Source organism: Amblyomma mixtum, chromosome 2, assembly GCF_055824585.1.
Source record: "Amblyomma mixtum isolate Tamu chromosome 2, ASM5582458v1, whole genome shotgun sequence".
NCBI classification, from domain to species: Eukaryota; Metazoa; Arthropoda; class Arachnida; order Ixodida; family Ixodidae; genus Amblyomma; species Amblyomma mixtum.
This window is the reverse complement of record NC_143013.1, coordinates 12004986-12075639: the sequence shown is the minus strand read 5'-3', so window position 1 is coordinate 12075639 and position 70654 is coordinate 12004986. Positions and strand designations below refer to the sequence as shown.

Here is a 70654-nt window from a genome sequence, read left to right as displayed (position 1 = left end):
GAGCTGGCGAAGCTTACGTAACCCTGAAACGCAGGCCGTTACGTGTATGTTATTCACGATCGTTCCTTTGGTCTGTGTCGCTGCTCCTGCGATGGAGCTTTCGCTCACCAGTGAGAGGAAGTCCCGCGCGCTTGGCGTTGGCTGCTGAAGCTGTAGGGAGAGTTGTATTCACATACACGCACACATAAATGTCCTACAAGAGGTACTGTGCGCGCAAAGTGTGGCATGTAAAAAATAGCGCCACCAAATATTCAACCGCGTCTGCGCAGATTCCAATGATGCGGGTTGCCTGTTTAATAAAGCGCCGCGGCAGACTGACGAGAAGTCGAACGTATGTCTTTCGTCCGTCAGTGGGCTTGTTGATTCCGCTCTGGCACATGGCCTATCGCCAATGTGCGACTGGGCGGTGCCGCGGCGCGCATCCCGTAGTCAGGGTTCTCTCATCACCGCTTCGCCATTCATGCCGCATTGCGCGGGATTTATCTCATCCGTACGCACTCTGGATTTCAAATATCGGTCCGCGTAGAGAGGTTATGATTTCCAGGTTCCCCTTTGCCATCAGTCCGCCTAGTAACATTGTAGCTGTGGTGTATAGAAAGTTCCAGCTCTGGCTTTTGGAACTGTACTACCCTGCCGAGTTCTCAAAGCAACGAGAGCTCTGGAGGCTGATGGTCCCTCTGGCAGGCTGTGCTGGACATGAACCGAGCGGGCTACATTCATACATGCGAAGCATCCACCCAGCAGTGCGCTCGGCTTCCGAAATCTAACAAATGCAAGTCTAACAAATGGTAACAAATGCCAAGGTGCTCGCCATTTCGGAGCGGTAGTGCTAGCCTCTCCCCTCAATGTTAGCGGTGGCACGACCGGCGCAGGCTCTTTGCGTTTTGTTAAGCTGAAAAATGATAGCCATAATTGTGGCATGTAGCCGTAAAGAAAAAAATATTAGCCAATGACGTCACCGGAGCGACGAAAATCGCACCGTGCGGCTGATGCAGCAGCCCTTTTGCTATGGGCATGTTCGCAACCGCAACGCTGAAGCGTCGCTATCTGCCGCTGTGGTGGCACGTCACAGTGCTAATCTTTTTCATCGCGACTGTACGTATGTCTAGCTGAGTTAAACTCAGCGAAACGCCATCCTCTCCAGGAGGCGCCTGCTCAGCAAGCGAAGCAGTCTCTTTCCAGGAGTTCTGTGCAGTCGAATGTGCAAACCAGGTGTGCATAGTGAAGTGCAGTTGTTTTTCAGTTTAACCCAGCTTCACTGCCAGCCGGTGAAGCTTTATCGATGAATTCAAACTACAAACAATAAAGGAACTTGAACATGATCTTCAACACAGATAGAGGTGACCAACCTCCTTCAAACTCGCCGCGACTTGGCCCACCGGTCAGACAGCAAAATGCACAGATCACACTGCGCTGTGAAATGGCAGTACGTCCCAATGGGCTCACAACTCCACAGCACTGATGACAAACCGACTTTTTTAAATGTATTATTACAGCCAGTCTTGATGTGGATGTGATCCGCCTGTAGAGGGCGGGCATCCTTGGCTGTAAATTGGTAAATTGTTTTTTAGGGGGGGGGGGGGGAAGGAAATGGCGCAGTAACTGTCTCACATATCTCGGTGGACACCTGAACCAGACTGTAGGGAAAGGGAGGGAGGAGGAACTGAGAGAAGAAAGGAAGGAAGAGTTGCCGTAGTGAAGGCCTCCGGAATAATTTCGACCACCTGGGGATCTTTAACGTGCACTGACATCGCACAGCACACGGGCGCCGTTTCTGTTTTGCCTCCATTGAAACGTTGCCGCTCCGGTCGAGTTCGAGCCCGGCTACTCCGGCTCAGTAGCCAAGCGCCCTAAGCACTGAGCCACTGCGGCGGGTAAACATCACTGGCTGTGCAGGCTGCATTTCGCAGATAGGTTCGCTGTGCTCTGCATAGCGCCTCGCCAATCAAGGACGTAGAAATAACGAGCAGCCTTGTTTTGGTTCGCCGTGCGCGGGTGTATACGGCGCTGTGAGCCTGTCTCTTCGGATATCGTTCGCATCATGAATGACTGATCCGTATCGAGGAGTCTATGTAGTGGACTGGGTTCTGCGTCTAATGAAGGCAACCTACGAGTGCACTCCTTATGCTTCCGGTGCTTAGTCTTAAGTCGTGAGTAGGTGACAGCAACACAGGCACAGACGAATGCCACTCGTAGCTTCTTCCTCACAGCTACAGAAGACGCAGCTGCCACTCCGGCCGTTGTCAATGGCACAGCTGCGTGGTGTGCCCGATGGATGTTGACCAAGCTATGGTCCGTAAATCCAGCGAAATGTGGCTCGAAACGGTACGGAGGGCCGCAAGGGTAGCCCAGTCGTCAGTGAGGATTTCAGCGCCACCGGCATAGAGGACCGTGCTATACAATGGTTCGATGGAGACACACAACACCCTTGAATTCCAGCCCCACTCGTGAGAACATACAGTGAGGTCTTGCTACTGTACGCCTTAGTCACTCTGAGGGGATATGAGTAGGGGTGCGTGAGCATACAACCGTACTCTCGCTAATGCAAGAGAACAGAGACAATAAATCGAAGTTGAACAAATATTTAAATGCCAGAAGTGTTATTCCAAATCGTTTTATTTTCCTGCGAGTAGTTTTGCCGGCTGCATTGTGACCAACTGATCATGATGACTTTGCTTGAGCACAGGTAAATGGCGTGGTAACCACGGACACTGCTTCGGGCTTCAGGAACGCCGCTTCTTTGCTCAGCGAGAAGACGTCGAATATTCCGTGCACTGAAAAGGACCCAATGGAAAGGCATGGATTATCCAGAAATGCGCAAAAAAAATTACGTCAATTACTGCGGCTTATTAGTTCTATGTTCGCAGATAGTTACCCGCTTTCTGTTAATGTTCCAGCATCCAATATTGGATCAATATGTTCGGAGCACTGCAGCTCAGCCAATAAATGTGGTTAACCGTGTTGATACGTATGCAGAGGAAACGTTTCCTTATATAAATTTAGCAATATGACGTATTTCAGCTGTATCAGACGGTAACTACGGACGAAAATGGGGTTAAACTTGCAGCTTGAAGACAAGTCGATCACGCTCTAAAGAGAACAAAGAAGACATCTACATTCAAGTCGCAAAGCAGCTGCCGCTCATAAGCACTCTCAGACGCTGGAGGAGGAGATTTAAGGATCCGGAAAAAAAGAATGCCTTTGCACCGGGCACGAAGTTACCTAGCAGTCACTGGTGGGGCTTCGGGGGTGTCACATTTGAGGTTTACGCAAGATATCGTTCAGATGGTGGAGTTGAAATCCAGGAGAACTGACGTTGTAGACAAAATTTCCATTAGTGATATTTATGGTGACTGGTTGAACTGCAGCGGGAACGGCTTCAACCACCTGCTGTGGAGGAAGAAAACCAAGGCGTTAATATGTCACTTTTTTAATAAAGTGTTGTTGTCTGCCTCAGCCCATGCTATCTAGGCGCGGTCGTCTCATAGAACGAAAGAGGTTGAACTTTATATGTCTAACACAACAGTAACAAGGCTGTATTTATAATTATGACTCCTATACGTAAAGACATCCCATATTTCTCGTCACTCGATTGCCCACAACAGCGGGAGCGGTAGAGGTGACTAAAATTAACGCTTCAAATTACAGCTGACCGCTTTTTCTCCTGAGCAGATTAATAAATCTAGAACACCAGGAAAAGAAAACAATTCTCCCCACACAGTTCACGTCTTCCCCTCTCCTGCTCCCGCATCAAGCACACAATTCAGAAACGCAGTTTACCTCTGTGATCTTTTGAGGGACGGAGTGCAATCCGGAGGACTTTGCCGGAGAGCAGTCAAGCGGGAAATCAACTGCAAACAATGAGAAGTGCCTACATCATTAAACCGGCTCCTGTGTGGAGATGCATGGAACACAAGTGCCAAGTTACTTTCTAGACATATCAGATCTGTCCTGTAGTCACAGTAGACAGATAGGTGCAAGGGCGACCTACCCCATCCACTACTGTAGTCTGTAGGAATCTTCTGCTGCCTGTCAAGCCGAGGAGAGGTTTCAACCGCACCATGACTGGAGGCACTGTTTCTGCGATCTGGAAGGGGCATAGCCACGCAGACAGCGTTGAGAAAAGAAGGTACCTTATAACCAGTGAATAAATAAGTTTTAAACTGTATACTGGTAAATATGATTGGCTTGAGAAGATTCATATCATAGCCACTGCGCAGCACGGCAGTGACCAAGTAGATGCAGAAGATGTCCACGCTTTGCAAACCAGACCAGCAGGCATAGTTCTTCTGAACCATCCTAAGCCTCAGAAAGTCGACTTCGCGCATTGCATGCAAGAAGTACAACTTCCCTCACGGTGCGCAATCCTGTGACTTCCAAGTGTTCGTAATCGGAGGAAATCATTGTGAACTCAGCACGCGGTGGTCGGTGATGGCAAAAAGGAGACATGCAGTGCGGCTTATTTATCCGCGACTAAGAAGTATTCGTCCCACACAGTTAATTTTCTGGACTATAGAAGCGTCGACCGCGGCAAGCACAAGTTACCTGCCTGCATAGCAAAAAAAGGGGCGCGAACAGAAAGTATGCAGGCAACTGTCAGGGAGCAACTCCACGTGGGGATATCACAACAGGAGTCACAGAGGGTCTTTGCACACATCGTAATACCACGCAAAACTGACACAAGCAAGAAAGAATCTTGCATTCGTATTCTATTGAACACGGATCCGCTTCTCCAAGTCGCTGCAGATGAAATTGCAAACAGTGCACCCAAACCAAGGGAGCTTACCAGAACTGAACGTTCCGTCTTCGGTGCCCCGAGAGCCATGGAGTCGCTTCGAAGTCCGGCTGTTTGTAGCCATGTCGATGGGAGCTCGGCTTCGAGGTCGTACCTTGAGGCAGTGCAATGCAAGCAGTGAGACGAATGAGGAGCATAGTGCTTATATACCCAATACCAGAAAGGAGGCAGGCTTCCCTTTCTTTGCATTTTGCAGGAAGAGGTGACATTTAAACAAAGGGGGGAGGGGGGGAGATAAGCTAACCTTGGTTCGAATTAACGGGAATTCGCTCTGCAAGTACTCCGATCAGAAAGGGCGGGAGTAACATCACTGAAGCTGCGCCACCATACGCTAGCCTTTTCTCGACTACGCAGCCGCTCAGCATAGAGGAATAGAAATCAACCTGCAGTGGCTTCTCGTCTGCAGCTGTGGGCGTCGTTGCCTCGTGGCGCCAGAAATCACCGGTCCTCAGCTGCGATCAGTGCGCAGGCCGGCGATCGACCGCTCGGGATACGGTTGCAGCAGCAGCAAAAGTACTCTTCACTGCATCCAGCGGCCTCCCACAGCGGTGGTTGCTCCAGTTCAGTCAGCCTCATGAAGACATCAAATAACTCCGAGTTACGACGGGGCTCCTGTGGCAGCACGGCGACCTCAGTTAACAGGAAGAAACACCAACGAATGCAGTGTGCGTAGATAAAGGGGAGGAACACAGTCCGTACCTGAGTCCCCAGTCAGCGCTAGTCTCTGCGGCGAGGCTTCTACAGGGGTAATGTCGGCTAGGTGACAGTTCGGCCCGTTTTGTTAAACTCGAACGAAAATTCTCTCTTCTTGGCCTCACACTACAATCTACCTACGTTTTACTAGCTGTCTACATAGCTGCCTGACTGACTTGGTGAGCTGAATCAAGGCTCTCTCTCTCACAAGATCATCTGCCGTCAGGGCAACAAATTAGTGGCCAGATGTGTTCTCATGACCCAGGCTCGCTTCCGAGTTTTGTCTGGTACCTGTTAGCCGTCGTGGTATGAAGCGGCAATAACGACCGAGTGCACGAAACCGCTAGCCGGGCACTATGGCGTAAGTTCTTTCGCCGCTGCAAACGCAGTGCATCAGCGCGTTCGCCGGTGCAACCACTTTCATCCGCAGGAACGTAAACAAGGCTTTCGTTCCGGGTGCGCTGGTTGTCTCCGCCGCGTGGTAAGCTCGATAATGCAGTCAAGGGAGCGCCGTGGTGCGGGCGCGTAGGAAAAATGCTAAGAGCAGACCGCTGCCTGCCGAAGGACGGGCCCCACGCGAGAAACACTGGCTGCAGGTCTGAGCACTGCACGGCGAGGCTTGAACGAGGCGCCCTGAAGACTAGGTAGGAGCGGCAGTTACCATTCGCCGCCCTTCCCGTAGGTCGCTCGCACACGTTCGCCCTCGTCTGGTGCAGCGGCAGCGAGTAGTAGGTTCCGCCGGCCCAGAGCGTCAATGCTGCTTTGGGGGCTGAATCTTGGTGATGCAGTCAAGTGGGAGCTGTAGTCGGCGCTCTTAGTAAGGATGCCGAGATAAAGGGGACCGCTGCAAGTCGCAGCCGTGGCAAGGAAGGTACCAGTGATAGAAACACCGACTGTAGCCCTGCGCAACCCGCTCCAAGGCTTGAACAAGACTCGCCCGACAAAGGAGTACCGAGAGTGATGATGCAGAAAGTCGGGAATGCATTGAAGCGGGCACCTTGGCCTCCGAGCGAAGGAAGGATGCCACAAAAGAGGAAACCGCTGCAGGCTAAAGCAGGGAGGACGACGGCGCTGACGTGAGAAACGCCGGCGGCCGCACTGCGCTCACCAAAGCCGGGCTTGAACAATACTTGGTTGACAAACTACGACCGTCGGTAATGATGCGCCTCTCTCCGCGTAGCAGCTATAGCTGCTCGCACCAGTTCGCTCTTGTCCGGTGCGACGTTAGCGGGGCATTCGTCCCGCAGCCCCAGAACGCTGCCACTGCGCGGGGCGCACAAGCTCCGTTGTACAGCGGAGAGGTCGCTATGACCGGCGCACGTCATCATCATGCCACGATACAGGCGACCGCTGGCGGTCGCCGTCGGGTAGGCAACGGTACCGACGTGAGAAACGCAGGCTGTGGCTGTAAGCACCCCATGCACTGTGTTCAACCGCCACTTGCCCTACTGAGGAGGACAGGCAGCAACGCGACTCTGCAAAGCCCTCCGCGCCGTACAGCAAGGCTTCAGCTGGACGCCCGATAGTTCATGACTGGTAGTGACGATACGCCTCCCTCGCCGTGTGGCGGCTTGGTGGTTCGCACTAGTTCGCTGTCGCCCAGTGGAACGCAAACAAGGCTTTCGTTCCGCGGACTCAGAAAGTAGACCGCGTCAGCGCCAGCGCGGCTCTCCCGAGGAGCTTCCCCGTACCAGCCTCCTGAGCTCGGCCACCAGAGGATTCCATGTAGTCGCCATATCCCTTTTCCGCTGTTTCAATTAACACTGCTGTGTTCCCAGCGGGAAACAATAGATGGTGTGACTGATTCGGTGTGTATGTGTAGAACTACGCACAGAAGCCACATCAGACACACTCTTCAATAGATACATTCGTCTGAGCTCCAAACGGGGAAGCGGCCTTCTTTTGGGACTAGGATTAATCGTGGAAATAATTTCAGGCATTTCCATTCCGAAGGCATTTAAGACATCACAGCAACATGCCCACGACCGCTGTGGAGTGAATGTGGTGAATATGTGTGAGTGTGCGAATGTGGTGTTGAATGGTCATATATGGAACCTTCGCTTACAGCCTCTGTGAGCATATGAAAAGTCTTTGAACCATTCTCTCGACTTCGACGAGGATTCCACGCGCGTCGGCCATGCCACCCGCTTCGCTGGCTACGCAGTGTCTCCCCACGCGAACGCGAAGCAGCATTTCCCCAGCAGTGGCAACGTTCTGGTGCCGCAGAACGAATGCCTCCCTACCGTTGCACTGGATAAGGGCGATCTTGTGCGAACGATCTGGCAAACGACCCCATTGTGCGAACGACCCCATTGAGAGGCGCTGGTGCGGAAGGCCTGGCACTGCAGCTAGTTCAGGCGTAGGGCGGAGCACTACACGCAGACACACAAAAAGTAAGAAAATACAGGAAAAACCTTGGAAATAATAACACAATAACAATGAAGGTCGTTACGTAATACGCATCACATGCTGTTGGTCCTACCAATCAGGCCCCTGTACGGCAACGTCCTTCAGTTCACAAGGGTGATAAGGCTAGTGACGTAGGTGATCCAACCGCTTGGAGGGGCAATAAAGGGCGCCAGCTGTATTGTACCATAGCACTTCAGGGTGCGGATTTTCAACTCCTGAAAATCAATTCCCCGCCCCCGACATGGCTCAAGACAGCGCGACTTCGACGCAACAGTATGGGCGTTGGAACGTGCAACTCGAAACGATCACGCCTGGTAAGATGCCGCCTTCTGATTCCTCACGATGCACCCATTGCCTCGGCCACAAACGCCGAATCCGACTCGCGACGAGCACATCCGACGGCACCTTGCATTTCTCCTGCCCCGCATGCCAACCTAAACTGCTAGTGGCTTTGGGGGTTCAGAGTGGCGCGCTGTAGTTGAGTCAAGCAGTATGTTACCACAAAACATTTCATTACGAACAACGCGCCGCTTGTGTGCCTACTTTGTACTGTTTTATCGTGTTAGCGGAAACGTGTGTAACGGTGGCAGTTGCCGTGCGAACAGGAACCCTCAAGTACCTGCTCAGCCGCCTGTGGTGCGATTTCGTTGTTGGCTAAGAACACCGACTAAGCGACTTGTGCGGAGTGCAGTGTTTGTCTCGTTCGTTAAGTTCCTTGGTTCAGGGCGCCAGAATGTACCTTGCTGCTTGTTGTACGGATGCGTCGTCGCTTCCATCTGGGGAGCCGATATGGACCTTAGGTGTCACGATGCTTGACTCTGTTGGAACGTTTCTCGCTCCGAGGTGTCCTGCCTGCTGGATCGTGGCTCATCCCACGACGCTTTCGTCGCGGCGTTGCCTCGAAGGTTACATAACGTTTCTTACTCCAATAGGTCCTGCTGGTTGGATAGTGGCTCATCCCACTATGCTTTGGTCGCGGCGTTGGCTTGAAGGTTGGGGAACGTTTCTCGCACCCAGGTGTCCTGCTAGTTGGACCATGGCGCATCCCACTACGCTTTCGTCGCGGCGTTGGCTTGAAGGTTGGGGAACGTTTCTCGCACCCAGGTGTCCTGCTGGTTGGATCATGGCGCATCCCACTATGCTTTGGTCGCGGCGTTGGCTTGAAGGTTGGGGAACGTTTCTCGTACCCAGGTGTCCGGCTGGTTGGATCGTGCCGCATCCCACTACGCTTTCGTCGCGGCGTTAGCTCGAAGGTTGTAGAACGTCTCTCGCTCCGAGGTGTACTGCTGGTTGGATCATGGCGCATCCCACTACGCTTTCGTCGCGGCGTTAGCTCGAAGGTTGGGGAACGTCTCTCGCTCCGAGGTGTCCGGCTGGTTGGATCGTGCCGCATCCCACTACGCTTTCGTCGCGGCGTTAGCTCGAAGATTGTAGAACGTCTCTCGCTCCGAGGTGTCCGATTGGTTGGATCGTGCCGCATCCCACTTCGCTTTCGTCGCGGCGTTCGCTTGAAGTTTGTAGAACGTTTCTCGCTCCGAGGTGTCCGGCTGGTTGGATCGTGCCGCATCCCACTACGCTTTCGTCGCGGCGTTCGCTTGAAGTTTGTAGAACGTCTCTCGCTCCGAGGTGTCCGGCTGGTTGGATCGTGCCGCATCCCACTACGCTTTCGTCGCGGCGTTCGCTTGAAGTTTGTGGAACGTTTCTCGGTCCGAGGTGTCCTGCTGGTTGGATCATGGCGCATCCCACTACGCTTTCGTCGCGGCGTTAGCTCGAAGGTTGGGGAACGTTTCTCGCTCTGAGGTGTCCGGCTGGTTGGATCGTGCCGCATCCCACTACGCTTTCGTCACGGCGTTAGCTCGAAGGTTGTAGAACGTCTCTCGCTCCGAGGTGTCCGGCTGGTTGGATCATGGCGCATCCCACTACGCTTTCGTCGCGGCGTTAGCTCGAAGGTTGTAGAACGTCTCTCGCTCCGAGGTGTCCTGCTGGTTGGATCATGGCGCATCCCACTACGCTTTCGTCGCGGCGTTCGCTTGAAGTTTGTAGAACGTTTCTCGCTCCGAGGTGTCCTGCCGGTTGGATCGTGCCGCATCCCACTGTGCTTTCGTGGCGGCATTGGCTCGAAGGTTAGAGAACGCTTCTAGTTTCGAGCTGTCGTGCTTGGGTCCCGCCGTTTCTCAAAGCACTTTCGTCGCGGCGTTAGCTTAATGGATGGATGAGCTCGCATTGGCAATGTCTGCTGCACCGTAGTGTCCTTTGCAGGGGCGCGGGGTCCGTCGTGTAGTTGCTCTGTAAGCATGCTCTGTAAGTAGTTGAAGTTACAAATTCCGCAGTAATCATACCTCCGTCTCTTTACTGTACAGATGTCGCACCTTTCAACTCGTTCAAAATATGGTACTCAGACCGTGTTTCGACAGGATAAATCCTTCTTTTTAAACTTGATGTCTGGGCTATAAGGTAACGCATTTGTTGTTCTGCAGTTGACTTTCAACCTCAAAGCCAACGGCATGAGTCCTGTGGGAGCTCTTCTGGCCATCTGATCGATCAGGTATAGTATATTTTGTGTTATCAATATCGCTACCTATTGCACTCTCTAACGGCCTAGCCAGGGCATGAGAATATGAGCAGCTCCGTTCTCAAAAAGTATATATTCCAAAATATGGGACCTGATATTGAGAAACTCAAGAGTTCTTTTTCTTTTATTTTCGATGATTCAGTGCGCTCCCAATTATCCTGGGCGTCTAGCATCGCAGGATCTCACCACCAAGCAAATATTTACTCTTTTGTCCAAAACAGGTTCTTGAAACCATGCGCAGTGGCGCTGCGCCGATCACCATCAACATAAATGATGGCAATTTTGTCTACAATGTGAACACTCCGAACATCCCTGTGTATCGGCCGCTAGACCAGACGGTCGGCCTGGCGGAAGGCGACCGTAACTCCTGCCAAGAGCATCACCGAACAAGTTTCAGACCCTACGCCCAGGTGGGTGCAGTCTTAGCGAAGATAATTTTTAATAGCCAGCGAAACCAGCGAAGTGATTTTGGAATGTGACAGCACCGCTCCTCGTTCAGCCTCAGAGCCACTGGCCCGAGTCCTGTGGGAGCTCCTGTGGTTATGTGACCAGTCACTTAGCATATTCGATGTGATGAATGCCACTGCCTGCTTCGCTCTCCTAAGGCCTGGTCACATTGCATGGAAACATGAGCAGCATTAGCAACATAGCATAACTGCGTCAGGAGGAAGTATATGTCCCAAAGTATGTGAGATGGTATTGAGAGACTAAAACAGTTCTATCTTCGCTGTGCTTCAGTGTGTTCTCGGTTGTCCTCGACATTTTCGCGCTTCATCACCAACCACAAATTCGCTCTTTTTTTCCAAAACAGGTTCTTCAAACCATGTTCAATGAAGCGGCGCCGATCACCATCAACATAAACAATGGCAATTTTGTCTACAATGTGAACCCTCCGAGCATCCCTGCGGATGGGCAGCCAGATACTGCGGTTGACCAGGCTGAGGGCGACGAGCATCACCGACGAAACTACGCACCCCACACCAAGGTGGGCGCAGCCTTAGCAAGCATAAGCTTCAATAGTCAGCGAAACCTTCGAAGTGACTTGGGTCTGCCACAGCAGTGCTGATTATATAGTGCACAGTTTAACCACTTTCTCAGTTCTGTGCAAGCAACAGCGTTCCTTCGTTATCATTTCAGTTTTCGGGAAAACACCCCTGACAAGACACCTTCACGGGAAGATGGGAGAAAAGTCGCCCGGATATTCCACTGCCCACAGTTGCCAGGACAACTGCTCTCTGCAACACCGTACCTGTAGAAAATATTTGTGGCATCAATAAATTAACAGTGATTGAACTACACCTGCTTTGCATTGTTTCTGAGCTTCTCTGGAAAGTCAGTTCATTTTTATGTGACCGAAAGGTGCTTGGCACGTTTCCGCCCTTTCTCCGAAGCCCAGTTACAGATTTTTCATCCTGAGGACTGGTAGCCTCAAAGTTATAGAGCACACTTGGCTCCGGGCGCGTAGTATAGCGCAGTGGGCCATCGTGGCGGCTGTAGAGCGTACGAAAACGCATAATCTGCGCAGCCTGGACGCAGTTTTCGTCCAGCTGACGAAACTGAGTTTTTCGATATACCCGTAGTTTTTAAACTCCTCATTAGACCCCCTATGATATCATAATTATCGATAGGCCTAAGTTTAAAAATAATAATTAATGCACTACTTAAGATAGGACAATACAAAATTCAAATTCGAGTTCGTCTCTTCGAGTAGAATAAGATGCGTACTTCGCTCGCTTTCCAACTAATTTTTTTGGGTCGGTTAGGGTTACTTATTATTAATTATAATTTATTACCTAATGACTTCAACGAAGACACAATTACATATTCGTAATGCTCTCGAAAAACATAGATATTGATAGACACCTCGATCATTTATATCGGCCTATAATTAGGGGTATTGAGAAGCTTTAAAAGCGCATCGTAGTACACTGTCAAGAAAAACCTACCTATAGACACGGGGCGACCGCTTGCCTGCAGGTAAGGTTGTTTCGACACTCCCAGAAACGAAAAATCTCTTTCGAAAAGAGTGTCGAGCCGCTCGGAAAGCGAAAAAACCTTAAGTGACTTCTGAAAACATTAATTACTCGCGAACGGATAAATATATAGGAAAACAAGTCGCATATTTCGAATCTCCGTAGTTTTAACAATATAAACTCCTCATTAGACCCCCTATGGTAATAATTATTTATCGTTAGGCATAACTTTAGAAATTATTAATTAGCGCATTAATTACGATATGACAATACAATATTCAGATTCGAGCTCGTCTCTTCGAGTAGAATAAAAAGCTTACCTCGTTCGCTTTCCAACTTCAATTTTTAAGATGGGTTCATCATCATCAGCCTGACTACTCCCACTGCCAGGCAAAGGCCTCTCCCATGTCTCTCCAATTAACCCTGTCCTTTGTCACCTGCGGCCACTGTATACCAGCAAACTTCTTAATCTCATCCGCCCACCTAATTTTCTGCCGCCCCCTGCTACGTTTGCCTTCTATTGTAATCCACTCCGTTACCCTTAAGGACCAGCGGTTATCTTGCCTTCGCATTACATGCCCTGGACAAGCACAGCTCAGGTAGGGCATAACTCCTGGAGTCCGGGTGTAGCTTGGAGTCTCTCTCAGTAGTTAGCGGGAAGGAAAAACTTGACTTTCGAAACTAGTTATCCTGCATTAGAGAAAAATTCCTTTCGAGAGAGCATGGTTGAGAGAAAATCATGGCGAGGCTTCTTGTTTCAGCTGCTTTAGCTTTGTTATTAGTCTCTGCAGGAAATTTGTGTGGGAGTGCATTCCATGGATGGTGCCTCATGCCACTGGAGCATAAAAAAAAACTTTGGAACCAAGGTGTGTTCAAGGACCTTTTAAGCGAATTACAGCCCTTGCTTTGCGATACCTCGAAAAATGTTTCATTATTCATGCTTCCTCTTCAGGCTCCGCAATTGAACACATGTGCTGGCTTTCGTGGCTGACCTGCTTGTCCACCCCTTCTCAAATGCTTCTCATAGCGCAAGCTGATTGGCCGAGCTTGGCTGCACGGGAAGGCCAGAGGGCTCTTGGAGTGAGCAGCCCTCCCGGGAAGGTTTTTATCTTTATTAATAAATAAAGTTAATCCTCCTCCTCCTCGCGAAACGCGCTCGTGCGCTGTGCGATGTCAGTACACGTTGCAGATCCCCAGGAGGTCGAAATTTTTTACGGATTTCCACTGCGGCACCTCTTCTTTCTCTTCCACCTTCCTTCCTTCCCTCACGGTGCGGTTGGGCTGTACACCGAAAAGGGAGACAGTTATCGCGCCTTTTATTTCATGATAAGCATTTCACTTTTTTTGTTCTCACAATCATCAAGAATAATCGAGAGCTTGCATCCTGTTAGGTGCTTGCACTCATGACCTATTATTATCAATTCAATGATAATCGCTGCTCTTCCTGACAACTTTAAGCAACGAGTTCGAAGTGCGCAAAGAAAATGCTTCAGCGAGAGGAAGTATAGAATGCCCAACTTGTTTTTGACCTCTAAGCAGTTATATGCCTACGCTGCGGCAGTGTCGATGCCAAGTGTGCTGAACAGCCCTCCGACGTCCAGTTGTCACCATAACAAGTGCGAATCTGTGATCAACACAGAGACTCGTAGTGTGCCCAGGGCGTTTTTATTTCATTCAATAATAACTCCGTCCACGTCAGGTCATCAGGCATTTAGGGATACTAAAAATATTTCTCTATCAGAACAACACACACTGAGTAACGACATCACAGCTCACTTATTTATGACATAAGAGATTCAAACAGTCGAGTGTTGGAAGTAATGGTTGCCACGACGTTTGTGTCAAATTCTCTACGCAGGTGAGCTTCAGCGCCTCTTTCCACGAACCTGCGAGTTGAACGGTGTTTTCTGTTTCCCGTATGCTGAAAGAGAGAAGAGCTATTAATTTCGTGGATCACACACAATGCAGAAGTACACGTTGCGGCGTTGCTCTATTGTCCTGAGTGCATTCATAATAAACTGAAGCTACTTGGCAGGGTTTATCGGCAGTTATAGCTCAGTTTGCAGTGGGCTGCACGCACCTCTGTGCACGGTAGCTGAACCTCCATGACCACGTGGCAGATATCGCAGCCAATCCACAGGGGCGTTCGGGTCATTGACAGTGAGGATGAAATTACCACCAGTTATGGTGATGTTGATCGGTGCCGCTGAGCTCAACATGGCTTCAGGAACCTGTTTCAACCAAACAGGAAGAGTTTGTCACTGAAACCCCGAACTGCAGTGGACAACTTTTCAAGATAAAAAAGAAGAGAAAAGAACTGAATCTTTGTAATCTATGTATTAAACGAGGAATATTTTAGAACGTGTGCTTTCCGAAAATACTAGAATTTCAAAGCCCTGTCATGACTCTTAAGACAGTGCAGTACGTAACAGCGTCGATAACAAGCATACTACCTGGCGCAGGACTTGGGCAGGAGTGCCCCCGAAGGACTCGCGCCAGTGGCTCTGAGGTTGAACATGAACTGCGAAACGAGAAATGTGATACCTTAGTTCCCCCCTGTACATCACAAACAACTAGGCTTTAGAGAATTACGAACATATATGGTTTGCGTGAAAGACGAACATATTGTAACGAAGACAGGACCGGCACAGATCACAGTTTCAGCGAAGTTCAGCGCACAGCAAAGAACTCACAAGATGGCTGTCCGAACCACACACACACTTCGTCTTTGTCCACCGGCACACGCACACTTCGTCTTCATCGTCGGCGCGCTCCCATGAGCACGCGCCATTACCCCCTCCATCAAGGCGGCGGCCCGACGCCGGAAACGAACACGGACAGCAAAGGTAATGTTCGGTATAGACGGCGGACGGCAGAGAATACAGAGAGCTGTTAAGCTGGTAAAGGGGCGGGTTGCAGCCTGTCATGGTAGGGCTTCATGCGCACCACGTGGACAGTCTCGGTCGGATGGCGCCGACGTGGTAAGGAGGTCGTGTCCCGCGGAACAACTTCGTATGTGACATCACTTATACGACGAACCACCTCGTACGGACCGAAGTAGCGTCGGAGGAGCTTTTCGGAGAGTCCGCGGCGGCGCACAGGTGTCCATACCCATACAGAGTCGCCGGGCTCGTACCGAACGCATCGGTGTCAGAGGTTGTAGCGACCAGCGTCGAGTTGTTGTTGATGTCGAATCCGGCACCTTGCGAGTTGGCGGGCTTCTTCAGCCCGCTGGACGAATGTGTCAACGTCAGCGTAGGGGCCGATGTCTCCGTCGTTGTGAGCAGCGGGTAGCATAGCATCCAGCATGGTAGTGACACACCGTCCGTAGACCAGCTGGAAAGGTGTAAGACGGGTAGTCTCCTGTTCTGCCGTATTGTAGGCGAAGGTTGCATAAGGAAGAACTGCGTCCCACGTACGATGCTCAACGTCGACATACATAGCAAGCATATCTGCAAGCGTCCGGTTGAGGCGTTCAGTCAAGCCGTTTGTTTGGGGATGATAGGCTGTTGTCTTCCGGTGACTGGTGTGGGTGAGTTCGAAGAGAGATTGCATTAATGCCGCCGTAAAGGCGGTTCCACGGTCCGTGATGACGACTGATGGCGCACCGTGACGCAAGACGATGGATGTCATAAAAAACTGAGCCACTTCTGCAGCACTAGCGTGGGGGAGCGCCTGTGTCTCGGCGTACCGCGTTAAGTAGTTCGTCACCACAACAATCCATTTGTTCCCAGAGGAAGACAATGGGAATGGGCCCAGCAAGTCCATGCCCACTTGTTGGAAAGGTGTTGTAGGCGGTGGGATGGGCTTGAGAAGCCCTGCGGGTTTAACTGGTGGTGTCTTTCGTCGCTGGCAGTCACGGCAGGTCCTCACATATTGCTGGACTGATGAGAGCAACTTTGGCCAGTAATACTTCGCACGAATGCGGGCATACGTCCGCGTAACACCCAAATGGTTAGCCGATGGCTCGTCGTGGCAGGCGTGCAAGATTTCTGGACGGAGTTCGGATGGCACAACCAGAAGAAAGGTTTCCGTGTTATGGGCGAAGTTCCTCTTGTAAAGGACGCCATCTTGGAGACTGTAGGAACCCAAACCTCGAACGAAAAGCCGCGGAACAGCGACGTTAAGGCCCTCCAGATGCTCGATGAACGGACGCAACTCTGAGTCAGCCCGTTGACGTCGGGCCATATCGGACGACGTGACGAGAGCAAAAAACGGGAAGTCGTCCTCCGTTTCGGCCGGAGCAACGTCGACAGGTGCACGTGACAAACAATCGGCGTCATTGTGCTTACGGCCGGACTTGTACACTACCGTGATGTCGTATTCCTGGAGGCGAAGGCTCCATCTCGCAAGCCGTCCCGAAGGGTCTTTGAGGTTGGCTAGCCAGCATAACGAATGATGGTCACCGACAGCTCGAAATGGGCGACCATAGAGATATGGTCGGAACTTGATAATCGCCCACACTACCGCAAGTCATTCCTTCTCTGTGGTAGAGTAGTTTGCCTCTGCTTTCGAGAGGGAGCGGCTGGCGTACGCTATGACTTTCTCGTTGCCATCCTGCCACTGAACGAGAATAGCGCCGAGACCAACATTGCTGGCGTCAGTATGAATTTCAGTGGCAGCTCGTTCATCAAAATGGGCGAGTATTGGGACAGTTTGTAGGCGGCTGCGTAGCTCGTTGAAGGCAGATTCCTGATCATCATGCCACACAAAAGATACATTGTCTCTAGTAAGCATTGTTAGGGGCTCGGCAATTGTGGAAAAGTTTTCAACGAAACGTCTGTAATAGGCACAGAGGCCCAGAAACCTACGAACGGACTTTTTGTCGGTTGGGCGCGGGAACTGTGCCACAGCGGCAGTCTTCTCCGGGTCAGGACGGACTCCGTCAGCGCTTATCACGTGACCAAGAAAACTGAGCTCTTCGAAACCAAAGTGACACTTTTGTGGCTTTATCGTCAACTGTGCCGAACGGAGCGCCTGTAACACCATTCGCAGCCGATTGAGATGTTCCTCGAAGCTAGGAGCAAAAATGACAATATCATCAAGGTACACTAGGCATGTCTGCCATTTCAGCCCAGAAAGAACGGTGTCCATCATGCGTTGGAAGGTTGCTGGCGCAGAACAGAGTCCAAAGGGTAGCACTTTGAATTCATAAAGGCCGTCAGGTGTCACGAACGCTGTCTTCTCTCTGTCCCTTTCGTCCACTTCGATCTGCCAGTAGCCATTCTTAAGGTCGAGTGAAGAAAAATATTTAGCGTAACGCAGTCGATCCAAGGCGTCGTCGATACGCGGAAGGGGTAAACGTCACGTTTCGTGACACGATTCAACTTCCGACAATCGACGCAGAATCGCAAGGTGTTATCTTTTTTCTTCACCAATACCACAGGCGAAGCCTAGGGGCTCGTGGACGGCTGGACTACGTCGTCTGCAAGCATTTCTTGCACTTGGGATCGTATAGCCTCCCGTTCCATCGGCGACACTCAGTACGGGTGTTGGGATATGGGGCTAGTCTCCTCGTTGACGATGATGCGGTGTTTGGCTACCGGGGTGCGCCCTACCTTTGATGTCGTGGCGAAGCACTCTGCGAAATCGTGAAGGAGCTCTAACAAGCGCTGCTTCTGACCCACCGACAAGCCGGGATTAATGTCCACGGTAGACAGAACGGCTGCTGCATCGCGTCCGTCCGGCGACGGTAGCTCCAGAGCACATATTTCTGCGGGCTCAACGAAGTCGGTAACGTATGCGACGGCCTTTCCTTTCGCAATAGGCTGGAACTCTGTTCCGAAGTTGGTGATCAAGAGTGTCGCGGAGCGATCCCGTAAGCGAACAAGCCCTCTTGCAGCGCAAATTCCTTTCTCGAGTAGAAGGCTGACGTTTCTCTCTGCCATAACGTCTCGATCACCGGGCGAGTCACTGTGCACGGGGACCATCATGCTGCACCGCGGAGGCACCGTCACGTCATCAGCAGCAATACGCAGGGCGGGTATCCTGGAGTCGTCTGGGTCGGCTATTTCAATTGCTTGCGTCGGCGAAAACGTCACGCGCGGCTCTTGTAAATTGATAACGGCGCCGTTAGCTTGTAAAAAGTCCAGGCCGAGAATGACATAGCGCGAACAGTGAGGTAGGACAACAAAGTCACAAACGTAAACAAATCCGTCGATTGTAACTCTCCCCGTACACCGGCCAACAGGGGTAATTAGGTGCCCACCAGGTGTGCGAATCTGAGGCCCAGTCCACGCGGTTAAAACTTTCCTCAGTTCTTTTGCTAGCTCGTTGCTCATAACCGAATAGTCCGCTCCCGTATCAACCAATGCCGTAACTGCTAAATCGTCTATATCGACCGGTAAGTCCGAAGCTGAACATCCTTTGTGATCGTCACGTGTCGTCGTTTGATAGCCGTCGTCTGTTCGGGAACGCGATGGAGGATGTTCGGCTGTTCGCTCGTCAGCGGCCTTACCTCCGCAGGCCGCTGGGTCTAGTTTCCCGGTTTGCGTGAAAGGCATTTTCAACAAGTTGTACCATATAATACCTGTAAAGGAAGCCGGTGGAGATATTTCCATCTTTGCGTCTATATAGAGTATATTAAGGACTGCTTAGGACATCTCGATCTAGACACGTTCCAGCGCTGCTGAGCGGCTAAAAGAGGGGTGTGGGGAGTGCATTTTAAATTGCTGTTTCCTAACAGCAGAAGATTTTGAGGCTGATACTTATTCAGCCCTGTGCAAAAGCGAAGACCTGTTAGGAAGTTTGCATCCAAATAAATATCTCAATGTTCGAAAGAAGGTGTGACGAAACGTAGGAGTATAATAACATATCTGGTATATTAGATTCAGTTCAACGTAGAGCTGGGATATGCGCCGTTCTTTGGATGCTCAGAGGCGACCGTACAAATCGACATTTTAACGAAACGGGATTCCTGTTGTACACAATAGCGCCACTAACTCAATTTCCACGGCACAGTTAATTCGACCCAGAGAGGCCCTTCACAGCCAGTCGAAAGGAATCCCCGTGAGTTCTCATTGGCGTTTCCACCTGGAGGCGCCACACATAAACTAGCCCTCGATTGTTCTCACTGTATAGATGGTTGCTGAGGAGAAGCTGATCAAGGCTCCATGTTTCACTCCATCAGACTCCACATGACTTTAAAACGGCTAACACTATTCGATCGTTTACAGGCTGTGTAGCGCCTTTCAGTACATAGAGGGATCTCCTACGCGCCAACACGCGTCGCCGGGATATCCCGAAAATTATGCGATGGCATCCATGCACGGGTCTTACCAGGTGTAATTGTCTCGATTTGGACGTTCCAACGCCCGTATTGTTTTGTTGTCGTCGCTTCTTCCTGAGCCATGTCGAGGGGTCCGGTATAGAAATATTGGCACCTCAACCTTGTGAATAAGCTGTAGCCACCAATGTTTATATTCCCGCCGTGAGTCCAAGCTATCTTATCAGGTCTAGCTTATCTGTCTTATCTGTTATCTATACGGCGCGCTGTAAAATGTGCGTTCCCTTGGTAACTATCGTGTATCGTTACCCACTCGCCCAACCTATCATTCTTCTACACTTATCGGGTAGGACATAGTGTCGATAAGGAGAAGGGAGGGTAGGACCCTGATAAGATAGAGGAGGAATGCGCTACCAAAGCGCCGCAAGTGGAGTAGAGAGGTACTAACGTTCCCGCGCTTTCCTGCGCTCCTAGATACCGCCAGGAGGCGATTCTCGGGGCGGCCGCTGCCGAGCAGATTTACGTCAGGCTATGCGCGGCGCGTGGCGAGCACGTGAGCAGGACACAGATCTCCATGACTGGCTCAACGGATCACATCACCAGATCGCACTCGCTCTCAACGCCGTCGGATGGCGAGCGCAAGCACTTGTGTCGCGGCTAACAGGCTCTCACCTCTTGGTGGAAGTAGGAAGAGTGTTTCTTTTGGACTTTCGTGCAGTGCGGCGGTTGCATCCGCAGCCTCTCGCCTTTCCTTGCTTCGTGAGCTTCACGCGCCCCGTTTCCTCGGAGCCCCTCTCGGTGTTTGTCACTTGGGACCTTTTTCTTCGTGATCCGTCATGCGTTACTGACGTCGGTGCAGCTACAGTTAAGGTGTTTTTTTTTACTTGTGCTAGCGACCTTCGAAACGCCGAACAGTGCACGGAAAACTTAATGGATATTTCGTGAGGTGCGTATACCCCCTGTCCTGTGCCATCATCTTCATCTCAGCAGTGCTGGTCATTTCGGCCCTTTGATGTCGTGTCCCTAAGTGTTTTCGTGATGTCGGAGCAGTGACAGCTACGCCGGTGATTGTTTTTGTGCTAGCGACCTTCGAAATTAACTTTAGCCAAGTTAACTTAACTTGGTTTAATTACTTCATTTTCACAAGACTTACCCTCATTGTTTGGCAGTTTTTGGAAGTTGACTGACCGAATTTGGTTGTCAGCATCGTTTTGGGCGCAGTCAGACTGTTTGGACACCAACTTTTGTCCAAATCGACTGAGGCCAAATTTTTAGAGTGTGCTGGCCTAAATTTCGAGGTTGAGCAGGCCGAATTTGGTGGCCGTCATCGTGTTGGGCACACTAAAGTTAGATTGGAGATCAACTTTGGTGCCATTCGGCTGAGGTCAAATTTCGAGGATGGGGTAGGCTAAATTTTGGTGGTGGATTGGCAAAGTATTCGGATACTGTCGTGTTGGCCACACTCAAATTAGCTTGGACACCAATTTTGGCCTAAATCACCCGAGGTCATATTTCGTGGTAGGGGAGGGTGGGCCAAATTTGGGGTCACCTTCGTGTTGGGCACACTCAAATTAGTTTGGGCACCAATTTTGGTACAGATCGGCAGAGGTTAAATTTTGGGTGGGATGGACCAATTTTTGGTGCCCGGTAGGCCAAATTTTCTGGCCATCGTCCTGTTAGGCGCACTGAAATTACGTTGGACATGAATTTTGGTCCAAATAGGCCGAACCCAAATTGGGGAAATGGACCAAATTTTGTGGTAAGGTTGGCCAAATTTGTTAGCCACTATCGTGATGGGCCCACTCAACTATGGGGGCTGGTATTTTTGTCCTTTTTTTTCGTTTTCCGTTTATTTTTATTGTGCTCCCATGGTGCGCATAAAAGATAAGATTTTGCTCGGGTCTAAACCATCGGTTCGGTGCTTTCGCATTAAAATAACGCCTGATACTTAGAGCTATGCCAACCCCTCCACAAGGTTAGCGAACATACAGCCGCGACAGTCAGTTAGGAGATGCATCGCTCTTTCGTCCGGCCTGCCAGGTCCTCGTCTTCTACAATCTTGTTCGCCACTCTTGAAAGAACAGTTACCCTGGTGACAGCTGCCGCTCATGGTGCTCCTGATGCGTCGTTCGGCGCAATTCCCATCAGTGTTCATTTTACGTCACTGAATAAAAAAAACGTGCTCCATTCTCCCGACGGCGACCGATCGCTGGCGGCCAGTTCGAAGGCACGCGGGTCAACCCTTGCCTCCTAAGCACCGCCTTTGGTGGTCTCGCTCGTTCGTTGAAGTCAGACCCTCGCCCCGGTGACGTGGTCGCTCGGCGGCCAGAACACATCCCTGTCGACCTCATATGCTTTGTTGTGTGCGCCACAATGGGTCGGTCGGCTGACAAAGTTTATTCGGAGCTTAGAAAGCATACATTCTGCGACACAGTTCTGCGACACATTCTGCTTCAGCGCAGCTACAGCTCATAAGCTTTGTGGCTTGCATTCCCTATTCGTGGCCCTGAGATGAGGATACCTCGCGGCAGCGCAGGTACAGTCCATGCCAAAGACAATCAGAGATGTGTTCTATAGACCGCGTCACAGCGAGCTGCTTCCACCACAGTATTGAACCCGCGAGCGCAGGCAATCACAATCGGGTCTGTGCCGTACGTGCTTATCGTGAAAATGCGCAGCTCTAGACACTGGGAGCTTCCCGCACTGCTTCTGCTCCATCGTGAGAGAAAGCTCATGCTCACATTCGCCGCTAATAAGACACGGGATATACCGAATATATTTAAGACGTTGATGCGAAGGAAAATTCGTAAGTAAAATACGTCGAAGATTTAAGTTAATAGTTTTCGAGCGCAACAGCACGAGGTCAAAGAAGGGAAAGAAATTCTATATCGGGGATATTGAAATACATTGCTTACATTAGCAAGTCGCTAATGCGTTACAGGCACATACACAAAGTGCACAAAATACACTTACAAAATACAAAAGACAATGTACTGTCTGCACAAAACCTCTCAGACAAGAACCTCAGGTGGTCTAAATTAATTCGGGTCCCTAGCTATAGGCTTCCACTGCGGCGTCCCTTCCAAAACATCCCTTCCAAAACAGCCGTCGCCGTAGCTCAGAGGTAGAGCACCGGACGCGAAATTCGGAGGTCGTGGGTTCGGATCCCACCGGCGGCATGTGGTTGTTTTTTCTTCTGCTTTTCTTATCAATTAGCTTTAAGCAATAACATATTCAGTATTATTCTAAATTGATCAACACCATTAAATAAATAAAAAAAAATAAAAATCCCCTGTGTCCGTTGGTTTCTGTTGCTGTTGGCTTCTCTCTCATTGCTTCAGGACGTTAGAGCACACTGTTTAAATTTTATTTACATAATCGTTATTCACAGCCTACGTTTTGTAACCCTAGTGAATTGCTTTCAGGACCTCACCGCATGTTGGAGAGATGCAAAAACTTGCATACTGCACAAAAACACAGGTGCTGAGAAACATTTTTGAAGAACCAGAGTTGCTCAGAACTCAGTCAGCGATTAACATATCAAAGTGCAAGCTGAAGAGAATCGCTCCTCCGCAACGGACCTTCACAAAATCACCAAACGTTCGACCGAGAGGAGGCAATGCGCGAAGTGTAGAATATATGGTACTGCAATAGTTCCTGATTAAATGTCCAAACCTTGCGAGGAGAGGAAGTCTAGCATCAAATTCATCCATCTGAATGCGAGCGATTCTCTTCATGGAATGTACTAATTACCTAATGAATAACAGAATGAAGGATGAAAAATGAGATGTTGAATCAAGGGATGCGTTTATCGCGAGCAATTATTGATGTTCGTGACCCTGCGAACAACGGTGTTTTTTGTTGGAAAAAAAAATGTTTATTTCGTTGATGAGGAGCCACTGCTTCTTGCGAAAGGTCCCACTCTTTCTCTGTGCTGTCATAAAAAGTGCGCAGCCATTTTAATGCCACTCGTTGCAGTCAAACGCGCAAAACCACGACATAGAGTTAGCGCACATCACAGAAAGCACAATGCGCAGTGTTCGCAACGCCTTGATCAGGAGGAAAATGGCGCCCGCGAAAATGAAAAACACGACGAAAACAGTGGCAGTCCGAGTTTCAGAAAGGAACGGAGGGTCAGAACCAATCGTCATCTATAAACTTGAGAAAAAAGCGCATCAGGGCCGAGGACGTAGCGTGGTGTGGCGGAGTTTGAAGCGAACTTCCATTTCCAGTTTATCAAGCGGCTTTACGCTTGTATTCTTGATGCTGATTTTATCCTCGACTACTCTATTTGCTTTTATGCCTCTGTATGCTCTCTCCCAGCGCTGGAGGCGATCGCTACGCCCCCTTTGTAAAGGTCCCACCTTCCGCTTCGTTCCTATCTTATCGGCTTATCGGAAGCGCGATAGCCAGGCAAGCCAGCGTTCCTCTCTTATCGGAAGCGATAGCCAGGCAAGCTCCGCCTCCAGAGGTGATAACCTGGGCGATAAGCGATATATAAACACTATGCGCTCCATTCACTGCACTACCAGCCGTCATCAGCAACAACGCGCCCAAGTTCAAATCCGGACTTTTTCTCGACATGGCTTCACGGGGCGAGACTTGGAAGCAGCAATGCGACTCTCACGGCTCCAGCGGCAAAAGCTTCAGTCCAGGTGCGGTCCCTTTCTTTCTGCGGACTCTATACCACTGAGTTCGGGTTGTTACAGTTGGAAGATGCTAATTCTATTAATGGCAATCAATGATTACTTATCCCCTTTACGTCTAAAGCTGCAGAGTTATGCCATCCGGAAGAGCCTATCAGTTAGTTTTTATTGATCCCATAATGACACATTTTGGTCATAGCGTAACGAAATTACATTGTTGCGTAACTTTTCTGCCTGGATTAAACTGTCGTAGCTCTGTTAACGTCACGTTTATCACTTTCGCTCATCTAGTTTCCGGAAGTAGTGCATGTTGCCATGGCTCACTGGACACATCACGTCGTCTTGACAAGCCAGAGGGTGCACCTTCGGAAGGAACCAGTGGATGGGGTATGTTACTTTCGCACCCACCTTATCACCGTAACCGACGAATACGCCTCTTTCATCTTAACGTAATTTCGTACATCCTTTGCTTGTATGCGCACGCAAGTATCTCTTAATTCCCATTCCTAAAGTATCCAGTATTTTCAATCTGTTCTCAAGCAATCTCTTTCGTATTCAATGCAGTTGTCATCTTTTCAATGCTTGGAACATACGCCACATAAGAGCACCTATTCATAGGAAATCCTGTTTTGGCTTGTATGTCATGCACTGTGTCATGAGCCCTCTAGCCAAACCACAGTCACATTTAACATCTTCGCTAGAACTATGGTCACTATAATTCCTTATTACTGTCACCTAAAATACGCCACTTTGATCTTAACGTAATTTCGTACATCATTTCCTTGTATACGCACACACGCATCTGTCAATTCCCATTCCTAAAGTAGCCACAGTAGAGTGTTTTCAATCTGTTCTCATGTAATCTCTTTCGTATTCAATGCAGTTCTCAGCTTTTCAATACTTGGAACCTGTGCCGCATAAGAACTCCTATTCATTAGATATCCTGTTTTAGTTTGTATGGCATGCACTGTCATGAGCACGCTAGCCAAACTGTAGTCACATTTAAGATCTTCGTTAGAACTATGGTCGCTATAATTCTTAAAGGATGTGTATCAGTGGCATGGTCGACAATATGTAAATTAACCAGTCCTTGCCATTCAGTGCTTCCAGTCAGCTTACATCGTCCTTGAGGTCGTGGCCACGATGCCTAATTTCAACTTTTCAGTATCCCATCATCTTCTCAGACAGCCGGTGGGATGTGCTGGCTGCGTAGACTCCGCGCAGGCAAACTTTCAATCTGCCGATGTTTCCCAACGCTCGTGACGAGCACCATTGCAGGTGTTTGTTCAAATAGTAAGTGTGAACACTTGTCTTCCGTGTGCAGTTGACTTCCCGCTTGACAGTACGCCGTCGGATTCGTCGAGATCACAGTCGTTCACCCAGGAAATCGGCCAGGTACATTGTAATCCCTACAAAATTTATTAGTGTTGGTGACGCAGGCGATTTTCAGAGTGAATGTTTGAGGAAATTGTTTTTTGTGATAAAGATGAAGTGTGGCAAGTGCGCTGCACGCACTCGCGCGCACGGGTGTGGAGAAGACGACGAAGTAGCAGAATACAGATCGGCTCGACCGTATGCTACGTGTACTGTTTCACTGCTAATTATCATTACTACGATACAACATATTTTGGCGACGAGGATGCTGTTTTGATTCGGGACCTTCACGTGGCCTGCTCACCTTCCGTCATGAGCTTTTCTGGGCTTCAGCCACCACCGCCCTTCCTGCCGACTCCTGGTCGTCCTGCCCTTCCATGGGAGCAATGGGAGCTGGCGTTCCGGAATTACATGCTGGCCTCTGGTGCCTCTACTCTGGGCGCGGACAGGCGGAAGGCCATCCTGCTGAACTGCATCGGACTGGAAGGTCAGCGCATTTTTTATACCTTGGCGCCGCCGTCGTCCACTCCAGCGCCTACAGCAGCTGCATCGCACTCCGGTGACGAGGCGCCCCGCCTTGACGAATTTGATGCGGCGATATCCATTCTGTCGGAGCATTACAAATCGTCCGTGAATGTAATCGCCGCACGTCATCGCTTTCGCCGTCGAGTTCAGGCTCCAGGAGAGACAACGGATGAGTACGTCGCTGTCCTTCGCAGCCTTGTCGGCGACTGTGGCTTTGGGACCATGGCGGACGATATGATCAGGGACCAGCTGGTGGAGAAGACCTCGAGTTGCCATCTGCGTGAGCGCCTACTCATGGAAGGCTCCTCCTTGACTCTGTCGCGCGCCGTGCTCCTTGCTCGACAGTGCGAGCAAGCTTCCCGTGAAGCCAGGGAATTGGCTGAGGAGGACGCTCCAGTACATCGTGTGGGATGCGAGCGCGGATCGAGACAAACCCCACCTCAGGCCCATTGCTGCAAGTGCCAAAGTCAACCGTCACAACCTGCTGCTGCAATACCACAGCGCATGTGCTACCGTTGCGGTTCTACGGCCCACCTGGCGAACAACCCTGCATGCCGAGCCCGCAACCGCAAGTGTGGTCGGTGCGGCAAGATGGGCCATTTCGACTCTCTCTGCAAGTCGTCCGACCGTCCTGTTCAAGTTCAGCAAGTTGCAGATACTGCTGACACATCGTCGATGCCGGATGGATTCAGTAGTGCATCTATTCTCAATGTTGAAAGTCAAAAAAACGGAATTTTCGCCTCGGTCCTGATTGAAGGCAAGTCCATCCGCTTCCTGATTGACACCGGCTCATCTGTGTCAATTATTTCTGAAGACCTATACCACCGATTCTTCGCTGCAATTTTCCCGCTTAAACCAACTGCAGTTCAACTATTGGACTATTCTAAGTCTCGGATTATAGTCCAAGGCTGTTTTGTTGCCTCAGCCAAGTTTCACGACCGTACCGCCTGCATCCTGTTGTACGTTGTCTCGGGAGGCACAACGCTGCTGGGTCTGGATTCCATTGCAGCCCTACAAATGAAGATAAAAGGTGCATCGTTGGAATGTCTTTCCATGACGCCTGATACGCCTCTGTTACCTCCTGAGCTACGTCCACACTTCGAACATCTCTTCTCCAAGGAACTCGGAGTTGCTCGTGGCTACGTGCACAAAGTCAGAGTGCAGGATTCCGTTTCTCCTGTTGCTTGCAAGCTCCGACGGCTGCCGTTTGCCATTCGACAGCAAGTGTCCGAGGAACTGCAGAAGCTTGAAGCTCAAGACATCATTGAACGGGTCGACGCTTCCAAGTGGATTTCACCGATAGTCGTTGCTCGGAAAAAGGATGGCTCCATCAGAATGTGCGTCGATTTGCGTGAGCCGAACAAGGCTATTGTGGTCGACAGTTTTCCTTTGCCTCAAACGGAAGAACTTCTACATAGCTTGGCCGGGTCACAGCGTTTTTCGAAGTTGGACCTTGCCTCGGCTTACCATCAAGTACCACTTAGCCCTGAGAGTCGGGAATTGACCACATTCATTACCCATGATGGCCTCTTCCGCTTCAAACGAGTGTGTTTCGGCCTTGCTTCGGCGCCTTCGGCTTTGCAGAAGACGATGCACTTAATTTTAAAAGGGTGCAAAGGTGTCCTCTTCTACATCGACGATATCATAGTCCATGGCACCACCCGACAGGAGCACCTGACCAACCTTCGTGCTGTTCTCGAGCGCCTGTCCCAAGCCGGACTCAAGCTCAACCACAAATGTGTCTTCGACGTTCCGAAGCTCACTTTCTTGGGGCACGTTGTCAGTGGTGAAGGACTGTTTCTGCTTTCTTCTGCCATCGAGGCGATTACGAAGGCTCCGACTCCATCTAACATCGGTGAGCATCGCTCCCTCCTTGGACTTGCGGGTTTCTACTCCAAGTTCATCCCGCATTACTCCGACGTCGTTGAGCCTATGCGCGCCCTACTTCGTGGAAGCGACTCAGCCTTCACTTGGACCGCTGCTGCAGATTCAAGCTTCAAACTACTGAAGTCCATGTTGACGTCATGTGACGTACTGCATTTTTTTGATCCTGCCCTTCCCGTGGTCGTATAACGACTGACGCTTCCGGATATGGCCTTGGGGCAGTGCTTCAGCAAGACAACGGCCATTCCCTGCAAACTGTTGCGTTTGCCTCCCGTACCTTGACACCCCAAGAAAGAAAGTACTCTGTTGGTGAACGTGAGGCCCTAGCTTGCGTTTGGGCGTGCGAACGGTGGCACGTGTATTTGTGGGGCCGGCCTTTTGTTCTACGCACTGACCACAGTGCACTTGTCACTTTGCTGTCGACGAAAGGAACGGGTCATCGGCCGTTGCGAATTTCACGTTGGTCGGCTCGCCTGTTGTGCTACAACTACACTGTAGAGTACCGCAAAGGCAATGACAACTCTGTTGCGGACGCTCTGTCTCGCCTTCCCTTACCGACCTCATCATGCAGTGAGCCCAGTGAGTTCGACTCCAGTGACGACGATTTCGTCTGCCTGCTATCGCCAGCCGTGACTCTACAAGAGCTACAAGAGGCAACCATCAGCGACGCGGCAGTTGCTCAAGCCATTCAGTTTACATCTGCGACATGGCCGGACAAGAAATCCCTACCGGAGAACCTCAGACCATATTATCTCCTGCGCTCGGAGCTGTCCGTCGTGCAGGGCGTCTTGTACCGAGGTGACAGGCTCGTCGTTCCCGAAAGTTTGCGACGACGCCTCATGGACATCGCGCACGAGTCACACCCCGGAATAAGCCGCACGAAAAGTCGACTGCGAGAGCTCTACTGGTGGCCGCGAATGGACGAGCACGTCGAAGAAATGGTACGGACATGCGTTGTCTGCCAGTCCTGTGACAAATCGGCTCGTCCGGTGGCAGCTCCTCTGCAACCTGTCGCCTTCCCAGAAAAACCTTGGGATAAGGTTGCCATTGATATTGTGGGGCCTTTCGATCAAGCTCCCAGTGGCTGCCGCTTCGCGATTACTCTAATGGATTATTATAGTAAGTGGCCAGAGGTTTTCTTCGCTGATGCCATCACAACTCAAACCGTTCAAGAATTCCTGCTTGGCCTCTTTGCTCGTGAGGGTTACCCTCAAGAGATTGTCTCTGACCACGGACCTCAATTCTCATCGATGGCCATGCAAACTTTCCTCCGCGAACGGGGGATACGCCATTGCTACTCTTCAGTGTACCATCCCCAAGCTAATGGGCTCGTGGAACGATTCAATCGAGTGCTTAAGTCCTATATTCAGCTGGCTCTGTGCGAGCGACGCGACCTACTTACAGCGATTGTGGACTACCTCGGTGTCTACCGCTGTACGCCCCATGCCACGACAGGACTTGCACCAGCTGTCCTACTTCATGGCCGGTTGCCCCGCACAAGACTGAACGTCGTAGGACTGCCGGATCAGTGCTTCCCAACGGATCCGACAAAAGCGCTTAAGCTTTTGCGGCAGAGGCTTCAGGAGAAGCAAACGCAGTACAAGCTTTATGCGGACCAGCGGAGTGGCGCCAAGTGTCGTCACTTTCAGATTGGCCAGTACGTGCGTGTTCGCAAACCAACTGTGCGAGGCAAACTGTCAGCTCGGTTTTCGGAACCTCGGAAGATTGTGGAGCAGCGTGGACCTGCATCTTATCTGCTGGATGATGGGCGAGTGTGGCACTCGTCCAAGTTTTCTGCGGTTCGCCCAGAAGTAGTTCAGCAGCAACTGTCCTCCCCAGCTCCAGCGGCCCTTTTCGCTAATATTTCGCCGCCTATCGACGGCAACAGAATGCCGCCGCACAGTCCACAGTCCGGAACCGTCGTACAGGGTTCTTCTTCGGACGCGCCTTCAATCCATCTGATGCCAGCCGCTCAAGTTAGCTGCCCGGGCCCTTCATCGCACCTGGTTTCGCCCGCTCCGGAATCGGCAGCCGCTCCTCAACCCTCGTGTAGTACATCCACAGCGGCAACTGCGGCTTCACTTCCTGCGCCGCCTCACCGAAGTACTCGAAAAAAGAAGCGGCCCGCATGGTTCAAAGACTATGACATCCGCTAGACATTTTGTTTTTTTAAGTGCGGCGGAAATGTGATAAAGATGAAGTGTGGCAAGTGCGCTGCACGCACTCGCGCGCGCGGGTGTGGAGAAGACGACGAAGTAGCAGAATACAGATCGGCTCGACCGTATGCTACGTGTACTGTTTTACTGCTAATTATCATTACTACGATACAACATTTTTCTCCTTCGAAGATGGTTCACAGTGAGGCTTTTGTTGACCTGCGCATTACTGCCTTTAATCGCGAATAACTAACGCGAAAAGAGAGATGCTCTTTATATTGGAGAGTCAAGATGTAAAAATGGAGTAATGTTGGAGAGGAAGAATAACCGCGAACTTGGACGAGACTTAAGAACGAGAAGACAAGACCAGCGGTAAATAGCAACTGAAGTTTATTGGGAAAAAAGATGTTGCAGCAAAGGTTGCATCTGCGCACAGCGTACGTAACACCGTTACATTGCGAGAACTTAGATAAGGACACATGGAACACGCGAGATGGATAAAGAAACAAATCGAAACAAACACAAAAAATGAAGGAGATGCCTGGCACATGTTTAACAGAAACCATGTCTTTTTATCTAAAAGCGCCACAGAAGGCTCACTAACACACATATCGAGCCCAAGTTTGCGCATGTGTGCCGCTTCTAAAATCTCCCTTTCAAGCCTCTTCAATTGTTGCAACATGTCTGTTTTCCCAATAAATTTCATTTGCTAGTTACCGCTCGTCCTGTCTTCTTCTCGTTCTTAAGCCTCGTCTAAGTTCGCGGTTATTCCTCCTCTCCAACATGTCAGACCAACTGGCCCAAAGCTTCTCCTTGTTGAAGTTACGTTCCCTGTCTACAGTTTTAGCTTGAAATATGAGCAAACAAAATTTTGGTACAAATACTAAATTTCTCCTCTTCCTTTTACAACAGGTGACTGAAGACGTGGGCACTACAATGCATCCGATTAATATCTGTATCACGAATGGAAACTTCATCTGCGGTGTCAATTCTGACTTTCAGCTAGATCAGCTGGCTAAAATGTTCCGTGGTCCGTGTCTACGACCTGACCCAAGCTTCATCGACAATCATTACAGCGGGAGTTCGATGACGAGTACGAAGGTGTGCAAGAGAATTTTCTTTTCTAACTTTGCGGACAAGTTAATGGCACTTCTGTGTTTGCGGTGCATTTCTGTTATATGTAGGTGTTACTTGTGTTCTGATTAACGACGCTCCTACGTTCTCTTACCAAAATATAGCATGAGTACGCATTTTAAAGAAGCCATATTCCCGCTGTGCCTTCTGTGATGTGTAGCACATAAATGTTTCCACTGAGCGCAACGCTGGTAGTTCACCTATATTTGACTTCAGCCTGGCGACTAGAATGAGGATGCACGTAATAGAATTTTTAATCTGAATAAATGTCACTCATTATATCAAAGCTAACTTCTACTCAATCGATCAAGGGTGTGTAAAGATGTTCTCGTGACGGGAGCCTTGTACGAAACTCTCTTGCTACCTATTTTGACCGGATGCTACGGGCGCGTTAATCCAGACCACTGTGTAATTTAACGTGACCTACCTCGCTGCACTGCATTCACTTTTTGCTGCGCAGTGCCAGCATAATCAAAACATTGTACTGTGGTGCATTGTTTGAGAGGAAGAGGGTTGGAGATAGCGGAGGCTTCACAGGGAATTGGGATGATCGTAGTTGCACTGTTGCGCTGGTCTACATGATTCGTTCTCTTTTTTTTTTTCATTTACTTCAGGGCACACCAAGTACAATACCTAACGATGGAGCAGTTCGAGATATGAAACGACGCCGAAGCATTTCAAAATATTTTTTTCGGTCGTGCTATTTGGCCCAAAAAGAAATATTGTTTTGGACCAATGTCAGCAGCCGCAGTTCAAGTTCCTTGCACCACAGCGGTGAAAAACATTGCGAAACCAATAAAAAACTTTGAGAAGAACTACAACTGCTGAATTTTTCTTGCGCCTAAGGCGTGGCCGTCCCAAGGGAAGGCCAGGACGTGACAGAGGCGCAGCACAACACAAGTAGCCCTGGAAGGAGATGGTCCAAGTAAGAGAGATGTCAACCACCGATTGATGGATGGATAGATGGGTGCATAGGAGGGTGGTCTTAGGTCCCCTATGAAAAGGGACGGTGGCGCACACTACCGCGCTTATATTTCTTTATTGATGCGATAGCATAAGATCTGTCACACTAAAACTTCGCCGATTTTACCCGCAGCGGCGGCTCAGTGGATAGCGCACTCGGCTACTGAGCTGGAGTTCCGGGTTCGAACCCGTACGCGGCGGCCGCGTTTCGATTGAGGCGAAACGCAAAAGGCACCCATGTGCTGCGCGACCTCAGTGCGCGTTAAAGGCCCCAGGGGGTCGAAATTATTCCGGAGCCCTCCACTGCGGCACCTGTTTCTCCTTTCTTCCACTCCCATCTGCCTCCCTTCCCTTACGGAGCGGTTCGGGTGTCCACCGAGATGTGAGACAATTACTGCTCCGTTTCGTGTCCTCAAAAAGCAAGTTTTTTTGCTTGAAGAAATTCACTGACTGGTCGCGGAAAGTCGCGTGACCTTGTCACTTGACCTTGACCTTGTCACTTGACCTTGACCTTGTCACCTCTAAGCGCCCCATACTTTTCTGAATTTTAAAATCCTTTTAACCTAGATCAATGTTTTGGAATAAACCATTCTTTCGAGTACATATTGCTTTCCGGACGTGCTGATTTTAACTTCAGAGGCCCGTGTCCGTATATATCTGCCCTTTCCTTTTAAACCAACAATTTTCCGACAGTTTTTTACTCATCTCTGGAGTCGGCACATTCACGTCACCTTCGTTATCCATAAAGAGCAGCGGTTGAGAAATGCTGTTGTGAAAGGCATAGACACCGGGACTAATTTCGCTGTTTGCTATGCCATGCATTCTCTCCATATATGTTGTTAGCATGCAAACAGAAATCGGAGAGCCGTGCTTGCCAAGGCACACGATTGCTCGCGAGCAGCAGCGCGAAATTTGCGCGTCTTTCTCGTTCAAAGTACTTTATTTCGTTCTCTTTAGTTCCCATCTCACTCTGCTGTCTATTCGAGTGCCAAAACACCTGCTGCGCGGGAACCCCACTGCATCGTTTACCCATCAGGTCTCAAAATGAGAGTAAATCCTCCCGCTCGCTCACCGCCCCTGTCCATTTACATGACGCATTACGGGCAGCACAAACTCCTCACTCGCTGCATAGCAAAATTGCTACATGCCTCTAACATCGAAAAAAACATTCTATATGAAAGCAAAAAATGAGTAATCTCCTCTATCACACAAGATTTTATAAAAGGGAGTGCGCTAGAGGATACCTTACTCCCTTTTTACTCCCATTGCTCCCTCTAATGCACTACCTTTTATAAAAGGTTGTGTGCTAGAGGGAGTAATGGAGTGAATAGGAGTAAGGTGTAAAATGGAGTGTGCTAAGAGGGCGTAATGGGGTGAACGGGAGCATAAAGGGAGTTCCTCTAACGCACTCCCTTCTATAAAAGGGTGTGTGCTGAGGACAGCTTACTCCCTTTTTAGACCTTTCTGCTTAGAGTGTAGAAACAACTGCGACGTGAGGGCACCGACAACACAATAGGTGCTGAAAACAAATTCCTTTGTTCCAAGCGGGGGAGTGGCGTCGCGCAACACTGGCTCAGAGCTGTCGTGTTACGTGGGAGAGGGACGAGGTTATCGAAGCAGTAAAGAGAGGTTCTCGATAACGGCGCGCCGCTAACAGCGGCCCTCGCACGGCGCTGCTCCTGTAAGGCCTTGGTTCCCTCTCCTCACGCGTAGTAATCAGAGCACTGACTGCCGAAACCCAAGAACTATTTCCGACTGTGTCGCATACTGGGGGGGAAATCTGACTGTGCAGCCTGCTCGTGGCCCCCCCCCGCCACCGAATACGGGCCGGTGTAGTTTCGGCTACTAGGCTTTGTTTCGGTGCAATGCCAGCAGTGGGGATGGGATGGCCGGGACCCATCCTCTGGGGATGCAAACCCCCAATGGGAGTGGCAGCGACTCCCAGACGACTGTGAGGGCCAGTCGTGCACGTGAGGTCCGATGCCTGAGCGGAGGCAGGCCTGGGTTTATACTCAGGTTGGACCCACGAAATCCGGCCCGGAAGGCATGTCAAAACGCCAAAAGGTTTTCGAATACATGCTACCTTCCTTCCTCTGCGCGCGGGGGCGTGCAAGTCTGGCTACCGACGCGTCGGTTTCTGGTTACGGAGAAACCAGGTCCGCGCGGGGGTTCATAGTGGCCAGGCTCTGAGGACCGCCGCCCCGGGGAAGCGGCCTTACGGCCGGCCGCAGGCTTAACCGCCTGCGGGATGCCGGGGGATGAGGGCTTAGTACTGCCTCGTAAGAGTCTGGCGAAAACCGAAGATGTGTGGAGTACCGGTGGAGTAGGCCCGGGTCATCTCATCCTAAGCCACGTTCTTGGTTAGTGGCCCGGTCGCCCAGCCTTGAACACTCTCTCCTCAGTAGGAGAAGAGTAAGCTAGGAGAGGAAATAAGTGCATGGATGGTTGGAGGAAGCACAGATGGGCCCCCCGGAGTCTGACCGGTTCTGAGGCCGCGAGGCCGTTGACGAACTGGGCGTCCACTGGCCGGGACTATCACACATACTTCCGGTGTCCGAAAAACCGCGAAAAACCTTCAACGGCTAGTAGCCGGCAGGTGGGAAAAGCCTTTAGTGAGCGATGAGGAGCCCCAGGTAGCTACTGACCCCGTGTTAGGTTTTCCTGTCTCCGACGGTCGGAGCCCGTTGCGTATGGTGGGTGGTCGGGCATCCCGTGAGTGGGGCCGCGCCATTGGGCAATCTCGATGCTCTCCCTGCCCTGGCCAGGCGGGCCAGTAATGGAGTCGAGATAATTGAAGGATCAGAGCAAAAATCTCGCTGTCCCCATTCCCTTCCCACGTCCCATTTCCCTTTCCGCTACTTCCCAGGGGAGGTCAGGGGAGCCTCCCCGGGCCCGCTCTCTCGGCTGTGGGTCGCTAATGTAGCATTACCCCTAATATTTTATTTTTCCACCCACGGGTGGTCAAATTACAACTTGCCTATGGGCATCCTCTTTTATTTTTCAATTGGGTTAAGCCTGTTGTGTGTAAACGGTGCAGGCAGGGGCCTATTATTTTTATTTCCTTTTCGGTTGCCCCAACCTATTCAATGTGTCGCATACTTTACCCGCGGTACTTTAGTGGAGAGGGCGAGGTTACTTTCAACCTCAATCTACTTTCTGTGTCGCATACTTTTCCACCTTCGGGTGTCAAAATTACAATTGCCTACTTGGCCAATTCGTTTATTTTCATCGGTTTAAGCCCGTTGTGTCGCAAGACGGTACGGGTAGGGCTACGTTTTTCTTAGTTTTCTTTAAGCCCACTCTAAATAAACTATGAGTCGCATACTGTGGGGGAAATAGAGTAGAGTCCGAAAATCCGAAAAATCCGAGAATCCGAACAGTATCATCTCCGAAAATCAAATCGGTTCGAATGTGACGTCACTCATTTTTCGGCTATGGCTATTCAAAATGAGGCCTAACCATAATATATTATTATCTAAAATATATCACCTCGGTGTCTATCGGGTTCTACTCGTCGAGTAGAGTCCGAAAATTAAACTGGTTTTTATGTTACATTATTTGGTAAAGAGTTATAAGCCCTCAAATGTGATCACGTTATCACCAATTTTGGCCCCACGTGATTCGCAAATGGTCACAGCGAGTCTCCCCCAACAGCGAGCATCACTAATATACAGGTGTTTGAGCTGTGACGTTAACAGCGGCGGAGATTCAGCCCCCCTGTCGTTTTGCCCCTACCGGCGGCTGCCGGGCTTATGGGGCACCAACATTAGCCCCCCCCCCCCCCCCCCCCCCCCCCCCCCCCGCCGGAACAAAATTTCTGGCTACGCCACTGCTACGTTCAGACCCCTCGCTCCCAGTTCTCCATCCCTTTTTGCACACATTGAACGCTGTCTCCTCTCCTGTCCTGTAGCAGTTCAATCCCCCCCTTTCATTTAATCCTCCCTGTCCTGCTGGTGTGCCTGGTTTGGTGTTGACCGAACGGTCTGACAGCTGACGCTCATAAGACGAGGCAGTGCGCCTTTCTCAGCGCTTGCTATTGCAATTTTTTGTTGTGTAGCTTCGCTTCTGCATTGCCTAACCCATTTTTTTAAGGCGAAAGCCTCTAATGGCTCATACTGTCGTTAGCAGACGCGTCGACAGCCGTGTCGACAGACGCGTCGGCAGTAGTGTCGACAGACGCGTCGGCAGATTCGTCCACCTTTCGGCGTCACTGCTTAAAAGACTCAAGGTTCCATCATGAATGAAGGCGCATCTAGTAAATGCATGGGCTTCATAAATAAAATAAAAGGAGTAAAGTCAAGAAAAGGGAAATAAAAAATTAATATAATAATATAAACAAAAATAAAAACTAAATAAAGATAAGATGTGAAAATAAAAATAAAAACAAAATATGAAAAATAAAGAAGTAAATAAAACAAACAGTGGCCAGGAAACGCGTTCGCCTTGCAGCACTTTAGAGAGCCAAAGTGCCCCTGAATTTTTTGTTCATAACTTGCAATGTGTACCTTGTTCTTTCTCTTCCCTCCCCCCTTTATTTGTCAAGTCCCACTCTCCTCTACAATGCCTACCGGGCCGCCCGAGAGACGCGGGTTCTATCCTGGTCACGGCGGTGGAATTTCGATACAGGCGAAATTCTAGAGGCCCGTGTACTGTGCGTTGTCAGTGGACGTTAAAGAACTCCAGGCGGTCGAAATTTCCAGACCCCTTCACTATACGGCGTGCTACAAGTCGGAGAAAATCTCTGACTCAATCCCTGTGTCTCGTCTTCATTCTTTCATGTAGTTTGGATGGTCTGGCGCTATTTTTGCACCAATTCAAGTATGGACCAACCTAAAAAGAAGCGTTATTGCAGTATCTCTCTCGCCTCTGACGGGAGTCAGGCAACTGCGTTCGCGAAGGCCCGGAATTCTAGTTCACTGTACCCGGGATGCCCGAGATGTGGACCAGCTACCAAGAGATCCCGAGGGTCAAGTACGTACGGACGGACGGACGGACGGACGGACGGACGGATGGATGGATGGATGGATGGATGGATGGATGGATGGGAGCGCCCCCTTTGAAATGGGGTGGTGGCAATTACCACCATGCTCAGCTTTTCTTTCTTTATTATTTTTTTGTTTACTGTGTTGGCAATTCTCATTAAGATTCGCCATCACCTTTACCTACGGTTTCCTACAATTCTAACCTTATGCCACATCTCTGCTTTTCAGCCACCAATCCTCCAATCGCTTTTTGCTGACTTCCACTGCAGATTTATTTACATGACCATTGTTATCTTTAAACCCTAGGGCCTCAGGAAGAGTGACTGCGCCTGCATCGACATCCGGATGGATACCATCACATTTGATTATGAGGTGTTCAATTGTTTCCACAGATCTACCACACCCTGCACATGTGTCATCTTCTTCGTTAAATTTATTTTTGTAGCTGCGCGTTCTAAGACACCCTGATCTAGCTTGAAAAAGTAGGGCACTGCCTCTTGAGTTATCATAGAAAAATTCTTTCCTGATCTGCCTTTTCCAGTATCGATATAGTTCTACACTATGTTTCTGTTCCATTGAATTCATCCAATTTTTAACTTCCGCGTTTTTAACCTGTCGTTTAATGCTCTTTCTTTCTCCGTCCTCATGACCGGCATACTTACTGGTTAGTTTTCTAGTTCTTTTCCGCCACTGTGAGTCAACGTTCTTTCTGTATAAATATTTAAATACCTTAGCTGCCCATCTGTTATCGTCCAATTTCCTCAGGCGTTCTTCGTATAGTATTTTACTCTTAACTTCCCGTGCTTCGAACGATGCCCAGCCCATATCCCCTTGTACTGCCTCGTTTGTGGTTTTGCCGTGGGCACCTAGTGCTAATCTTCCAACAGCTCTCTGATTTACGTCTTGTCTCGACTGAACTTCTGCCCTTAAGCACAGAACCGCATTGCCGAAAGTAAGTCCCGGCACCATTATTCCTTTCCAAATACCTCTTAGTACTTCATATTTGTTGTACCCCCATAATGCCCTATGTTTCATTATCCCGGCGTCTCTTCGTCCTTTTGCCCTAAGAGCCTGTTCATGCTTTTCCGTGTATATCTGCCCTTCGTTTAGCCATATCCCAAGGTATTTGTATTCGGCCACTTTGGGTATTTCGTGGCCTTGTATTGTAAGCACCTGATCAGTTGTATCGTTAAAAATAATCACACCTGATTTAGTTGCGCTAAAACTGAATCCTAGAGCGTCTCCTTCGTCTCCACAGCAATTAACCAAAGTTTCTAAATCTTCCTGGCTATCTGCTAACAGTACAATATCGTCCGCATACATTAAACCCGGGAGTCGCTGCTTAACTACATTTCCGCCTAATCTGTACGACAGATTATAACCCAGATTACTTTCTTCTAGCCTTCTTTCCATATTTATCACGTAAAGCATGAACAGCAGCGGTGATAGAGGACAACCTTGCCTTAATCCTTTGTGCACCCCCACAGTTGTGGTACTTTTTTTCCCTTCCCATGTAATTTCAACTTCATTATGTCGGTACATTTCCTGTAGAAAATCAATTACCTCATCACCAATACCTAAATCTTTCAATATGCTCCACAGGAGTTCCCTGTTCACGTTATCGTATGCACCGCTTATGTCCAGAAAGGCTAAAAACAGAGGTCTATTTTCCGCCTTAGCTATTTCTATGCATTGGGTAAGCACGAACAGGCTATCATCTAACCGCCTACCCCTTCTGAACCCATTCTGAAGTTCTCCGAGTATCCTATTCCCTTCTACCCATGACTGCATTTTTAATTTCACCGCCTGCATTGCGATGGATGGATGGATGGATGGATAGGAGCGCACCCTTTGAAACGGGGTGGTGGCAATTGCCACCATGCTCAGCTTTTCTTTATTTATTATTTTTTTTGTTTACTGTGTTGGCAATTCTCATTAAGATTCTCCATCAACTTTGCCTACGGTTTCCTACTATTCTAACCTTATTCCACATCTCTGCTTTTCAGCCACCAATCCTCCAATCGCTTTTTGCTGACTTCCACTGCAGATTTATTTACATGACCATTGAAAAAAAAAAAAAAACGGTGCAACGAAGAGATCGCCCTCTGCCGCCAGCCACCGCAAACATATATCAGACATTGTGGCCTCTGCGATCGGCTCCGGCAGCGCGTTGTTAGATCACGGAGGCCACGCGGACACTCCAGGGCTATAGCTCCGCGCGCAATATCCGCGGCGCTGGCGCCTGTCCAACCTCCAAGCGACACGCTGGAGTATTCAGATGACGTGGACGCGGAGTTAAACGTGCTACATGAAATACTGGCCGTAAACGGCCAGTAAAGTTCCTTTCATCTTCCTCGTAGTTTGCATGAACAAAAACTCGTAACTGATTCGTTTCAAAAGTGTTACCAGCTCATGACTAATTTCGGAAGCTGTCTCGATCAGTTACCTGTGTGCCTTCTGCATGACAACGTGCAATTTCATTGGTGCGCGTTGGCAGTGAGTACTTGTATCTACTGCAACACGACGGACAGCATCTCCGGCATGGTCTAGTGGTTAGGATACCTGGCTCTCACCCAGGAGGCCCGGGTTCGATTCCCGGTGTCGGAACGATTTTTTTTTTCCCCTGCTTAACACACATCAAATAACTGCTTTTGAAATAATTCTGCATTGAACACAATTGTCAACAACAGAGTCAGCTTTGCAGAAGGTCAAGTGACTACTGGTGTTATGCACTCCACGCACATGAACGCCCATGTACGCTTTTGTTCCGCCGATCGAATGGGACGCTGAGTAGGTCGCGGGTTGTTTTCATCGACGACAATCATAGTTACGCGTAAACAAGTTTTAATCAGTGATAAGTGGTCACGATTCGCGGGGCAGCGTTTTGCTTCGCCTCGCCCTGTAGAAACCTGAGGCTGACCAGGCTGAGGCTCTTCTCTAAGAAGCTAGGCGCCCGTGACCACACAGCCTTCTCGCTGTCTTCCTGTCTTCGTTCTCTCCCTACGCGTACGTGTTTCATCCTAACTGGCGCTAGGCGTCAGGAAAGTAGGAGAAGGAGAAGTGACCCTCCCGCTTTGTCTGGGTACTTGGTCATTCGGGAATCTATTTCAACGAGGTGTCTGATTTATTGGCAAGGTCAGCTCTCACTGCCCCTGTAATATATCCCGTACCGCACCTCATTATGTTGGAGACCTCCCGTTTCCAGCGGTTCCAACATATATCAGCCAGCTTTGGTGATCCGTTGCTGAATACCGTGGACTTTCACCATTTAAAGTTCCCATGGATTGTCCGATCATGTAAGACAAGGCGGTGTGAAGTGTCCTTGACGCGTTTGCGATGCAGAATCCCCCTCCCCCTCAACTTGTACTTATGCAGATGCGGGTTTGCTCCGACAAACCTTTGTAACACATGCGGAGAAGTTGAAACAATTGACCATTATCTCCTCTCCTACCGGCGGTTCGCATTACAGAGAAAACAGTAATTGGAAGTACCTCTTTCGAGGTAAGGACTCCCTTTGTCTCTGCCAGTTCTGCTCTCGTTTGGTGCGAGCGCCACGGGATTCTCGTTAAGAACTATTAGCGGCTACCTTCATGATTACATCATACCAACTGGTCGCAATTATCCTGTTAAATCCATATAAAATTCCACCGAATGTCCAAAAAGCGTATTTTATTTTATTCCTGATGTATCTCATTTGTTTATTTATTAAACATTTTCAACAATTCATACATATTTTCTAATTTCAAACATTCTACAATTTACTTAGCTTTTTTCCCGCACATATACCTCCTTGGCATTCACCACCGTACCTTGGCAATCCCCCCGCGTGGGTATGTGTCATTTTCATATGGAGAAGAAGAAGAAGAGAGACCCAGAACAGGGTGACCATGAAGGGGGGAAAAAAACAGAGGGGGTAGCGTCCGACGGTAGCCTTGAAACCGAGTCATAAAAAGTAATAATATAGTAAAAAGGATAGAGAGTTTCTCCGCACTTTCTGGGGATATCTGCACGCGCTTTCAAGATTTCGCAGGGATATGTGTCACTGGGAAGCATGGAACGGATCAGGAATTTCTTCATATAGTAACGCGAAATCAGAAATCCCACAAGCATACATCTCGTGTCTTTTTGCGACAGTGCTTGAGAAAACAGACTGAAAAATGGACAACTTATTTTCTTCTGATACATAGCGCGCTGACCGAGTTATCTGGTAACAGCTTAATTATCATGGTAATAAAATTAGAGCCCGTGTCTTTCGGTGTGTGCGGCGTTTTGTCCGATAATTAATGACAAGCGTAAAAATATCGCGATCTTATTCGACCCCCTCGCCTCGTCCCCGGTTACATGCTGCCCTAATTTGAAGGGTTTGAGTTGAAAAAAAATGTGCCTGTCTTTGACACTGTCGCCCTTGAAAATACGGAAGAAATCAGTTCTACTTCATGAGAATATAGCCCCTGGGCAGTGATTAAAATAAAGTCAGGTAAATATTACAAGCCGAGAACACGCACATTTTTTTTTATAAGACTAAATTTGTTTTTCCTTGAACAAACACCTACCACCAGATCCAGCATGCTTCACGAAAGACTGAGCAGGGGCAGGCTTCCACCGCGTGCTTTCGTTAACAAGCCGACTACTGCGTGCTGCTCGAGCGGGAAACGAGCAGGGCAGTACGTGCTGCAAGCGCAGCTCCACTGCTGACTCTTCGATTAGCAACGGTTTTAAAGCCGTGCTCACTCACTTCCATGCTCTTCGGAACAGTGAATGAATGGAACAAACTACCACCGAGCATTTTTGAATCGAACAACTTTCAATCAGAACTGGAATGTCTTTTTTTTCCCAAGTAGAGGCGCCTTGATTTGCACTGTATGCTTGCACTGTACCATGTCATTTTCTCACTCTTTCTATATTAATGCCCCTTTACGTTGTATTCATTTGTTGCCAGACTTACTAGTGTTGAATTTCTGGACATTTTTCTTTTGTTTTTGTAGCCTTCTTACTTTGCATTGTTTGTGAAATGCCCCTCCTGCTAGGGCCAAAGCATTGGCCTGCAGTATGGTTAAATAATAAATAAGCACAACGCATGAACCCGCTGCGCAGCTTTCGCCAATCGTCCAGCAGCTAGCACATTTGCATAGTTTCGTTGTCTAAATCTATGTGTCCTTGGTTGGCAACGGCAGGCAGACGACCGCCCCCGGCGCCGGAGCCGAGCGAAACCAGTGCAACCACTGCCCAGGCATTAGTGTTCTTTTTTTTAGTTTTCACTCTTAACTAAAGGGAAAGCTGGCGGCCTTGAACTTCATCCACCATGCATGGACGCCCAAGGTGCACTGTACCCAAGGCGCACCGGGAAGATAGCGGCTTCAAACTGACGTCTGGTGGCTTGTTGACTGTGCTACGGATTGGATTTTTTGGTTGTTCAAAAATTTCTTTTCACTGATGTTTCGTGCGCTTTGTCGTGGTGTAGTTATCCAGTTACGCAAGTAGACTCCCCCCCCCCCCCACACACACACACACACAAACGGTGGCGCCAGCTTTCCTTCTAGGCGGTATTTAGAAACTCTGTGAAGCTGACGTCACAAGCCAGGGGGCGCCAGCAGAAGGTAACGGAATGAAAACGAAAGCCAGAGCGGGGAGGCCACGGGGGAGGCGGCGACGCGGCGATATGAGATGTGATCTGAGCGCGGTCAGACGGTGAAGTCATATTACTCTATAGTGAAGTCGGCTATGAGTGCGAGACTAGCTCACCTAGCAATACCTTCACGCTCTGCTTCTCTCTTTAGGTGCCCCTCCCCACTTCCGACAGTGCCGGCAGCAGTCGGCTGTGCGAGCTTCGCATCCGGACTCCGCTGACTGTGAATACGCCGTCGCAGCTTTGAGCAGTGAGAACAAGCAACGTGCCGTGCGCGCCGCGATAACGGTTGGCTTGCTTGATGCTGTACGTGTCTGACGACGCATGTGTGCTGCGTATATTCAGTTCAAGAAAGAAAATCTGACTCGCAAAGTGTCTGTGAGCCCGTGGAGGAGAAAGGAAGTGCTCTGCGATGCCAGATCAGTTTAGTGTGAGGCTTTGCCAGCATGTGCAACAGCATCCGGAACTCTACGACTGTTTCAACGAGCGCTTTCACGACGACAAGGCGAAAGAGAGTGCTTGGATAGAGGTCGAACGGTGTCTGAGAGTGCCGCGTAAGTATCCGCCCGATCCTTCTTCGGCGGCCACTAAGTCCGACTGTTGCTTTGATTATACCGAACAAATCAATGTGAGTTCTCGTTTTACAGAGTCGGAATGCAAAATCAAATGGAAGAAAATAAGGCACGAGTTTGTCAAAGCAAAAAAAGAGCAGAACACAAGGTGGGACCTGTGGCCGTACCTTCAATTCCTTGTCGAAGCAGAAGCCAGAAGGTAAATTTGGCAACGCCTGCTTTGCTGCCGATCTGTACCGTCGCCCGCTGCTGTAGTGCACCAGAGTATTCTAGAGCACTATACCGCTGCCGCCCAAAATCTTTACTTCGGTAGCATGGAACATATTATATACACGCATCTAGCTATCCTTCTTGAAGATAATCTCTTTTTTTTTTCCAGTTGGAGTTTGGATTCTGTAAAAATTTATCTTGTGAAGCTCAGCTAGTCTTTCACTAATGATATGCATGCCTACTAGACTATGGCTTTTCAACTGACTGCATATTTCTCGATTTCTCCAAAGCTTTTGGCAAGGTTAACCATGCACTACTTCTTCATCCTAAAGATAGACCCTGCAATAATTGACTGGATTCGTGTTTTTCTCACATCCCATGTTCAGTTTGTAACCACTAATGAAGTAAACTCACCCTCCGCCCAATCCAATGCGTTCCGCAAAGGTCGGTTCTAAGTCCTCTCTTATTCTTGATTTACATAAACTACTTACCTTCTCACAGTTCTTCCAAAATTTGTCTTTTTACAGATGACTGTGTTTTATACCATAAACTAACTGATGCTTCAGATGTTCTATTAATTCAGAATGACCTCAACAATATTGTCGAATGGTGCAATACATGGTATATGCAATTAAATATTAACAAATCAGTGAGGGTATCACGTACTAACTGCACAAGTCCCATGTATAAGCTTAATAACATCTCATTAGAATCTGACATCATACCGGTAGCTTGGTGTCCTCATTACCAATAATCTATCTTGGAAATCGCATGTCAGTTACATCACTTCTAAAGCCAGTAGCACTCATGGATATATATGCCGAAATTCTCCCTTGCAACATGATCATTAAAGTTATTATTGTACACAACTTACATTCGGCCCCAACTCGAATACGTGTGGTCTGTTTGGGACCTCGGTCACATAACTCTCATACAGTCTCTTGAGGCAATATAAAATTGCTCAGCCCAATTTATCTTAAACAACTATCTAAGGACCGCTAGTGTTACTAACATGAAAGCCTATTGACAACTACCACTTTTATCGACCCGAAGAAGTTATCTCGCCTGGCTCTCTTTCATAAAATATACTATCATAACCCAACCTTGCGTTAGCTTTGGGTTTAACTGCCATCATACATTTCATCTCTCTGTAACCACAACAAAAAGGTGCATATTCCACACTCAAATACGCTTGCATATTCATACTCATTTCTCCCCAGACAAGCAATGACTAGAATAATCTGTCAGCGTCACTAAAAAGCACATCTGGAATTGAGAACCTTAAATCCACATTACTAAGCTTCTTTTCATAGCTGGTGTTCATATTCTCATCATGGCTGTTTGTTTATTCTAATTAGAAACTATATTCCTTGTTTTATTTTTGTATTCCTTATTATGTATTTGTAATCATTAACACCATTGCAGATTTCAAAATTGACCTTTTGTACCTCTTTGTTATTTTATTTTATTTCGACTTTTTTTGTGCTTACTTTTATTTTTAATTGGTTTATGGAGGTTTGTGTACGTTTTTACTAATGGCATTTTATTCTGTACAATGTATATGCCTCTGCATCTGCCCCTCCCCTCTTTGATGTGCGTTTGTACCCGGACGGTATAATAAATAAATAAATAAACAAAAAAACAGCAGCTGTTATCACTGGGCCACGGCTCATGGCATCCTGTAGCCATTCGCTACACTAAACTAAATCAGCTTTTTAATATATGACATTATTAAACATGCCACGAGCGGAGCTTCAGCACCCGTGGTATCCAGTTTTAAAAATAATCAATTCATGTTCATAGTTGCTGCAGTGGCATGCCACTTCATAAAATTTTACAACTCATACAGATGAACGTGCGGGTATCTAAGAACATTTAAAGTCTAGAGTTTTTAGATTTGTGTATCGCATTGTGTATAAACAAAAATTATATATTTTTAATCATTTCAGTGAAAGATATCATTAACATGGCAGGTACAACCAATCTGTGTTTCGTAAAATGTGTCAGTGAAATACTAGAGGTGATGAAAAAGATAACTGAAGCAAGTAGTGAACTCGAAACTGCATATATACACCTTGGCCTGTAACGTGCAGTGCTCTGCACATTTTACTTTAGTGATGAACATTAGGCTATCAGTTGTATGTGAGTGTGCAGACTTGTAGTTTAGCCTTCAGAGTGCACTATAGTTATAACTATGGGTTGGAGTTTTCTGTTTAAACTTAAAAAAAACTGATAAAAGTCCGCCAAATTTATTTTTCAAAATTTGGCTTAAACTGAGAAAGTTCAGTATACAAAACCTTTTACCAAATGCCACACTATGAAGCAATGTTTGCAAGGCGAAAATTCCTTTTAAAGTTCACGTATGGTTTCTAAAATAACACAGAAAAAAAAAATTAACCAGATTTACAATGACTAAGCATGTTTTTTCCATCTTTCATTTTTGGAACATTGGTGTTCTGCATATACAGAATGCTAATGTTGCCTGAAACAGCTTTTGTGGTCTGTGCAGTTCGAATTTTTTCTTGCTATCTGAAGACAAGCTTTGAGCTACCTGCAATGTCTTCACAAATTGTAAAGCGCTAGTGACTGAGAAAACCACTACGCTTGTATAGTATTTTTTTCCACTGTGCGAGCTGTATTGCATTCAGCACAATTTAGAAGCCACGGTTGGCAGGAAAGCATTTCCTGAGAAATGGATTTACAGCATAGCTATGATAAGTGCAGCCCACCACAACCCAGGCTTCATTCAGTGATCACCTGACAACCCTCTGCATATGCCTCGCACAGTCTTCATCGTCTTCAGGTGGGGGTGTGGTAGGAGGCGTGTAAGTGAATACAACCTACATGCACCCGGCGTATCGGTTCGTGCAATCTTTGCCATCGTCATCTGGGACGTGTGGCTTTGAGACGCCCTGAATGGTTCAAACCGCCTCTCGGACAGCGCATATAGCCGAGAGGTGAGAGCCGAACATGCGGCGGGTCCAGCGTCCATACTACTCGCTTGTGTCCATACTACCTACTTACAAACGCGCTGCCAGATAACGTCCTCATATCTGTGCCCACTTATCTGACAGACAGTGTAGCGCCCGGCGACGCTATAAAGCGCCGGCGCTGAGATCGGCGTTACAGCGCGCGCTAGAGGAAAATAAAGACGGACAGCGGGTGCTCGGGGCGCACGCCCGGCACGGGCAGTCCGGAACTAGAAGCCTGCCACGCTGGTCGTCTCTGTCTGGTGCTCCGCTGCGACCCCGCAAAATCCTCAACAGTGGTGACCTGGCGAACCGTGCCTTCTATCTCAGCGGCGTTCCAGCATGGCGTACTGGCAGCACCCAAGTTTCGACCCGCCGCTCCCGGCGTTCCGGCCTGCAGGCGTCGGCGGGTGGTTCGCCCAACTGGAGGCTGCGATGTACCTGAACGGCATCACCATCCAGCCGTTCAAACACGAAGTCCTTTGTGACATCCTCCCGGCCGACCTCCTGCGTCGGCTCACCTACTCTGCTTTCGGCGGCCGGCCATACGATGAGCTGCGTGCGGCCGTCTTGGCGTACTTCGGCGCCTACTACGTTCCGCCGCCGCTCTACGACGCAGCGGACCCGTTTTCGCCGCCGCCAGCCTCTGGCCCTGCACCGGCCTCGCTCGCGCCCACGCAGCCTTCATCAGAACCCGGCCCGCCTCAGCAGCCCCTCGCCGCATCGCCGCCACTCCCGTCCAGCGTCTCCAGCCCGGCTGTCTCTCTCGACGCCACACCAGGTGGGATCCGCACGAGCTCCGCCTCGCGTCCTTCTCCCACTACTATCCGACCCGCGTCTCTGGCTCTGCCTCCTTGCGCTTCAGTGGCGTTGTCGCCAGAGCCTCCTGCAGCCAAAGACGACTCTGCGGCAGCAGCCGTGCCGACATCTCCATCTACCTCGTCACTACCGCCAACAGCTCTGCAGGCCTCTTCTGTGAGGTTGAAGCTGTCGCCCGCTGATGCTAAAGAGCCCTCGACAACGACCAAGCCTGCTTGTCACACTCCCAGCCCCTCAGAAGGTCCGCAGAGCACTACTCGTCATCAGGAGCAGGATGAGAAAGCCAACCCGATGACAGCAGTAACAAGCACGGCGATCGCCTCCAGCCCCACTTTGCCTGAAACAGTTCCTGACCCAGTGTCAGCGCTTGCTCTCCAGCCCGACCATGCCCACACGCGCATCAGCACTGGCCAGTCGCTCCGGACGGCCACTCCCGCTTTACCCAAGCACCTGGAATTGAACCCAGCAACTTCCTCCGTCATCACCACAGCTGTCACCGTTGTCTCGTCGGTCACACCTGTGCCAACCCTAGTGGCCGCTGCGACCCCGCAAAATCCTCAACAACAGAATGCGACAGCCTTTACACCAGCTGGTGAATGCGGGAGACTCTAAGCTCCAAGATAGGATTATTTCCTGTCTACTGCTACTGCCATATGCCATTTGCTATTGCCATATGCCTATGTTCCAAAAAAGGAACATTTGCATTAAAATCACTGCTAGTGAAAGACACACACTGAATTTAGACTTTAGTTCTTTATATTTCTATCATATAATCATGAAATATTTGTCACTAGTTTTGTGCTGTTTAGTTCATTGCAGCGCCTTTTTTTCCTGCGGAAGAACCCCACAAACACTAGGCTGTGACAAGGCCCAAGTTGTGTCCATTTTCCAGTAATATTTCAATATCTTTATATAAGTAACGAATAAATATTACAGAGGTGAAGTTTTGCATGATCACCATACAATATGTGAAACAAAAATTTTGAAGAAGGGTGTACTTTGAAGGCAAATAAAAAAAACAAGTTTCGTATGTTCCAAATTTGGACCATTTACAAGTAAAAGGTTAACATGAAAGCCACATCTAGCTGGTTATTAAGTAGGAGTTGCACTCAGACAAAGGAGAAACTTAACAGATTCCGGAAGCCAGGACCATGGAGATACGACGGTTGCATTGAGTTAATGTGCACATTTTGAGCAACTGCTCCGCTACTTTACACACCACTGCAGGCCGGGAGGCTCCACATCCTTATGAAACATTGTCATCACCTGCATAGGGCAGTTGCCTAGTTACGTAGGCTTCTCAGCTGCAGGCAAGGAGACTGATGCAAAACCATACACACGTGCGCCATGAAAAAGTGTCATGTTCTGGCTACCCCTATTGTTAAGTGACAGTCCCAGCGACCTCTCCTTCCTTTTCCTCTCATTAAAATTCCTTTCTCTCTCTCTCTCCATCGCTGTTGTCAACATGCCGATCATGTGAGGCCAACAGTAACATGAAAACCTAGCTTTTAGAAGTTAACTTCCACTTTTGCTTTAGTCTGACGGTTGCATTAATGGTGACATCTGTTTCTACAAGCACAGCTCTATGCACAGCCGTTTAGCATTAATTACTGTAAAATCGACTGCTCGGGCAGGCAACAAGGATAAAATGAAATTCAGTGTGGCTTTTCAAGTCGCAGGAATACCACATTACAGCACCAGGAAAACAGGCAATTCATCTGTAGAGAATAATATTCCCGGCGGAAAACTGAAATTACATTCTGGAATAAGCACTGGAAAATGAACGCCGAATTTTAACAAAAATTTGAACCAAGAAGTCCAGCCCCTAGTTATGGCGTTTAAAGGTGCAAACTACGGTTGGATGCAACTGAAGCACTCAACAGTAGCAGCTTGGTTTGGGCTAATTGGTAGCAGTTTTTTGAAAACATAGTGCAAATAAGACACGGACGACATAGATGTAGACGGGACAGGCACTACAAACGTAGCTGCAATTGCCCTTCCAAGGAGACAATCAAGCCATTGGAATCAACCAATTCCCATGATGCTTTGGTTGATAGCCTTTTATGTTCTAGTATGACATCACTAAGGGTTGGCAGGTACCAGGGAATTAACCACGGATTAACTGGATCAACCACAGTGCCATTTGCTGGAGGACCTCCTTTGAGAGGATGCATTTGCCTCTGCCTTCTTGGTTTGTGTCCGACTGTTGTACCACTACCTACATTGCAGTTTATGCACATTATCCTAGCTGCTTGCATTGCTTATGTTGTATAATATATATACATTCAGTAAAAAAAAAAAAAAAATCAGAGCCACAATAAAGGAACACCTTTTTGCACTGGCTCTGCATCAAGCCTGCTGCACTAGAGACCCTTTAGCTACAAGGGTATGAAATTTAATGATTGAAAGCGAGAAAGTTTTGTGATATCGTAGAGGAAAAACTAGGCAAAGAAACGTAATGCAAGCCATTGCAGGGTTAACAAAAGTGATTTTTCAAGTGGCCCTGGATTGAGTCAAGATGAGACGACGATAGTCTATACGATGAGATGAGGAAATACTACCAGTGCTTTAAAGCTTTAATTTTGTGTAGGTGCTTTTAATGCAAGATTGATTGTGAAATGCACGAAAGAGTATCAAGGAGCTCTATAGGCATTGGGTTAGTTATGTATTTGTGCAACAGTCATTAATGAGCAATGCAGCAACGACTGTTTGATCTGTCCAGCAAAATAGCAAATTCACAGCTCTCTTCTGCATAGAGATAAGCATGTTGGAGAGGCAGATTGATAAGGGTCTGTGAGGATGAAAATTCCAGTTATGGCCAGATGGATGGTGTGTTTCTTTGCCTAGCTTTTCCCTCTACAATTTCACATAAGCCAAAAGAATTCCTTAATATCAGTAGGTATGTTGGTCCCAATGTGAAATGCATAGTGTTTTGCAGCCTGTGTGCAGATAGCGAAGCTGTGAGAGGACCAAGAGAGATAGGGAAATGTCAAGGAAGCCCAATAGCTGGCTATAGCCAAGCCTTCAGCCAGCAGGAGCCAGAATGGGAGCTGCGCCAGAAGTTGGTTCTTTCATTACTGAACATACCCAGTTATGCAACCTCAGTATCTATCAGTAAATCTCTTGTTTACAGGAGAGAAATGGATGTTTCATTATTTGAAAGATGAAGCATGTAAAATCAAATTGTTCTTAATACTACAAGAAAAGTGGGACTCCGATGTTTACGACTAAACTTTACATTTATTAGGATTAACCCTTTCCGGTCATCTGTCGGGCATCGCCCGACAGCAGTAAAGTACCTGTCCGGTCAGTTGTCGGGCGTGGCCCGACACAACATTTTGCCTACTGTTTTTGTTGGTAAATTTGCACGCCATCGGGCTAGATTTGTTGTAACCTGTGTTACAAGACGCTCTTGTAGATGGCGCCAGCTGTACCGGCGACGCACCCTCCGCTACCTCCGCTGTCGGAGAAGCAGCCAGCCACCCTCGCAGGCGATGCGCCGAGCGCACGGGCCCGACGGCCGCCGTCCTCCTCACCCTCTTATATACAAGTGGCAGACGACTCGGATTCCACGGCGTCCCCACTTGAACAGCTACGCAGCAGACCCAGCCATGTATTCCTCCTAATCAGACCTATGTAGCCCAGACTGTAATAAACGTTCAATAATCCCCATCTAAAAGAAGTCCTCAGTTACTAGAGTCATCCTAGATTAGACAGGCACGAAACATGGAGTCAGAAGTGTAAAATTACCGCCAACGCCTCAACATGGAGAAGATTCCACCACCTGCGAAATTCGAAACCATTGGCAACGCAACGGAACAATGGAGAGCCTTCAAGCAGAGCTTCACGCTGTACCTCAAAGCAACCAACACAGCGAAAGCACCGTCCGACCGACAAGTAGCACTTCTTTTGACCGTCGGAGGCTCCACGCTTCTTGACATATATAACACTTTGGACTTCGGAAAACCAACAGGAGCAAGACCACACCCAGAATTTGACTACACGCATGTGATAAGCCTTCTCGACGCACATTTCTTACCGAAGCAAAACGAACTGTACTCGCGATACGTCTTCCGCTCACGAATGCAGCAACAGGCGGTCAGCAGTGAAATATTTCAGAAGAGACTGCAAATGGCACTTGAAGGACTAAACGGAGTTCTGTGCATAGCAGACGACATCCTCGTCTATGGAGTTGGTGAAACTGAAAAGGATGCTCTTGAAGATCACGACAGAAAGCTCGAAAACCTAATGCAGAGATGCAGACAGACTGGAATACGTCTGAACAAGAACAAGACGCAACTTCGCATGAGCACAACAGTCTTCATGGGACATGTGCTGACAAAAGAAGGACTGAAAGTGGATCCAGAGAAAACAAAGGCAATTCAAGAAATGCCTCGACCAACTGATGTCCAAGGCGTACAGCGGTTTTGCGGAATGATCAATTACCTGTCCAGATTCCTGCCCGGAATTTCACGAGTGTTGGAACCACTGAGGAAGCTCACAGTGAAAGACACACCGTGGCACTGGGGAGAAGAACAAGAACAAGCGTTCCAGAAGGCAAAAGATGCAGTGACAAGAGCTCCTATTCTAGCATACTTCGACACGCGAAAGCCAGTTGAAATACAATGTGACGCCAGCGACCTCGGACTTGGAGCGGCTCTCATCCAAGAAGGAAAACCTGTATCTTTCGCCAGCAGAGCACTAACACCGACAGAATGTCGCTATGCCCAGATCGAGAAGGAAATGCTAGCGATCGTATTTGCATTGCAGAAATTCCATCAGTACACCTTCGGAACAGCTACAACGATCATCAGTGATCACAGACCTCTTCAGTCCATCATGAAAAAAAGACTCGATCAAGTGCAAAGACGACTGCAAGGTATGATACTGCAAACGCAAAGGTATAACATCAACATCGAGCACAGACCAGGGAAAGAACTACTTCTAGCTGACACGATGTCGAGGGCATTCCTTCCCAACCGTGACGGTGACAGTGAACTAGAAAGCATCAACGTTGTGAACTACCTGCCAGTGCGCAAGGAAACCTTGGAAAAAATTCGCAAAGCGACGGAGAAAGATGACTTCCTGCAAAAGCTTAAGTTAATCATATTGTCAGGATGGCCACTAGAAAAGCACCAAGTGCCGCGAGACATGCGCGTCTACTACCCATTCAGAGATGAACTCACAGTGGAGGAGGACCTCATCTACAAGGGATTACGACTGCTCATCCCAGTGTCTCTGCGCCGTGAGATCAAAGAGAAACTTCACGCATCGCACATGTGAATTGAGAGCTGTCTTAGGCGTGCTCGCGAGTGTGTATTCTGGCCCAGGATGAACACAGAACTGAAGGATTACATCGCAAGGTGCGAAGTGTGTCAGAAGCATGCGCATTCCCAACAACGAGAGACACTCATCCCTCATCCGGAACCGAGTTATCCGTGGGAAAGAGTCGGATGCGACATCTTCGAGTATAAGGGGAAGAACTTTCTCGTTACAGTCGACTATCTCAGCAACTTTTGGGAAGTAGATCAGCTGAAGACGACAACTTCAACCCAAGTGATCCTAAAGCTGAAAGCTCACTTTGCTAGATACGGGATTCCAAGAATTCTGGCGAGCGACAACGGACCCCAGTTTGCGAGCGAGGAGTTCGAGAGGTTTGCGAAAAGCTGGAACTTCGAACACAAAACGTCAAGTCCAGGTTATCCACGTTCGAATGGAATGGCCGAATCAGCGGTAAAAACGGCAAAAATGCTATTGAAAAAAGCGGAAGAAAGCAAGTCAGAACCGCAGTTGGCATTCCTAGATTTTCGAAATACACCCCTGCAAGGATTAAACGCCAGCCCGGCACAACTGCTCATGGGTCGCCGCACCAGAACGACACTGCCGACCACAGCAAAGCTGCTTGAACCCGAAACGATAAACGTGACCGGCAAGAGGCAGGCAAGAAGACAACGAACTATCTTTTATCATGACAAACATGCCAAGGACCTGCCAACACTGAAAGAAGGACAAGGTGTGACTGTCCGACCGATTAGAAGCGGACCATGGTCTAAAGGAACCATGACAAAAAGAGTTGATGACAGATCGTATGAAGTCAACGTGGGAGACAGCGTTCTGAGAAGGAACCGCGTGTTTATAAGAAGCCCACCAAAGAGTGCAACCAGCAACAAGGAACAAGAACAGAGAGAGCTTGAGTCTGAAGAAGGAAATGCTGAAACGGGAGACAACCAAACCAATGACACTGAACAGCAAGAAACCCAGCAGCGCCCTGATGTGACTCGCACGCCGGCACGACCTCAAAGAACAAGAATGCTCCCAAAGCGACTTCACGATTACCTGGTTGGATGACGGCAAGCTACAAAAAAGGGAGGATGTTACAAGACGCTCTTGTAGATGGCGCCAGCTGTACTGGCGACGCACCCTCCGCTACCTCCGCTGTCGGAGAAGCAGCCAGCCACCCTCGCAGGCGATGCGCCGAGCGCACGGGCCCGACGGCCGCCGTCCTCCTCACCCTCTTATATACAAGTGGCAGACGACTCGGATTCCACGGCGTCCCCACTTGAACAGCTACGCAGCAGACCCAGCCATGTATTCCTCCTAATCAGACCTATGTAGCCCAGACTGTAATAAACGTTCAATAATCCCCATCTAAAAGAAGTCCTCAGTTACTAGAGTCATCCTAGATTAGACAGGCACGAAACAACCTGTAAATTAGCTATTTGGCTTTTCTATTGAGGGATGGCAACAACACACCGCTGGAAAATATTTTTGGGTCACGTTGTTTTAGAGTTATCGATAGGCACCAAAAACTCTTGAATTCCATTCCGGTAGCCATATTTTAAGGAAAATTGCCTAGTGACTTTGTAGAAAGCGAACATGACCTTAGTGACGAAAACAACTAAGTGTCTTCTTCGACACAAGTTCCGATAGCGAATGTGAAGAGTGCAGCAGCACAATCAGCAGCAAAAACACACCGGGAAGTGGCTGTTGGAAATTATACACTGATGACCTCCAGAATTAAAAAAAAAATGAAAACTGAAAAAGATATGCTTTCAAAAATTGTCTATAATTAGTAAACCAATAACCAATAACTGTTTATAACCAAACCATGTCATGGCACTCCCTTTCTTTGCTAGGGGTTTAGAAGATCCAAAAGAATGCTGACCGGTACTGTAGTCAGTTGGGAAACCACACCTGACCGGAAAGGGTCAAGTGACAGTCACCATGCACTATGTACACCATTTGTAAATTACATCAAGGTCAGTAGCAAGATGATCAGTGGTGTCATTAACTGGACAGTAAATATCACAGTCATATTGTCACATACTACGCATGGGCCCTGAGGAACAAAGATGTGCGCAGGCTGGAAGAAAAAGAGAAAGTCCAGTATCCTGTCGCCGGTGCACCAGGCTCTTCTCGACCTGCCTTGTAAATAGTATTTGTAAATAGAACCTGTAACAGTGTGGTGGAGGTGCTGGGTCGCGTAGATTCACAAGCCAGCACAGAGAATGATGGTCTGTGACGACTGTAAAAGCACATCCATAAAGGTACGAACGAAACCGTTGTACGCCGAAAACAACGGCGAGACACTCTTGCTCTGTTACAGTGTAATTGCGTTCCGACTTGCTGAGGATGTGACTTGCATAAGCGACAACGTGTTGATTGCCCTCATGGCGTTGGATAAGCACAGCACTCACGCCGATGCCGCTGGCGTCAGTGTGGAGTTCAGTGGGTGCTGTAGGGCAGAAATGACGCAATATTGGCCGCGAGGTGAGGAGAAACTTGAGTTGCCGAAACGCGGAGTCGCATTCGGGAGTCCATTGGAAAGGAGCGTCTTTCTGCAGGAGACTTGTAAGCGGGTAGGCTAAATCAGAAAACTTGGGAACGAAACGCCAAAAATATGAGCAAAGTCCTAGGAAACTCCTGAGCTCTTTCACTGATTTGGGCTCTTTGACACTGCTTACAGCTTCAACCTTCTGCAGGTCGGGCCTGACGCCATCCTTGTCAACGAGATGACCAAGCACAGTAATTTGGCGTTCACCGAAGCGACACTTCTTGGAGTTCAGCACGAGGCCCGCTCTCTCTATGCAGTCTAGGACAATAGCTAAGCGGCTGTTACGTTCAGCGAAGGTCCTTCCAAAAATAACAATATGTATGTAACAGTTATACAGAAGATGACATGTTAGTTAGATAGCCATTGATGTTGATAAGAGTAGCAGACCAAACACACGGCCGTGCTGAGCACTGGATGTAGTGTCACAAAAAGATAAATACAAATTGTAAAATAAATTGTTAATATAATTTGGCATTGGGGATATATATAGTCTTTCCTTCCAGTTTAATGAATTATTGCATTTTTTCTTGCAGTCTTCCAGACAAAAGCCCCAACAAAGGGAAAGCTAGCAAGGCAACTGCAAACTCACCAGGGCAAGTGTTTTTTTTTTCTGTAAATTTTGAAAGGTATTGCAACCAGGATCTCATTTTAACTTTTTCCTGCTGTGAATGATAGAAATGTCTTTGTTTGAATTGCACTGTCATCAGTGGAGCACGATGTGAAATTGATGTCTTGTAATCATTTGCGTTCAAGTTTTTCTGCCAACTGGTTTGGTTTTGTGAAGCACAACTCAGTGGTTGCAATACCAGTCACCATTTTGTATTGGGCGTGCAAAGAACGTATTTTACCATGCATTTTGCTGCCCTCTTAAGAATGAATGTGCACATTTATTTTATTTACTCTGATACCCATACATATTGCCCTGACAGGAAGTACAGCAGAGGAAGCATGTAGAACTAAAGAACCACTTAATTGCACCAAGGTTGCGGTACTAGAAAACGCAGGCTTTAAGCAACACACATAGGAGACATTATACCGTGACATTAAAGGTGCAATGAAGAGGAATCTGAACTCGGCTTTTTGCCGCGGGAACTCGATCTACACGTTCTGAGCATTCTTAGAAACGTCGACTTATTGCCCTGTGTGGCCGATTTCCCTAATTAAATCGAATTAATGTCCGGCTCCCGCCTTTATTTTTTGAATTCTCCCCGTATGGTGGGCAGAGTCGACCAACGCGTGGAGCGCCTTTCAGCCAGCTCCGTGGAGGCTTTGCTTTCGCTTTATTTTGTTTTTTAGGTTTCCGTGAATAAATAGTTTCATTTGTAGATAATATAGCCGCAAAATAAGCCCGCAGAAATAAAAATATGCGCGGACTATTTGCTTGTACGGATTACTGCGTATTACTTCACCGATGGCAGAGCGGCAAGCCTCCACGGAGCTGGGTGAAAGGCACTCCACGCGTTGGTCTACACCACCCACCGTACGAGGGAGAATTAAAAAAAAAGGCGGGAGCCGGATGTTAATTCGATTTAATTAGGGAAATCGGCCACACAGGGCAGTAAATCGAAGTTTCTAGTTTCTAAGACTGGTCGGAACGTGTAGATTGAGTTCCTGCGGCAAAAAGACGAGTTCAGATTCCTCTTCACTGCATCTTTAACAGCTAAAACAAATGTCATACAATTACATTTAAGTCAATAGCAAGGCGATCTATGCTGTCATTAACTGGAATGTAAATAGCAGAGTCATATGTGCTTCCACTTGTACAGAAAATGGAATGCTAGTTGGTTTAATCATTGATGTTCCGAAGAGTAACAGACTGAACATGCTGCCTTGTTGAGCACGAGATAGAGTGTCACAATAAGATAAAAGGAAGTTGTAAAATAATTGTTAATATAATTTGCCAGTGGTGATGTAAAGTCCTTTATTCCAATCTGGTGAATTATTTGATTTTTTCTTACAGTACTCCTCGCAGAAACGTCAGGAGCGGGAGAGTGAGTGAAGCTAGGACCACAACTGCTGACTCAACAGGGTGACTTTTTTTTGTTGTAAATTTTGAGGGGTATTCCAACCAAGACTTTATTTTTAACTCTTTACTGCTGGGAATAATAAAAATGTCTATGTCTAAATGTCATTGTTATTAATGAACCACAATGTGGAATAGATGTCTTATAATCATTTTTATTCAAGCTTTTCTGCCAAGTGGTTTGGTTTTTGTGTTGCATGACTCAGTGGTTGCAATGCCATGAGAATTTTTATTAGGGATGCAAAGGACATGTTATTTTGCTGTGCATTTGTCTGCCCTCTGAATCTGCATGCTCATTTTAATTATTCCAATACCTGCATATTTCCCTGATGGGTATTACTGTAGGAGGAGCTTGAAGAAGTAAATAAACGCTTAACTGCACCAGGGTTGAGATAGTAGAAAACACTAGCACTAAGCAACACACATTGGAGACATAATACCATGACAGTGGCAACTAAAGCAATGTAGATGCAGTTATAAATGCTGGCTGAGTGCATCAAAAGTGTCTTGTTCCTGTCACGCTAATTATCCATGCCTTGTGGGATTTCTACAGAGAATTCTGTTTTTATCTGGGGGATTTCAAACATTTCTGTGAGCAAACTACTGGCCTAATCGAGAGCAAACTTCACTCACGGGGCAGAATATTATGGTCTACGTTCTTTGAGATGTAATTAAACGTCGGTACTTGCCTGCATTTCCTGAAGATAAGAAAAAGCTGCTGTCAACTGCGAGTAAAGCTGTCGCAGACGAGAGCTATACGCGAGCCGAGCAGCTGGTTTGACAGGGCGCGCTATCTGCTGGAAGGCGAGATTCGACGAGCAGACGAGCCGCATCTTCGATGCTAGCGCGCTACCCTTCCACCCACTGAGCTGGGACGTCGTTTGCCTCGCCTTCCGGCAGATGGCGCGCCCTGTCAAACCAGCTGCTCGGCTCGCGTATAGCTCTCATCTGCGACAGCTTTACTCGCAGTTGACAGCAGCTTTTTCGTAATTTCAGGAAATGCAGGCAAGTACCGACATTTAATTACATCTCAAAGAATGTAGACCATAATATGCTACCCCGTGAGTGAAGTTTGCTCTCGATTAGGCCAGCAGTTTGCTCACAGGAATTTTTTAAAATCCCCCAGATAAAAACGGAATTCTTTGAACATCTGTTATGTGATGCTCCACAGTGGTGTGGGTCATATCATGGTCACTAGTTTTAGAAACTCAGAAAGCATTGTAAATCTCTGTTTTACCAGTTGGTTACAGAGTAGTAGTAAATTTCGCAGCAACAAAAAAAAACTAGAAAATGTTTACAACATTCGTATATAGTGCAAAAGCATGCCATACCATATATGCAGAATTGATCTTTCTCTACATAGCTCCACTACGGCGTCTGTCATAGCCTTAGTCGCTTTGGGACATTAAACCCCATAAAAACCAAACCAAACTTAACATTCATAGATCTCTAGGAGTCCTCATACTAATCTTGGCGCAACGGTTAAGCAGTGCACCACTGCTCTGGGATGGCAGGTGCTGCCACCAGTGAAATTTGCGCGGTCCAGGTTGCTCTCGGAGAGAAACGCTAGATGATTTCGCTAGGGCCTCCTGGACCTCCGGATTAGGGTTTTCAAAATAAAAAGGGAAGAAAACTCTCACTCAGATCTGGCTTTTGGTAGCCCTAAATTTGGCTGTATTGAAATATCAAGTTTCAGCAGTGTACGGGTGTACGGGAAGTAAGGTGCGAAACAACTGTTAGGCACATTTTTCCAGTTCCATTTTTCCTCTTAAGTAATGCAGTGAACAGAAAAATTGGGCATGCTGAATTAACGCAAGTCAAAACCAGGGTAGTGTGTGCTGTATCATCCATTTCATAAAGGCAGCCTTTGTTTTGCTGTGTAGGCATATGTGCTGCACTCGAGCATAAGTAACCTAAGGATGCGACATCATTAAGCCATCAAATTATGATCATCACAACGTCTAGTGTAGTTTGCGTTGCGACTGGTGATTCTACGAGTGTTGATTCAGCTTGCGGCAATGGAGACATTTATTTTCTGCAATTATTCTCACAGCTGGGAATCTTGACACGAGCATATTACTTGGCACCAGCATGCAATTGACACTAGTATGCACTTTTCCATTCATTGACTCTGACAGTGTGTTAATGCACACCTGAGACATTTACACAAGTGTATCGAATCGAGCTTGTTGGTGAACAGTCATATTTAAAACAGCATGAAGGATGGGACATAACAAAGCAGACACCACAAAAGCTGACTATCAGCTGCTGGATTTTATTTCAGGAAGCCCAGGAACATGTATGGGTTTGACAGGCCAAGAAAACGATAACATGCAGTATACATTTAGTACACCGTTGTCTTCAAGATGTGCTGGCATTTGTATGGTGTGTGCCATGCAAAATGCATCTGTATAGCCTCATGCATGCTTTATGTTTAACTCCATCTTTGATTATTTCTCGGTGCTTTTCACCGGCTACTGAGGAGGGAACTGTGCGGTGTCACTATATTGTGTTGTATTGGGAAAAATTCCACCTGCTTCATGTGTGCCTTGAGCTTGGTGGCAAGTTTAGGCCATGGAGTAGTGTTGCTTTGCATTTGAGGCTGTTCATTTTGCATTTTGTCACTGCAGGTTTTCCTCACTGTCTGCTGATACTTTCATCGTTCTACCCAAGAGTGCATTAGACAAAGCTATACAGAACCAACAAGTTCCACCTGGAGCGGTGTATGTATTGATATTTTTCCAAAATTTTTCACATGCTTGGATGAGGCGACGAGTGTTTGGAAATTTTTGCTCACAACTGCTTCACATTCGCACCTAGTCTGATTGCAGAAGTAGTGTAGCTGAACAGGATACTTGTAAGTGGGAATATATGTGCTCTGTATAAGCTCTGACAATTTACAATTGGTTTTTGAAAATTTTGGTGCTCAGTCAAGTGGGCCACACCAGTTTGGCCATTATTTTCACCTGATCCTATCTTTGCGACATCAGGTGGGCGACTGACGTCACATAGTGTAGGCAAGAGCTGTGATTGGGTCACTGAAATGATTTCACCAACAATTTTTGTAATTTTTAAACCCAGCTTGGTACTCACATTATCTTTAGAACTATTCTCTTGCTTAATATTTTGCTCTGTCGTAAAGAATGTATATATGAAGGTTGGAAACAATTATGTTATTTTCAAGCCAGTGCCCAAATTCCACCAGAGGGTGAAGTCACTGTTTTTGGGACTGGCACAAGGCCTGAACCGACAGACATGCATATAGTTCCGAACTGACTTTCGGGCCTTTGCTGTGCTTTGGCTGCAAAGCTGATTGATCTATCAAGCCACTAAAAAGGAATCACAGCTTGGTTAGTGAGGAGGTGATGGTCGCATTGATGTGAACATCGCTGTGCAGTTGAAAGCCGACCCGCGAATTGATACTTTATACCTGCACTTCATATTCTGGGTTCATGGTGAGGTGCTATTGACAGTCTGGTCAAAGGAACGGTCGACAGGAGCTGCTTCATTGGTTGGCTGGTTCAGCACTCATCCTTGCTTAGCCATAAGTTGACGTCAGTTCACAAGATGACAAAGTGTTCACGGGGTGTAGTACATCTCCAGTCATCATGGTGTACATTTAAGCTGAGGAGGAACGTTGCAGCATGGGAGAAGAGTTATATTAGTGCAAATTAAGGCACCACTTTACGAGCAATCCTGAAAAAGGCAGTGTTTGTCTGAAGCCTCTCAGATGCCTGCAGAAATAAAATATTGTCGTGACTGGGTTTCGAACTTGCGGTGGCGTGGACAGATCAGCTTTGCTGGCCACTGCATGAGAGCACTATGCTATCGCCACAGCTGATCATATCTTGTGTTAAGCTGCAACACCCTTGCACTGTGCATTCCACATAGTCGTCTTTATCAATTTCCATCTGTGCACGTAGGTTATGAAGGAAAGTAAATGCACATAACTGGCTCCCTGGGTCAGTGGACTCCTCAATCATGCTTTGAGCTGCATGGTGGCAATAATGACAGCGAGAGCGCTGCTTGCATTTGTGTTGACGTTTTGGCTGAAACGTGCCACTGGAGCAATAGGCTGCCGGCATTCTATGTTTTCATTGGTGTTGGCGTTGACAGCATTGTACAGAACGGCACATAACTGGCTCCCTGGGTCAGTGGACACCTCAGTCACGCTTTTAGGTAGGTGGTGAAGGTGTCCACCTGCAAAAAACTGCTTTTGTACAATATTTCGTGCTTAGCAATGCTAAACCACCAGCAATTTTTTTTTATCATCCATGGTTCTTTTAATAGAACACACATGCGAGAAATTTTTGTTGTAATCTTACTTAATCTGAACTTTAAGAATTTTTTTGTGAAAACTGCCACTTTGTTCCTGCTACCAATTTTGAACTCCACATACATCAAACAATTTTTTTGTACCCATAGTATTTGAATTATTGAAAGTTAACTAACTGTACATATTTGCGAGCTTTGTTAGTTTAATTAAATAGCTTATGATATTGTTACGTAGCAGCCAGCTGAAGAAGGGGACATGATGAATGATGGAAAATAGATAAGATAATGCCTGCTGGCCTAGCGCAAGTTCTCCATCCTGCGCCGCCGTCTTTGTCACACTTCTCGGGACCACCAAGCGATCGGACCAGTCGTTGACAAAAAGACACTTGAAATGGTGATGGAGAGAGGAGGGTTGAACAGGAAGGAGAAAGTGGTGAAGTGCTGGCCACCACGATGAGAGATATGAGTCCCGGCCCACAAAGCTTCCAGGCCGCAGGTTGCCAGGAGCCGAAGGCTGAGGCCCCAGGACGCGGGCGCACCGAACGTTATGGGCAGGGGAACGGTGTCTTCAGATTTAAGAGGCGTCTTGGGTCGGTGGGGTTGGTAGGTCAGGTCCTTGTGTCGGGTGCAGTTTGTCATGTCGAGTGGCCTGGATGGAGGATGGGGCGGGGGAGCGAGGTCGGTTTGGGCCCGAAAGGCTGGGGCACGGCCGGATGATGCAGGCCAAGAACTCACAGTCGATGACCACGGTTCATGCAGGGCACCGAAGCTCCAGGACCAGGATGCCGATGATCCCCCAGCACATCACACCAAATGTTTCGAGTTAATTGTAAATTATTAAAGGGGTCTATACTCCATTAACAGTTTACAAGTTTTTCTCACTCAAGATACAGTATCAAGCTTTTGGTTATGTTCAAATGGCATATGCTTGAAATGTTCATCAAAATCCGCGCAGTGATTCAGAAGTCAACCCTCTAGCCACGCATCCTCCCTTAACATGAATGCACTTGCCATGTGCTGAGAAACTTAAAGGACTATAGACACTAAATTTTTGTTTGATGATGTGTTAAATGATGTCAAATGATGTGTTAAACATTATTATACGTGGATCACTACATGATATTTGCCTATGACTGCTAAATAATTTAAAATGGAATTTCTTCTTGACGCTGTTTCAGTTTCATCAACCAAACGATGACCATGATGGGTTGTTGTCCCTTAGGTCACGTGAGGCATGAAAAAGAACTGCAGTATAACTGCTGATACGTGCTTATTGTCATTCCAGCTCTTGATGGAGGCTGGTTTAGGTGTTTCCGTGAATTAAAACTATATATAAGCATTTATATTGCAGCTTTCTAGTCCCTGAAGTGACCTAAAGGTTAATTACATGTCACAGCCATCATTTGATTGATGAAACCAAAGGAGCATGAGAGAAGAAATTCAATTATAAATTATTTAGCAGTCGTAGGCAAATACCACGCAGTCATGCATGTATTCTAATGTCTAACGCATCATTCGAAAGAAGAAAACACGCAATTAAAATTAGGTGTCTAGAGACCTTTAAGAGCTTACTGAAGAGACAAGAAGCAGTGGGATGTGTAACTTGTGTGTAACTCTACCTGTGCAGACACTCACATGGAGCACAGTCAAAATGCGAACTGTGCAGCGCACCATCAGCAGCCATCTCTCTGCAAGGTGACCTATTACCCATCCCAGTGCTCTCACAGAGGTGCGTTGCTTCTGTGTCCATCACCTGAGGCAGTTTGTAATGCATTGCACTAGTGCGCCAGTTAGCTACACATATTTGCTTGACATCCATGGAATGTCTCCTGCATATCATTATCATCATCATCATTAGCCTGACTATGTCCACTGCAAGACAAAGGCCTCTCCCATATCTCTCCAATTAACCCTGTCCTGTCCAGCTGTGGCCACCCTACCCCCGCAAACTTCTTAATCTTATCTTCCCACCTCACTTCCTGCCCCCCTGCTATGCTTCCTTTCTTTTGGAAGGACCATCGGTTATCTTGCCTTCACATTACATGCCCTGCCCAAGCCCATTCTTTTGATCTCGACTGGGATGTCATTAACCCGCGTTTACTCCCCGACCCACTCTGCCCTTTTCCGATCTCTTAACGTTACACCTATCATTTTCCTTCCCGTAGCTCGCTCCCTTGTATTTAACTTAAGATGAACCCTTTTCATTAGCGATCATGTTTATGTGGTGAACAGACATTCATGCCTGGCACCTTCTGACTGTCTACTGGTAGTTTTTATGTTGTTTTAAATATAAAGCGTCATAAGCAAAGCATGCATATGCACTTCGGTTACATAGCGTTACATTCATACCATATATAACATCCTTTAAGAATGAGCAACAGTAAGCAGTATCCAGAACTCTTCACTCAACCAGTCCAAACAGAGGCTTATACAGGGTGTTTCACCTGTATAAGCCGAGCTTGAAGGCTGGTGCTTGTGCCCACTAACGTCATCGAGGCAGGGGATATGCAATGAGGTGTGTCGCTCTGATCGGTTGTGAGTACTGCGAGCAGTGATTTTTAAGAATTATTTCTAAGTTATAAAGCCCACGCTTTTAAAGTTGACTGGAATACCCAAAAAGACCACCTCTACAGATCTGTTGCACTAGACTATGCCTATCGAAATCACTTCAATTTGCGTTTAAGATAGAAGATAATATGGATGTAAATCAGTAATAATAATAAGATATATAAGCTCTTAATTATAAATAATGAGGACATGAGAAGATGAATTGTCGTGTCTTCACCAAGTACTTAGTCACTTTCCCTCTTGAACAAAAAGAAACAAATATTTTTCTGTGCTTTTTTTTTTTGTTTCAAACACTGTTCATGCCTTTTATACTATATGTATCCTTACACATAGCTAATCTTCCGTATTTCGAATTTGATGCATATGATTCATAGATTCAGTGAAATAAGCTATTAAAACGATTAACCAGAATTTCCTCACAAGTTGAAGAAAGGACCCTAGTAAAGGCAGTCATACTTTTTCAAAGGACTGGTCTAAGTTGCAAACCCATGGTAGCTGGAATTTTCCTGACATCGAAAGAGAAAAATTGACAGGACGGTTACCACTGTGTAACGCAAGATTCAGTGACAGCTGTTAAGGTAGAGAATATGAGAGTGACTTTATATCTGTACAGCTCTAGGGCGCTGTTTACAGTTTTCCACACAGTCGTTTTTCGACTAGCTCTCCTCTCCATTCTGCAGCCCTAGGCATGCAGCGCCACAAATGGCCCACTCTCTCCTCGGGCATTATTTGAAAATTATTTGAAAAGCATTATTTGAAAATGTCAAGTACAGCTTGCGAAATACAAAGCATCGGGGGGGTGTTCTCATGCAAGAGATTTAACCACGAGTAGTGCTGTGTTGTAGGGAATGTATATTTTTATTGTTTGTTTGTTTGTTTTGTACGCAGTGTCATCTGCATGACAATGTATGCTTTGCAATTGTATCCCCCCTACAAAAATGCCCTCAACGGGCGCTGTAGGCACCTGAATAAATAAATAAATAAAGGCTAGGTTGCAGCAGTAAAAAGTCAGTGATCTCGCATGTTGCTGTAGCAGACATACTGTAAGTAGGATGAGTCGTGTTGCCTCAGCAGTCACTGAATGCACAAACAATTTCGTTCATCACAGAAGCCGAATGGCAAACACACAGCATATTTTGAGTAGCATAAGCAAGTGATGAGTACCATGTGGTGCATTGAGGTCAATCTGTGTTCTCCTATTTAACTGTTACAGAGTGCTGTTCGACGACACGTGGAAGGGAAGCCTTTCCCCTTATGTAGTGGGCCAAAAAGGAGCTAATGGGGTTGATTACAACAATTGACTGTGAAGACCTTTGTAAACTAGCAGCTATTAGGGTTGCTATGACCTTTTGCATGGAATCTCAGTTCAGCTATTTCTAATGAAAAAATTCATTTTGGAAAGGGCAGTTTTTAGGTCGAAATTTAGTTGAACCAAAAAAATTCCTTGGGTTGCAGAAATCAGGAAGAATTAGGTTTTGCTCAGCAACAAAGGGCCTAAAGTATAAACAAGAGCCGTTAAACTTGCATTCCATACAGCTGTTACTTTGCTGTATCATTATATTCTGCTTTGTGTTCACCGATATCCTTTTTGGCATGTATATGGCAACTGGGGTTAAAATCTATGGATATAATAAAACATTGCCAACAAGGTGAAAATTTCAGGCCCCGTTCATATCTGTTGCAGTAAAGTTTGACTAAATCTTGAGATCCCTTGAATGGAATTAGTTGTAGTTTGTGGTAGTTGCAATTTCAACTAATGCTAAAGGCTGCTGCTAGACTGTGGGCATAGCACACCTGCAGCTTGATATGGAAAAGCAAGCTTAGAATATTGACTGATAGTGCGAAACGTTTTCTCATGTCAAGTTACATGGGTGGGGTATTTAGTGCATCAAACTGGAATATTCACTGCATGTCTCAACGTCGAGTGGTATCATCCACTAGATATGTTTCTCAGTTGATCATTTTACAGTGCACGTTATGTAGATGCAATGCCATGCAGACTTCTTTGGATATCCGATAGATCTCTTCAGTGTCCTGAGTACCTGGTTCATTGCACATTTAGTGAATATTGGTGATTGACTGGAATTGTCACTGCTCCAACCTACCAAAGATAAAAATGTTACATTGAACTGTTCACATTGTGGAGCTTTGTACAAAATTCTGCATGCTTTCTTTTGCTGTGAAGGTTTCTCAAAGAAGTGGTTTCTGGAAAACATGCAAGCAGTTCTGAGGATGCAGGACCATCACCCAAACGATTAAGGTGACATGTCTGAATGCTTATTTTTTTCAACATTTTTCTTTTTATATATTTACTGAGCAGTTCAGCAGTTAGCCTATAGTGACAGGCTGTTGAAGCAGACTTTCCCAATGGAAGCAATGAAAGGAGCAAAGGCACCAAATTTTCAGTTCGATTCTTGCAGGAGCCAGTCAGCGCAGTGTTAGCTAGCTTAATGCCACTTACGTTAAAGCTTGTATCATTTGGCTCATTACAAAATGTTGTTGCTAGGATGAGTTAGTCTAAATGCAAACAAGCAAGTTCTGTTGATGGCACCATTTAGCCAAGCGGAAATCAGTAAGGCTGATGCGACCAGCTGAAACCATTAAATTCCCAGTTAGTCCAGAAAGAAACCAACAAGTGTTATTGGTACCAACTGGCCGAGCACCAAACCAGCAGATTCCCATTTGGGACCAACTGAAACCAGCAAGTGTGGTTGGGACCAACTGGCCCAGCGCAAAACCAGCCGATTCCCTGTTGGGACCAACAGGCCCAGCACCAAACCAGCAGATTCCCACTTGGGTCAACTGAAACCATCAGGTGTTGCTGTTGGGACCAACAGGCCCATCACAAAACCAGCAAGGCTGCTATTGGGACCAACTAAAACCAACACAAGCCAGCAGATTCCCAACAGGAAATTTTCTCCTGGGACCTTATAGTTTGTATATTTGGAAGATACAATTGTTGTAAAGACCTTCTTTCACTTTTAGCACTATGTTTTATTCAGATAGCATGCCAAACGTGGCTTAAGCAAAAAAAAGGTTGGAGAATGCTGAAGCTTCGCCTTTAAGAGTGGAACGCGACAGTGTGTCACAGCCTGCCAGGTAGTCCCCGGAATGCCATCGCCCGCTCGGCGCGACGCCTTGCCCATTGGACAAATCGCTCGGAGCCTCTAGGAGGCCTCTCAACAAACCTGATGCTATAAACGGCAGCATAGCTTCCGTGCCGAATGAACGGGCAGCAAGCCGCAAGCTTCGTGGTGAACGCGCCTTGGATGTACGCTGCGTTGTTCGCCGCTCACCGCGCGATTCCTGCGTCCGGCACGGCCCCACTGTGCCCTAACGAGACGAGCGGGAGGCGCTGCCGTCACATGCTATCGTTGGGGCAGTGGCATACATTGCGAGGAGGAGGTTTTAGCGGGTGATGCTAGATGGCACTACGTGCGCGCCAAGCAAAGAGGAAAAGTAGCGGAAACATACTTTGCTACTCGCTTAACTGCGACTTCTGTAATTTCCATGCTCATAATTACTAATGTACACCCCAGTACATGTCTAAAGCACCCTTCTAAGATAACACCGTATTCACTAGTCACACCTTTGTTCGTTCCAAACCATCGAGCTGGCGTGGTGGAGTGGTTAGCGTGCTCGTCTCGCACTTCGGAGGCCCTGATTCGATTCCCCAACTCGGCCAATTTCTTACTCGATTTTATTTATTAATGCTTCTGGGATTTTTCACTCATGGCCAACGACGCCAATGACACCGGCTTTTCTGCGACATGGGGCCCTTAACTCTGTCACGTTAAAATATGTAGTGGTGAAAGGTTTAGGCAATTCAGTTCTGTGTCTTGCATGGCAGTATCCAGCATTTCAAAGTATTATATACAGTCAAACTCACTTATAATGAACCTAACAGTCACGGGGATCACGTTCGTTTTATCCGAGCTTCGAAGTAAGTGGACTTCTGCTTTTACGACACAATAAAAGTAAACTGGCATTTCTTGTACGAAAATGTTCATTATACACGTCTGCTGCTTCGTGCAAGCCCTATAACAGCGCTTTCCGAGCACTCCCAAGTGGTCATGTGCTTATCGCGGGAATAATTTCTGCCGCAAAGCTGCTATAGGGACGCATATTACTAATCTTGACATGAGCGTTCATGGCAACTGGTTTTAGGTAGGCCTCCGTGTCTCTGATCCTAGACAAATTTGTACAAATGCAGCGACGAAGCTGTGCCAAGCACGTGCACACATAACGCATCAATTGAACTCTCTGTTGTATGCGAGCTTGTTCCGCACGGCCGCAGTGCATAAGTTGAAAACTGGCTGGACTGGAAGGCATACCATGTGACTAGCAGTCAGTGTTTTCGAGTAGCTGCCATTGCTTGACCACCAGCTACGTGCATTCGTTCCGCAAATGGTCGAATTGCATTTGGAATGACTCTAGTAATTGAAGAGTATCACTTTCAAGCCATTTTGACTGTGGGGTTTGTAGAAAAAAGGGGAACACATAAAAAGACCTCTACTCTAGTACATGCCCTGCTTTTGGACATATTAAACATTCTGTATTAAGATTAAAAATTTCTTCACAGACTATTATGAGGCTGTTTTCAACTTTTCTTTTGCCTGCCAAGATGGGTTTAGTCGAACCGTACATCTGCACTTGTAAAAATGCACAGAAACACCAAGGAGGCCTATAGTAAAAGATGAAAACATGTCGAATGGCTTGTTTACTAGTTCGGTAGCATTCCACACACGAAATGACGAAATGTAGGTGCACAGGTTCTGTTTGCTCGAAGTTGAAGCAAGTGAAACACTTGTCCCACTTTTGCACATTGCATCAACACCAAAATACTTTGGTGCAACGTAGGCTCTACAGCAGAATTTCTCTACTGAAGTACTTAGATGTGCAAAACATGTGCACTGTTCTATTATTTTTTTCATTTTTGTTAGCATAGCCTTGCTAGATCTATAAATGTACATTTATAGAGAAGTCAAAAGAGATGTGCATTTCTTTGTATGTCCTAGCTGCTACTGCCTTGAAATGTTTGAGTCAAAAGCTATAGTTTTGTTTGAGCTGAACAAACTGCTTCTGTGCAACTACCTGGAGCATCAAAATATGCTGGTCACTATTCTTCCGGTCTCAGACTCGAGAGATATTTTGTGCAGGTTAGGACTAAGGCGCTGTCTAAAATCCTTGTTCACATGCTTTTGACACTGTGGATTTGCAAGACAACAGTCTGCAGTCAGGGCTAAGGTCTGTAATCTACTGATGTGCACTGAGCTTTTGCACCGATTTACTAGCAAAGCCAAAAAGTTAATTGCAAGCAAAATCTGCAGTCATGAACATTTCAAGTAAGGCTTGTATGAAAGGTCAAAAATCACTCTGTACTCTAAATTTAACACACACACACACACAAAAAAAAAAAACTATCAGGATATATACAACATATGTGGCTGCATTAACACTTTTCTACAATGCACATAACTGCTTGTTACCTGAGAGCATCTTGTTCATTTTTGGAGTTTTCCAAGACTCAAGCACTTTAAACGAACTGCAACACTTTTGAAATGTGCAATTTGTAGCCAGAAAGGCACCAAGCTTTGAATCCTGCTTTTGACACATGGTAGCCTCAGATGCTTAGGCACCTGTAAACTCTACTAACTGACTGAAGAAATGGCATTGACACGAAGAACTGAGTGTAGGCTTATGCACAGCCACTTGGATATGTGATATGTGCTGCTTCTTGTGTGTTTGTGCAACCAATCCCTCCTTGTTCATTTGGCTGCGCTTTCAGAACGGAGGGATGTGGAGCAGGTGCCTACAGCCAAGGGTCCCAAGCCACTGAGTGCGGTGCTGCTCTTGACCAAAGGTTTCTCGAGCAGCTCGAAGAGAAGTTCGCACGACTGAGGCCAGATATCAGAGGGACTATGAAGGCGACTATTCTTGAAATGCTCGACAGAGCGGCAACGTGATGAAGAAGCGTTGTTTGTCACCTGGATACAAAGGTTTTTTTTTAGCGGAAAAATTGTGGCCAGTTACGCTATGGCTTGACGCAGTTTTCAGTGAGAAGCTATATTGGAATATAAGCTTGGTATCTGCTTTAGCTGTTGTTGGGTTTATTCATTTCTTCAGTGACATCGTGAAGCCACTCATTAGACTGACAGTTATCCTGGCTGATGTCCCTCAAACAGCTTGTTGCTGTAAAAACGAGGAAAGCGTGGCTGTGCAATGGGGCTGCCAGAATGACTGGATAGCTGTCATTTCTGTGAACATGTGTTGTGATAAATTTGGCATGCGAATGTGCTGAATGTTGGGTTATCATGAAAAATGTGTGAGATATCCTTGACAGGTTGGTCGATTGTCTACTCAGTCATACATTTGACAAACGGAAGTTTCCTCTCACTCGTTTTTTTAGTGTTGCAGGTACGGTGTT

The 70654-nt window shown here is 47.6% G+C and overlaps 3 protein-coding genes and 2 non-coding genes across 8 annotated transcripts; all 5 read left to right on the top strand.

The window, feature by feature from the left end:
- Window positions 1–10378: 10378 nt before the first annotated feature.
- LOC149358444 (uncharacterized) lies at window positions 10379–11738 on the top strand. Its single transcript, XM_089568841.1, has 4 exons — window positions 10379–10442; window positions 10691–10879; window positions 11281–11454; window positions 11607–11738. Exons 2-4 carry the CDS (start codon window positions 10703–10705, stop codon window positions 11625–11627), a joined length of 372 nt encoding a protein of 123 aa, XP_089424967.1. The 5' UTR covers window positions 10379–10442; window positions 10691–10702; the 3' UTR covers window positions 11628–11738.
- An 8437-nt stretch (window positions 11739–20175) lies between these two features.
- On the top strand, window positions 20176–32195 carry LOC149358442 (uncharacterized). The gene is made up of 5 exons (XM_089567547.1): window positions 20176–24322; window positions 24605–24700; window positions 25638–25708; window positions 31165–31353; window positions 32001–32195. Exons 1-5 carry the CDS (start codon window positions 24250–24252, stop codon window positions 32193–32195), a joined length of 624 nt encoding a protein of 207 aa, XP_089423673.1. The 5' UTR covers window positions 20176–24249.
- TRNAS-CGA (transfer RNA serine (anticodon CGA)) lies at window positions 22775–22846 on the top strand. The gene has a single exon. It is a non-coding gene; the product is annotated as a tRNA-Ser (tRNA).
- Window positions 32196–39866: 7671 nt separating the features above from the next.
- Window positions 39867–39938, top strand: TRNAE-CUC (transfer RNA glutamic acid (anticodon CUC)). The gene has a single exon. It is a non-coding gene; the product is annotated as a tRNA-Glu (tRNA).
- Window positions 39939–42997: 3059 nt separating this feature from the next.
- LOC149358440 (uncharacterized) lies at window positions 42998–70324 on the top strand. Of its 4 annotated transcripts, XM_089570501.1 has the most exons (9): window positions 42998–43019; window positions 43109–43511; window positions 43605–43728; window positions 55895–55954; window positions 57322–57390; window positions 60015–60107; window positions 63287–63388; window positions 66413–66487; window positions 70016–70324. In XM_089570501.1, exons 2-9 carry the CDS (start codon window positions 43370–43372, stop codon window positions 70191–70193), a joined length of 843 nt encoding a protein of 280 aa, XP_089426627.1. In that variant the 5' UTR covers window positions 42998–43019; window positions 43109–43369; the 3' UTR covers window positions 70194–70324. The 4 variants fall into 4 exon arrangements, with proteins under 4 accessions (XP_089426627.1, XP_089426629.1, XP_089426628.1 ...); XM_089570503.1 differs by lacking the exon at window positions 42998–43019 and having other exon boundaries at window positions 43026–43511; window positions 63287–63354; window positions 70016–70153; XM_089570502.1 differs by lacking the exons at window positions 42998–43019; window positions 63287–63388 and having other exon boundaries at window positions 43026–43511.
- The last annotated feature ends 330 nt before the right edge of the window (window positions 70325–70654 follow it).

Excerpts from the sequence above, each read along its gene's own strand:
- LOC149358444 (XM_089568841.1), top strand. The coding sequence starts at position 10,703 with ATGCGCAGTGGCGCTGCGCCGATCACCATCAACATAAATGATGGCAAT. Across the intron at positions 10,880-11,280 it reads GTTTCAGACCCTACGCCCAG|GTTCTTCAAACCATGTTCAA; the intron begins GTGGGTGCAGTC and ends TTTCCAAAACAG. Across the intron at positions 11,455-11,606 it reads ACTACGCACCCCACACCAAG|TTTTCGGGAAAACACCCCTG; the intron begins GTGGGCGCAGCC and ends TTATCATTTCAG.
- LOC149358442 (XM_089567547.1), top strand. The coding sequence starts at position 24,250 with ATGGCTTCACGGGGCGAGACTTGGAAGCAGCAATGCGACTCTCACGGC. Across the intron at positions 24,701-25,637 it reads GGAAGGAACCAGTGGATGGG|TTGACTTCCCGCTTGACAGT; the intron begins GTATGTTACTTT and ends TTCCGTGTGCAG. Across the intron at positions 31,354-32,000 it reads GTTCGATGACGAGTACGAAG|GGCACACCAAGTACAATACC; the intron begins GTGTGCAAGAGA and ends CATTTACTTCAG.
- LOC149358440 (XM_089570501.1), top strand. The coding sequence starts at position 43,370 with ATGCCAGATCAGTTTAGTGTGAGGCTTTGCCAGCATGTGCAACAGCAT. Across the intron at positions 43,512-43,604 it reads ACGGTGTCTGAGAGTGCCGC|AGTCGGAATGCAAAATCAAA; the intron begins GTAAGTATCCGC and ends CTCGTTTTACAG. Across the intron at positions 55,955-57,321 it reads GCAACTGCAAACTCACCAGG|TACTCCTCGCAGAAACGTCA; the intron begins GCAAGTGTTTTT and ends TTTTTCTTACAG.